Here is a 72089-nt window from a genome sequence, read left to right on the forward strand (position 1 = left end):
TGTTTAGGGATAAAATTTATTTTTTTTATTTTAAGATTTAGGATTTAATTCGTAAAATTTATTTATTTTTAAATATCATTCATTTATTTAATTTTTAAAATTTATTTATTTTTATTTTAATGTGAGCGTGAGTGTGAGTGTGTGTTGTGTGTGAGTGATGTGTCAGAGAGAGAGGGAGAGAGAGTGCGTGGTGTGGTTTGTGAGTGCGTGGTCTATGAGTATTGAAAGCGTGGTTTCTAACCACGCTTTCTTTACAACACAGTTTTGTTTAAAAGTGTGGTTAGAAATTACGTTTTTTAAGAAAAAAAAAATTCTTTAAAAGCGTGGTTAGAAATTACGTCTTTTGAAGAAATTTTTTTTTATTTAAAAGCATGATTAGGAACAACGTTTTTTTAATTAAAAGTGTGGTTACGCTTTTAGGACTTTCCAATTTTCACGCGGGACAGGCACACCGACGTTAAATGCGTGATTGTGAACCACGTTTTAGCCTATTTTGGGAATTCTTTCAAAACTAGGCTTAGTTTGGGAATTGAATTGATAATTTAGCTTATTTAGGGAAATGGCCCCACACTCTTCACAGTAGGAAGACATGGTTTTGTATTTATGTGGAGAGAGAAAAAAAAATAGAGAATACTCTAGGAGACAGATCAGATACACGTAAAATTATCTCTCACCATATAATACTTATATTATATGATAGTGTTATAACCACCCACAACACTATCTCCTCAACAGACAAGATAGTTGGTTACTCACACTTATCTCCAAGATAAGTTAATCCAAATCCACTTTGATTGGGTCTCTCCTCATTAATCTTGGGTCATGCTATCATGAATTACCCAATCGGGTATGAGTTATAAACCTGATCCAATTTCCAACACATTTCAAATCCAAAATTACATATTTGTCAAGTTCAAGAAGCCCTTCAATACAAAAGTTTAAGAGTATCAAATAATAGCAATTATTCTTCTTGTTCTTGTTTGAAAATTAAATATTTTAGTCAAAAAATTATTATAAGTTATCACGCCACTTTATCTATTTATTTGTTTACCTTTTTATAAAAAATTAAAAAGTTACTATAATAATTTCTTTCCAAACGAGGAATAAATAAAATCAATTTTTTTTATGTGTCTTTTTCTTATTTGTTATTGAAAGACCCAAAATTATTGTGTGCACAAGTACATCCCTTTCCTATGCAAAATATAACTGGGGTGCTGTAGAAGTAAAACATACTTCTCTTTCGCTCACCAGAACAGGGGAGATATTAATTAGATTTTTGGTAATCAGTGGCTCACCTAACAGGAGGCCATAGTAAAGTATCATCCACCAGAATTGACTGACTATGAAGCACAAAATTCAATAACTATATTGGAGGCATAGTTGTTAAAATCGCGATCCGGATCGTAGGATTGTACGATCCTACGATCTTACTTTGTCAAAACGATCCAGATCGTTGTAGGATCGATGTTACAACAGGATCGCAAGTAGGATCGTGTAGGATCGTATGAGATCGTATATGATCGTAGGTAGGATCGCAAGTAGGATTGTAGATTTTATGATTTTTCACCTTATTTTTAATATGTATCATTTTAATTTTAATTTTTATCTTTATCTTTTTTTTTTAATAGAAAGTAGGATCTTGCGATCCTCGATCCGATCTACCAGACCCTCTCACCGATCTTACTTAGGATCCCGATTTTAACAACCTTGATTGGAGGAGATATATATTATATGTAACAATGTTACAGACTTTTAAAAAATATAACTTTTACAATTTTTACTTATCTGTGATTGGTTCAGGAAGGAAAAAAAAACAAAACAAAAAAGACAATAAAAATACATGATTAATTTATATCATTTTGGGGATCATGAGAGTCTCCAACTCTGAGATCACAAGCATTTTTGTATTATATGTATCTATCTAATGGACAAAGCATTCCACACCACTCTATGGTCGTATATACATTTTACTTGGCAGCAAGACTCATCATACTCGCTGGGGAGTGTAATTTGGGCATGTTTTTTTTTTTTTTTTGATCGGCTAATTTGGGCATGTTCAATCAGAGTAATTTGATAATATATTTTTGAATTTAATACGAGTTTGGATAAAAATTCAAAAGTTTGAATTAAATTGAGCAGGTTTGGGTAAAAGACATCAGACAATCCAAATAACCCGAAATCCAAATTATGCATATATAGATATATAAAAATATTAAATATACATATAAATTATTAGCCATTACATAATATTAAAATAATTTAGATTATTAAATCATATTGAAAATATATTATATATATAAGAAACACAAAATTCTCACTTATAAATTGTACAGATTACCATAAAGGCATTTCTCTTACATTATATAAATTATTTATTTTGATATTATTAATGATTTTATTTAAGAAAAATGAAAATAGAGTTTAATTTTAATAATAAAAAAATTAGCTAAAAAAGAAAAAACAAATTGAAATTCATGTATAATTCGGACTACTCAAATTTAATTCGAATCAGACTTAAACAAACAATCTCAAATTATAATTCAAATCTAAACAAGTCTTAGTACAATTTAAACTAAGTTTGAATAACCTTTCAATCCCCCGAGTTGCGAGCAAAGATCCTCTAGAGTGATTTTTTCCTAAAGTTTCCTAAAGTGCTACAGTGTATGGTTGAGATTTACTGGCAAGTCACATCAATTTTTCTGATGTGACTTGCCAATAAATCTCAACCATACACTGTAGCACTTTAGGAAACTTTAGGAAAATTTCACTCTAGAGGATCCTTGGTGCCGAGTTGCACCCTACGGTGATGGGTGCTGCCAGGGCCATGCATTATCTTGGTATACTTTTCTCCATGAAGATAACCATACAATCTGACGTTACAAGTGGCAACCAGTGATTGGGAGATGGAAAGAGCTCATAACAATGCACGAGATTCTTGATACATTATGCATCAAAAAAAAAATCAATTACGGTGAGTGGTTCACAGAATGCCACATGGGTATGCAATATCAAGCTCCAAAAATGTCATCAACCAATAGAAATGGAAATAAAGATCTCCAAAGATAAGGACCCTTTGGCAATTCGAGTAATATTAATACATAAGCATGTATCCCATGAAACTCAAGCCAACAACCACCCTTTTATTTGCAGCTGTTTCTTGAACTACTACTGTTCTTTCAATAGTTTTCATTTCACCTCTCAGAAATGGCTGCGTCTACCATGGCTCTGTCTTCACCATCTTTCGCCGGAAAGGCTGTGAAAATTGCCCCGGAGGTTCTTGGTGGTGGAAGGATCAGTATGAGGAAGACCGGCAAGCAAGTCCCATCTGGAAGCCCGTGGTACGGTCCAGACCGAGTCTTGTATTTGGGTCCATTATCCGGTGAGCCCCCATCCTACCTCACTGGGCAATTCCCTGGTGATTATGGTTGGGACACTGCTGGGCTTTCAGCTGATCCAGAAACTTTTGCCAAGAACCGTGAGCTCGAGGTGATTCACTGCAGATGGGCCATGCTTGGAGCTTTGGGTTGCGTCTTCCCCGAGCTTTTGGCCCGCAACGGTGTCAAGTTCGGCGAGGCTGTGTGGTTCAAGGCCGGTGCCCAAATCTTCAGTGAGGGTGGGCTTGACTACTTGGGCAACCCTAGCTTGATCCATGCCCAAAGCATTCTGGCCATCTGGGCTTGCCAAGTTATCTTGATGGGTGCTGTTGAGGGCTACCGCATTGCTGGTGGACCGCTCGGGGAGGTCACCGACCCGCTCTACCCTGGTGGAAGCTTCGATCCATTGGGCCTAGCTGATGATCCAGAGGCTTTTGCAGAGCTCAAGGTGAAGGAGATCAAGAACGGAAGACTGGCCATGTTCTCAATGTTTGGGTTCTTTGTTCAGGCAATTGTGACAGGAAAGGGACCATTGGAGAACCTGGCTGACCACCTTGCTGACCCTGTTAACAACAATGCATGGGCTTATGCCACAAACTTTGTCCCAGGAAAGTGAAGAAAACTTTGTACTGTGAGCCCCATCAAAGAGGTTTTCTCAACTATTTGATTGTGAATTTGAGAGTGTGCCTCGTGTGATGTAAAATGTAAATTATGTGCACTATTTACCCGAATGTTGTTATATTTCGTATTTGTTTCTTGTTTTATTTTTCCCCAAATGAATTGGTTGTAGTGTTTAATTTGAAAAAAAAAACAAAAAAAAAAACCAAATCAAACCTCATGCTAATTAAACCACCAGGGTGGTGATTCAGTGGTTCTTCACCCCCACCTCCACGCAAGTTGTTTGGGTTGGACACTCAGGGCGCAAAGTCTTTGGACATGCGTTGTACTCATGTCACAAACATCTACGACTTTTACTGTGAAGTGGGTGTAAAGCCCACTATTATCTTTGTAGAGATCCTTTCCTTTAAATTAGATTAAATCTGGCTATTAACTGGTTAGTTAAGGTTAAGACATGTAGAAGTTGTAATATTCCCCACAAAACTTCTTTTTCTTTCTTCAAAAAAAAAAAAATCATGCTAATTAGGCTTTCATTTTCTTGTTTTGAACTCCTAACCTCACTCTTAGTAAAAATAAATAAATAAAAATTAACCTACCTTTTTGGCTTTTACTTTATCGAAGATCCAAAGATGATTTTTAAAAATTAAAAAAAACAATAATAGTACTAGTAATAAAAAATAGAAAACAAAACTCCAGTTACTTTAATTAACTTCAAAAAAATAACTATATATAGAGATAGAGCTGTCAATGGATTGGATTTAATCTGAATCCGACCTGAATCCGATTCGAAAATTCGAATCCATTTATAAAAAATTCGATCCGGTAATCCGAATCCGTTTATTAAACGGATTGAATATGCAAAGATCTGATCCGATCTGATAATTTGATAAACCGATCCGATTATTCTCAATTTGAATCAAGAAAACACAAAATGAAAAAAAAAATCATTTTAAATAAAACTGTAGCTCAATAAATAAATAAATGGATCAGATCGGAATATCGGATCGGATATCTGAAAGCATCGGATTCAGGTTCGGATTCGGATTCGGATATCTATAATCGGATATGGGATAAACGGATTCGGATCGGATTCAGGTTTGTCTTAATTGGATCAGATTCGGATTTTGACAGATCCGATCCGAATCCGATCCATTTACAAGCCTATATAGGGATGGTCACAGGTTGGGTTTGGGATGGGCACATCGAGGGGTGACAGAAGCGGGGCTGGTGCAGGGCAGGAGGCGGGTTAATTTGGTAAGTTAAAAAATAAAAATATTAATAAAAATTATAAATAATTTAGTATATTACGAATAATAATTATATTATATAAGATAGAAAATAAATGAATAAAAATTAATATTAAGTATAATATTTTAGTGTTTTAATTTTATTATAATGAAAAATAAATAAATAAAATATGTATTATATACATATAAATATATTTAATTTAATCGAGGCGGGGTTTGAGTGGAACGGGACGAGGGAAGCAAAACTAGTCCTCGTTCCACTTCTTAATCAGGATGGGAAAAATCTATGCAGAGCAGGGTGGGGGATGCGAGTGTGGAGCAAGGCGGAAAAAATGATCATCCCTATATATATATATAACCACTTTACCAATATAAGCATAGCGATAACTAGGGATGCAAACGAGTTGAACCGAGCTTTGCTTAGCTCGAGCCGACTCGTTTGCTTATCGAATTCGTTTATTGAGTTCAAGCTCGATTCAATAAGATTTATTTATTTATTTTTATTATTCAAATAAAAAATATTATTTAATACGTAAATAATGTATTTATGCTATTATTTATAAATAATGTATAAATAATATATTTATTATACAATTTAAATATAGATAAACGAGTCAAGTTTAATGAGCCGAGTTTATGCATGTTCAAATTCGACTTGTTTAATAAACGGGCCAAATATTCGAATTCAAATTTGACTCATTTACTAAACGAGCCGAACCGAGACAAATCGCGAAGAGCTCAATTCGTTTGCAATCCTAACCAATAACAAACATCCAATTGGTTGTCGTCTTCACTTTGACCAATATTATCACCTTTTAGTCTTTTCATCGCATAATTTTGAGCTCAAGCATTAAGACTCAAAAGAAATTATCAAAATCTTATCATTATCAACAACTGAACTTATACTGTTAACATCATTTTTTTAATTCAATCTAAAATAAAAATAAAATAAAAATAAAAATAAAATAATTTTTTTAATATTATTTTTATAGCTTTATGTCTATCCATAAAATTGTAGAAATATTTGGTCACAACAATTTCAAAATGAAAATTTTATAAAATCTGAACTAAAATCGATTATGTCACATGAAAGATTAAGTACATTAGTGATATTATCAAGTGAAATTAATATGTTAAGAAAAATTGAATATAAAATTTAATTATAAATTATGTTGTCTGAGAGAAAAATAAATTTTAAATAAAAATTATAATATTAAAAAATATTTTTAAAATTCCTTTAAATTTGAGGCGCTCGGGCAAAATTCTAAATTTCAATTTTGTTCGGCAAGAGGTTAAGGTACTAAAATACTTTGTCTAAAAGGACAAGCTTAAACAAAATGACCAAAATATATATAGATATATATATATATATATATATCATATACACGGTTCAATACACAAAATCCTCACACAGTCAGACATACACTCTCTCTCTTCCTTTCCAAACCCTAATCCTCTTTCTCTCAGTGGTCTTCGCTATTACTCCGTCCTTCTCCGTCCTTCCTCCATCCTTCCTCCAATTTCCCAAATGTCATGACTTGAACCCGCCCCTATAGATTAAGGTCATAACCGGCCAGTAATTATGAGATTACCTACGGCCTCAAACCTGATATTAATTAATAATTAATAATATAGGGCCAGATGCGGAAGCAAACTTAAAAATTTTGTCCAATGAACTATGCTTACATGGCATATCAAAATATTTCTCATATACTTAATAATAACTCACACCACATATCAGTAGTTAACATCTTGTATACCCAGGATCATTCAAACACATAGTCAGCTGAACCAAAAGCTTATACACATAAACAGTCTATCATGACCAAAAGAAATAACAAAAGATCATAAACAAAGCCTCTTGCGTGAGGCACCTGGGATGATTTCACAAAACTCGAGTTCCTTTCTTAAATTCCACTAAGGCTGGGGTTGAACGTCCCTTTGCTCACCTACATACATATAAATAAGAGTGAGCTAACGCCCAATGAATAATATCAAAATAAAGAGGTTAATGAATGAGATTCGTTTACAATTGAGTCATACTTATAATGTACACATTTGAACCACTATTCTCATTCACATCAGATTTACAAATCTCAACAAGCAAAACAACCTCGGGTCCAACACATCATATCCATAGGCAAAACGACCTCAGATCCAATTCTTATATAAAACAAACTGACCTTGGGTCCATCTATACAAACGACCTTTGGTCCAACCAACTCTTTATTCAAAACGACTTTTGGTCCAATTCAAACATATCAAACGGCATCGGGCCCAATTCAAACATATTAGGCATATCAAACGGCCTCGGGCCCATTCTCTTTATATTCATATCTATGCGTATTTCATATTCATGATCATGATCCCTTTTCATTCAAACGGCCTTTGGCCCATCACGGTGTTCAAACGGCCTTTGCCCCGTCATCATTATATTCAAACGGCCTTGGGCCCATCTTTATATTCAAACATATCAAATGGCAAACGGCCTTAGGCCCAATTCGAACATATCAAACATATCAAATGGCAAACGGCCTTAGACCCAATTCAGATATATCAAACGTATCAAACGGCCTCATACAAAATTAGGCATATAGAATACTCATTCATATTTCAAATCGACAAATCCATGAAGCTTATACAGAAGTAGCATTTGGAAAGTAACATAGTTGAAAATATCTTTACTGAGATATTACTCACAGTGTTTCACTGATGGCTTTGCCCTTGCGCTTGACCCTACACATTTCATATTACAATGGGTTATAAGCGATTCAATCCGTTCTTAACTTATTATTTATCTTAGGCTTCTTTCTTATCCCTTTAGGTCATATACAAAGCTCAATGCATGCCTAAGAGTGCTTAAAAATGAAAGAGAAAGGAAAATGAAACACAAAACATCTTTTCAAAATTTCAAGAACAGGGCTCCCCGCTCGAGCGGACCTCGTTGGTCTGCAAAAGTATTGGTTACTTCATTTTTACGCTTGAGCGTGACTTCAGACGCTCGAGCTGAGAGCCAAAGTGTGTGTCTGGGCGCTCAAGCATAACTCTTCCCCGCTCGAGCGGACATCATGCCTGCAAAACTTCTGGGAACTAACATTTCATGCTCAAGCGGTGCTTTCCCCACTCGAGCGGACATGCCAAATTCTGGAATTTCCAGAATTGTTCTTGAAGCTCAAACTTAGCATTCAAAGGTTCAAAGTTCGTGTTTTTGGTACAAAATCATGGAAAGACATTACATAGCATGAGAATATAGGTTATTTAAAACCAATTGTCCAAAACCATGATCTAATTCTCAAATTAATCAACATTTCTCGTGGTATGGTCAAAGCTCATGCATTCAAACTTTATACAAGCTTCATATCTTCACAAACCTTTCATGCATGTCAATTATTGACTCCAATCCCACTTAAAATGGCACAAATGATGTTCAAAATCATGGAATCTATTAGAATTATGCATGCATGTATGATTTGGTGTGATATTCTTCATGTTCTCATAATCAACTTCTAATTGTAACAAGAATCTTTTGAATTGAGTTCCATACCATGGAAATTCTTACATGCATGTAGTATATGACTCTCAAATCAACATGAGCTACATGTTTCATGCTGAAATATGCAAATTCATGGCAATTTTTTGCATGCATATGTATATTGACTTCAATTTCATCAATTACAACTTAATTCTTGCTCTTGGTTACATATTCTCTTTGAATTCATATAATTACAAACTCAACTCATGAATTAAGGGTTGGTTACTCACCTAGAAGCTTCAATTCTTTAAACTATAGCCAATTCTTGAGCTAATCCTCTTAGTTTCTTGAATTCTCTTGCAATTCTTCAATGTTGACCCACTTTTCACTATAATTTCGGTTCTCTCTCTCTCTCTCTCTCTAGAGTGTAACTTCAGATTTTGAGCTCAAAAATGGTGAGTTTAAGTGTATATGGGGCCTATTTATAGGCTTATCTAATTAGACTTGGTTAAGGCTAATTAATTGTACCCAATTCGATCAGTTTAATCTAATTATTTTGATCCAAATCAATTTCTAATTAAATTTCATCGTAGGCTCTAAAAATTACGTCAATCACAATGGCGTAGACAATCTCGATTTTTGTGGCTGATAAGGCCTTCAATTTTCAATTCAAAGCACAGATTCTAACAGATTTTTCTACGGTGAACAGATACAAAGCCAAAATCACATATAATCATGCAATTAACACCCAAATTCAAATTAAGCACATAATTACAAACATAATCATGATTAATTAACATAGTATAGGACAGGGTTATTACACCAAACCTCTCTCTCTATATATATATATATCTATCTATCTATACGATACATACATAGTTTCTCAATCAAAACCCTAACAATGACGTTATAGTCTTCTCCATAAACGACAATCACTTTTGCTCCGACATCAATCTCAAACCCCTAAACTTAATCACTTCCCAATCCAGTGACCATGGCCATACTACCAAGCCCCTCCGGTGAGAAATCAAGGCCACAATAGAGAGATGTCAGAAGCTGGTAATCGCCACCGTCTACGGGGCTTGTATCGGTCGAGTGATGAATTGAAACAAACGAGTCAATTGAACATTCGCGATCACTGATTCCTCAGAACACAATGAGTAGAAATGGTTTGCTCGATGATTCAACTCAGTCGTAGCATACAAGAACAAAAAAGGTAGATTCTTAGCCATATCCTTCAACAACTCCTTCTCAGAAACCATAACTTTCAAATCATCATCTTCCACTCTCATAGACACCATTAACGCAAAGTGTGTTCTCGATAGAGTTGTAATCCGATAATCGCAAGCATTCGGTACGAGAGGTGTCACACCAATTGAGAGCCATTGATTTGAGATTCAAATTAGGGATTACTATAGAGAAATCGGGCTTAAAGCCGTCAAGAAGTAGCGAAGCAAACCCTAGATCTCTGTAGACTAGAACGTAGATACTCTCAAGGGTTTGGCTTCAAGAAACAACGATGGTAATATGTATATAAAGATTTTCCACTTGTGAAGCTTGCTATTACTACCCATCTCTTTCTATATGAAGGTGTATGAAACTATAAGGAGAAATTGGAGATGAAATTGATAGAGAGTGGGATTTGAAATTTGGTTCATGAAGTTTTGTTGAAAAGTCCAATCTAACAGATAAAAAAAAATCTGTTGAAGCTAGTGATAATCTGTCAGCTTGTTGAATAAAAAACAATTTTGAACAAATAAAAAAATTGAACAGATAATTTCAACATATAGGAAAAGATAAAAAAAATTGAATAGATAACAAAAATTGAAAAGATACTAAATTAAACATATAATTTCAACAGATAGTCAAAAAAAATTAAACAGATCAAAATTTTTTTGAACAAATAGTCAAAAAAAATAAAACATTTCAAAAAATTTTGAACAAATAGCCAAAATAAATTTGAACAGATAGTCAACAAAAGTCAACATATAGATAAGGAGTAAAATTGGAAATAAAATGTCCTCTAAAACCAATAAAAAAAACTTCTCACGAGACTATTGCACAAATGGTGAACCTCTTATTAACAAAAAAAAAAAAAATCTGCTAGACCTAATGCATTATACCTTCCTTATCATGGACTTTTCAACAATTATTTCTTAAATTTGTTGTTTTAATCCTATATCGAACTGACCTTGGTTGGTGAAAATTTCTTTCATCTAGTTTTCCTCTCTAATCTAAGTCAAAATTCTGATTCCACTCTTACTTACTCTATTTTCATATATTAGTTCTGAAGGGGCAAAATATAAATTTAGGCGGACCCTAGTCTTGGGTCGATCCAAACCACTAAAACCAAACTCGAATGGCTATTCGATATGGGCCAGATACCTACGTTGGCCAAACTATTGAGCCCATCTCCATAAAATTATCCTCACAAGTCCTCAAGCACTTGGGCCAAGCGCATTAAGGAATAGGCCAGCCTAGGCACGGTATTAAGCTGGGTCGAACCCATCAGTAAAACCAAAGTGGGTAGAACCCACTTAAGGCCATTTGAATGGGCTAGTCCATCTTTACGAGCAATCTCATAAAATGCTGAATTGGTATATGAATGGAACCGAGCTGAGAAACCCCTACGCATACGTGGATATTATAAGTGCATGCATATGTATGATGCCACCTCAGCTGGTCCTGCATTCCTAGAATCACGGAATCAGTTGACAGAGGGAATGTGATCTGTTATATACATGATTACATTGAGCACATGACTCAATGGTTAACCACCTTGTGGTCCCCTACATTGGGCAATATTAAAGAGAGCGTTGAGGCACCCAAATTTCATGAACCCATCTTAGGGAACAAGCGAAGTCTTCTATATAAGCAACACTCTCTTCACATTAAAGGTAACTTGACATTTCTCAACTCAACTTAACTTGAACACTCTTTCTCTTTCTCTCCCTATACGTAGAAAGGGAGTATTTCATCTTCTCCGATCACTCATTCCCAAACCAGATGGGTTTTGTGATGACCCCAACGTGCGTATCACTTTTGCATATTATTTTATTAAGAGAATTTGCATGTTTATGTGTTTAATATTGTGTATATCTGTTTGATTATGAAATATCTATTAGAATACGTACTTTGAATAAGAAATTGAAAGTCCAAATGAATTCAGAAATAGAAATTGACAAGTTAAATAGGCTAATCGGAATATTTAGAGCTTTTTGGATAGTTTAATTAAAATTTGATTCAGATTAAAATAATTAGAAATAATCATTAGAATTAAGTTAGATTAATTAAACCAAAGCTTGTTTAATTAGCCTTAAGTACACTTAATTAGCCTAAACTAATCCTAGGTACATATATGACTTATGAAGGGAATTTGAGTTCATAATCAACACTTTGAGCTAAAAATTTAGAGAGAGAGAGAGATCAACGTTTAGAGAGAGAGAGTATAAGAGGAATTGTGAAGAGAAGAGGTAGAATTCAAGAAATTTGCGAAATAGAACACCAATTCAAGCTCCAGGTAAGAACTACAACCTTAATTCTTGTAGACAATTCGTCTAAGAGTTGAATTTATGAAGTAATCAGGGTGAATTTCATGTAATTGTAAAGGAAAATGATAGAATTTAACTTGAAAAATGGTGAGAATGGGTCAATTATGAACATGCATGTATATTTCATCACTTTTGAGTTTGATTTTTCACAAAACTGTACATGCATGGAGTTCATACTAGTTATTTTTAACAAATCCTCATGAATTTACACTCAATTGTCCATGATTTGACATTTTGGAAGTGATAAAGTTGAATTCTTTGAATGCAAGGTTGGATTATGACGTTTTGAGTTTAATTTTCAGAATTGAAAATGGTTTTGGGCAAATGGTTTCAAATTGGTTGTGTATATACTTTTTCCAAAGAGTTTCCATTTATTTGGTCAAATCATGCAAGCTTTTGAAACTTAAATACATATTTTGGAACTCAAATTCTGTTATGGAAAACCCAGAATTCGATCTCATCGCTTGAGCGATAAAGTCGTCGCTCGAGTACACTTAGCGAGTATCCAGTATTTTTACAAAGCATTACATAAAGCTCAAGTGACCAAGTGTCCGCTCAAGTGAACCTCCATCTTTCCTTGTACATTGCTCAAGTGACCAAATGACCACTCGAGCCTACTTTGACACCATTCAGTATTTATGTAAACCATGCATACCGCTCGAGCGGGTCGCTCGAGCGAACTGCCCTGTTTTAATAACTTTTAAAAAATACTTTTAAGTGCATACTTTCATTCTCATGCTCTTTAAGCATTCTTGGGTATTGTTTAGGCATCATTAATGAGGGAATAGGCTAGAAACCTATCTCAAGGAATTGAATTAAATCAGAATAGGATTGAATCAAGTAATTAGTCAGTGGTTTGCTTCATTGTATCTTTGTTTTGTGCTTTTTATAGGTTGGTTGCCCAAAGCTTGCATCAGTTCAAGCCCACCACGAGTAATATCTCTACAAAGATATATTCAAAATGTATTTTGAAATTATTCAATGGTGATCTTTATGAAATCTTATTTTGTTTAAATGAATGAAGATCATTTTTGTTAAATGTATTCGTGGCATCCTTTAGTGAGGTACTTGCTTGGGGGACAAAATACCATGGCCCATAGATTAATTAAAACATAGAGATCTCTGATGTTAGACCCTGGTGGTCCACATTGAATGACCGTTGTGGTTTTATTGATTGACCCATTGTGGTCCCATTGAATTGACCTTAATGGTCCCATTGGCTTCGGCATATTGATATATTGTTACTCTATTGATGATTTGCAAAGGATATTGTTAAAACAGGATGATTGATATGAATTTGATATATAATTCATTTTGGAATTGAAAGATATGTTTTATGAGATGTTGGACTTCATTCATTAACCCTTTATATTGATGTTACTCACTGGGCTCCAGCTCATCCCTCTCCCTTATATATATGTAGGTGAGCACATGGATTGTCAAGTCTAGAGTTGCCTTGGAAGTCCACCCTCTTTTGAAAAGCTGATCGAGAAGTGCCTCTGTGATGGGGCGTAGCTTGGTCTCTAGAGGAGACAAGCTTTTGTTTAGTCTTTTATTTTTGTTACTTGAGGAATATGCTTTTTGTATGAAGTTAAAGTTCAGTTTTGTTGTAAATATTACTATGGATGATGAATGAAGTTTAAGTTATTTTATGAGATCTGCCATGTACACCACTCAATGGACTTATTCATATTTTGTTATTGCTTCCGCTAAGCTCCATTTATAATTATATAAATTGATTTTATTATTGAGGCCAAAAGTAATTTAGGATTATTGGCCAGTCATGACTTAAACCTCTAGGGGCGGATTCGAGTCTTGACAAAGTGGTTTCAGAGCATGAGTTACTATCTCACTCACTTGTCCATATGATTAATAAGGTGTCTAGAAAAGATTTAAGATTTGCATTCATTAATGCATTTTAGCACAAGTATGAAATGACTTTGTAATTGTATATGTGAACATGTGTGCATATATTTGTGTATATTATAATACAAGTTCATATAGATCATGTTGAGAACAAAAATGGATGAACTGGAGGAGTCTACCTCCTTTCGACCTGACTGAATCGAAAGAATGATACATGATATGGCTAAGACTTTAAGACAATAGCAACAATGGCAACAACAACAACCGCCACCTCCACCTCGAATGCCCATACCACCTCTTGTACCAAATCATGAAGTAGATGATCATACAATTGCAGTCATCAAGGAATTCAAAAAGATGAATCCACCATTGTTCTTATGGGGGAGTAGATCCACTAAAAGCTGAAGCTTGGGTTCTTGGGATTGAAAAACTGTTTCAGATATTTCTGTGCACTAAAACATAGAATGTTCTATTAGCCGCATTCACTTTAGAGGATGAGGCAAGAAAATGGTGGGTGTTGGTGTAGACACCCCATTGTTGACCGACCTTAAGACTCAGACGTCATCGATTGAGCACTCGGTGATTGCGCATGTTGTGCTCGTTCTGAGGTGATGGAGTCTCGGCTGAGAGCCTTGCCTCCAAACTTCGGGACTCTTTTGTGCTTTGCCTCGGTTTGTGAACCAAGTTCTGTTTTTTCTTCCCGAAGGGAGGGAGAGGTCTCGTAGACCATCTCTCAATGGCCGTAGGCTACTCTTCGTGGTCGTAGACCACTGTTCTCGTTTGGAGACCAGTTTTCAGTTTTCAGAGCCGCCGGTCGTGCGCCTCGGCTTGGGACCGCTTAACTTTCTCCGTTTACTCTGGCTTTTGGCACACACCTTGTTTCCTCTCTCTAGAGGGACACTGTGGCCCGGGAGACCACCTTCGTGGTCGCACGGCACTTTCGATGCTTAACAGTCAGTTTTCAGGGCACCCGGCTGCACGTTTTGGCCCCCGAACCCTCGTTTTGCATCCGTCCTGGTTCATTTTCGGCATGGACCCTATTTTCATTGTTTGGAAGGTGGTACAAGGGTGGGAGACCATATTTTCTTCTTGGAGACCACTTTTTCCCGCCAGCTGATTTTTCTTGTCAGGTAGTTGGTCTCCCTGACTTTTGAGCCGCAATTACTGGTCTCCCACCATACCACTAGCTTGCATTGAGTTGGGAGACCACCCCTAGAGGCTGCCGACCAGCTTTTGAAGCTTGAACCTTTTGAGGCAGGTGGTCGGTCGACCACTTGAACTGGTCAGCCTACTTCCCTCTTTTCTGTCTCTGTGAGTGTGTGCCAGCTGGAGGGCACAGACTGCATCCTCCATACACGTGTATGGAGGATTGGCAACCTTGTTTTGGCTTCTTAAAGAAGCTTGGCCCTTTGCTCTAAGCTTCTAAGAGAAGCATGAACCCTTTTTAGCTTCTTGAAGAAGCTTGACCCTTTGGCTCTAGCTTCCTCAAGAAGCTTGACCCTTTTTGCTATAGCTTCCTCAAGAAGCCTGGACCTTTGCACAAGATTCTTGAAGAAGCTTGGACCTTTGTTCCTCTATAAGAGAGACCCTCTCCCTCATTTGCAAAGGTTGAGAAGTTGGTTTTTGGGCATACACTATATCTCTCCCTTTGTCTCTATATTTTAGCTTCAAAGCTCCGTAGTTCTTGCCCCTTTTGCATACCACCTCCTAGCACAACACCTCCACTATCAACCTAAGCATCTTGGAGCCCATTTTCAGAGGTTGAAGACTTGCTGTTTTGGTCCAGAAGCTGCTGGTCCCTTTGTCTACAAGGGTAACACTCTATTTCCCTCTCTTTGGCATTGTTTTGTTCCATCTCTTAGCCTAGTTTGAAAGCATATTTGGGCTTTATCATAAACTAAAAAAAGTCTTATTCTGAGGTCCTTAACATGTTTGTTTGAGACCATTTTTCTGTTGGGGGTCATCTACCCCCTTGCATGCTTCATTTCATCTTGCTTTAAACCATGCATTAGGGCCTTTGTGTTGAGCTTTGTTGGCCCTTTTGACCACTGAAATCCAGTAGATTTTCAGTGGTTATTATGTGTTTTTTAGCACCAAAATCAGAGAGGGGTGACCCTCTCACCCTTTGTCTTGTTTACTAGCACTTTTGGCCTAACAAAGGAGCCCTTATTTGCATGTTTTCAAGCCTTGTTTCAGGCCTTTTTTGGTGGGTTTTAGGACCTGCATAGGATCTATCCAGAGCCCATTTTTCCATTTTATTTGTCCATCTTGCATGTGTTGAACAACCCTCTTTATAGCCTATCAAAGAAGCCAATCATTCTTGCATGCATGGACCATATTTCAGTGGGTTTTTGGGCTTTATTTGGCATGTCATACCTCTAACTTTTGCTGGTTTGGTGGCCAATTGATTGCCTCATATACTTGTAGTGCAAATCCTCTTTACTAGCTTGTGTTGCATGCTATTTTGGTCCTTGATTCTAGCACTTTTTGGCTATGCTTTAAACTTATTTTGTGCATGTTTTGGACTGTCTTAGCTCTGTTTTTATACCTCATTGTCAAATAATGCTTGCTATGCATGGTTGTAGTTCAATACCCTTGCCTAGCTTTGAGTTTTGAAGCCTATCGCATGCTTATGTTGAGGTGTTTCCATGTTTTGGGGCCATTTTACATCATATTTCAGAGCTTACATGTATGTCATATTCCCATGTTTTCCACTCTTTAAATGCGTTTGAGAGTTGTGCTTGTATGCCTCGTTTTTGGACCATTGCATGAGCCCCATTTTTTTGCATTTTGAGCCATCATTTTAGACCATTTTCCCACTGTTTAGGACCTGCATAGGGACTATTTGGGGCTGGTTGGGTCATTTGAGCATTGCTTTGTGTACCTCTAGTGTAATGCGCTTCACTAGTTTCGGTATTCGGGCCATCAAGCATGCATTGTGTGACATGTTTGCATAATTCGGGACCATCTTGCATGTCATTTCAGAGCTGGAAAATGTGTGTTTGTATGTCATATTTCATCCCTTTCCATGCTTTGATAGAGTTGCATTTGGTGCCTTAGGTTTGGTCCCTTGCATTTGGGCATGTTTGCATGAGTGTTGTTGCTTCATTTCATCATGATTGGCCACTGATTTGAGTGTGGCTGAGGTCCACTCATATTGGTTTAAGTCCATCTTGCATTGTGTATGCCATATTATGTCATGTGCATTGAGTATGCCATTGATAGTTCATAGCATTGCACATGCTAGTTGCACCTTTGCATATCACTCCTTGCATGTTTGCGTGTCTTAGTTGCATTTTGTTTAGGATTGCATGCTAGTTGTTGCATTGTGTTTGCATGCCATGCCATTCTAGTTGTTGCATAGTGTTTGGAGTAGGATTTAGTCCAAACACGGGAAACGAAGGACATTTCGTACTCAAAGTGACGAAATGTGCTTCAATTCCCGGTCGCCGACACTCTCGACTATCCATGATAGAGTTGTTGGCTTTAGGTGTCCATTTGTGCATTCATTTCACATTGAGTCGTTCAATTCGACTCCTCGGCCATCATGCATCGAGATGCGTGATTGGTGGCACGAGGATCGAGGACTACACTCCCTAGAGCTCATGCAATGACGGGGAGAGTGGTTGTGCATACATATGTTGAAAATACCTTGCTATGCCTCTCTCTTGCTTTGTGTTACAGAAAACCAAGAACAGGAGGCAGAAATTGGTCGACCGACCAACTTTTCTGGCAGGTCGACCACCTCTTTTGGTCTCCACCACAAAAGGTGGTCGGCAGGTGGTCTCCCATGTCATTGGCTGGTCAGCAGCCCTCCCACAACTTCCCAGAGGGGAGTTTTAGCCTCTTGGAGCTTCGTGCAAGTTTCTGAAATAAATTGCACACAAAGGCAAGATGAAGCATCGCGATGGATTTCCCGACGAGACGACTTGAGCATGCATACATCCATTGTCATCTAAAACAGAGCCGAGGCAGTCACATTCATTTAGTTTACATGCTTACTTAGCTAGTTTGTTAATTAGTTAATATCGTGTAATAATTAGCTGTAGTTCATTATTCACCTGGTTTTGTATTATTCGGATCCTCCGAGGAGGGCAATGTTATAATAAGTGTGCGTGTGTGCGATGTATGTCTTCCAGCCCCACGTCTTTCTCCCTTTTATTTACTAGCTTTTGATGGTTAGTTTAGGGCATGTTTCAATTAGCATATTTATGCTCGCATGTTTGCATCATTCATCTGTATTGCATGCACCGGGCTAGGCGCATCATGCTAACTGCATTGTATTTCAATTCCAAGTTGAATACATGTTATCTGTTGCATATGCCATGTTTAGAATAGCCGAGTCTATCCTAGTTGCATTTTTGCATGTGTTGCATTAGCCATCTTAACATGAACTAGGATCATGCATTGATTACTAACTAGTTTCTATTTTGGCTTGGAGTACTCGGTAAGTATTTATGCTTTAGCATCCTTGCATGCGTGTGAGTGACTGCCATGATAGCATGCTTACCATGAGGCTATGTGCTTATGTGATATACCTGCTTGAATGCCTGCGGGTGAAGGTTGGGTTGCTTGAGTTGGAATAATTCGTCAAAACCTGTGTTTTAGCCTACTTGCGAGTAGCAAACTTCAATCCACTTTCGAAACAAACGGATATGCGATGCTTTGTTCCAATTTAGGCAATCCAGTCTATACTTGTTTTGCTGTGTGCATCACATAGTAATTCTAGGCTAATAAACCAGAATAAGAGCACATGTGTTTTCAAAAACTTGATATCATGGTTAGTAGAGACCGATCTTTGATTGGGCGAGCGGGGGTGCTCACGAAGTGACCTTCCCCATTCGTACCCAAGTTCCCGAGCCGAGGCAACTTTGGTGATGACGGACACGTAGCCTTAAGCACGAGTCAGGGTTTCCTAAATTCCCCCAAAATAAAATATTCAGGTGGCGACTCTGTATTTGGCAAAGCAGTCCATGTTTGGCACTTCTTTCTAAAAATCAGTTTTTCAAAACGATTTGTCGGATTTGGACTCTTTGATGATTCATCGGTCTTGCATTGCACTCTACGAGATTAGATACAGGACCGTGACATTGAGTCCTGAACTGTAGTAAGCCCAAATGAACAAAACGGGATTTCTCCTGGGGCGTTCGGGGACGTCTACAGTTGGATCGATACGAAAACATAGGTATTGATTGGGCCCAATTTTTGGAGATTTCTATGAGAAATACTTCCCACAATGTATCTGAGATAGAAAGGTTTCTGAATTTGAGAGGCTTAGACAAGGGAACAAGACAGTGGCTGAATATGAAGCATAATTTACAGAGTTAGCCCGCTTTGCGCCACATGTGGTTGATACGGATTACAAGAAAGCAAGAAAGTTCGAGGGAGGACTACATGATTCAATCTTAGAAAGGATCAATGTACTAAAGCTACCGAAATACATTGATGTATTGGATAGGGCATTAATGTTAGAATCAAACATGGCGGCTCACAACTGTAACTTTGAATGGAAGAGGAAAAAGGAAAACTTTAGTGCAAACAAATGAGCAACATCATCGTTGAACAAGAAGTCAAAATCAGAAAATCAGAGACATCTCATGATTTCCAAACATAACTTATATACGTAGGAGTCATCAACATTAAGTTTATATATTCACAAACCCATTTAACAAAAACCAAACATAAGACTTAACATAGAACATAACACCAAAAAGATAAAAGTTTCATCTTGGAGTCTTGACATGACAGGTCCACATACAAAATTCTTGAGGCTGACTCTAAGGCTAATCTGCCTGCTGATCACCTACATACATATAAAATAGGGAGTGAGCGAAGCTCAATGAGGAATAACCATGCAAAGTGTTAATGAATAAGTTTGAACCAAAGAAAGTAATTAACATAAAACATAAGTTTAAAAAAAAAAAAAAAAAAAAAAAAAAACAACCAATAGTTTTCTTCATGCTCAAATTTGACAATCGGTCTTAGGTCCAACATGATACGGAACGACCTCGGGTCCAATTCTACAAAATAGCCTCCGGCCTAAACATACAAAACGACCTTGGGTTCATGTAGACACCTTATTTTTGATCGCCCTTAAGACTTGGGCGCCTCAAGTTGATCACTCGATGATGAAAAGTACGTTGTACAATTATTCAAGTTCTTCAGCAAAAGGCTTCAATTTTTGAGCTTTTAATCCCAACCTTACACCCTATTTTGATCAAAATTATTTTAGACCTTAAAACCCTATTTTTCAAAATATTTTTTCAAATGTTTCTACAATGTTCTGTGGCTCACATTTCAATTAAAATATTGCACTTTTCGGTAAACCGAGTAAAGACAGAGTGGAAATAAATGAAAGGGAAATGAACTCTTTGAAATTTTTTTAAAAACATCTTATTTATAGGTTTGAAGTTGGAGAAAATAGGAGAGGAGGGAAGAAAACTAGTTGGGGAAAAGGTTGAGCATCAAACTGTTAAGAAAGAAATAAGCATCTTTCACTAAATTGGGCATATCTCTTTGTACACTTAGACTTTAGATGTGAGGCCACCACCATTGGAAAGTAGATTTCTACAGCTTCAATTTGGATTCAAGAATCACCTAAAATCGAGTCCGGATGAGGACAATATGGCCATTTAAGGTTGAGCATCAAATCATTAAGAAAGAAATGAGTAGCCTTCACTAAATTAGTCATATATCTTTTTACACTTAAAATTTCGATGTGATACGACACCATTGGAAAGTAGACTTTCAGGACTTCAATTTAGACTCAAGAATCACCTAAAACCGAGTCCGAATAAGGGAGATATACTTGTTTGAAGCCAGGCTTGAGCGCAGATTTTTGTGGCCGGCCGGCCAGTTTTTGGTGACCGGCCGTCTCTCACTTAGCTGGCCGGCTAGGTGTCCTGATAGCAGATATTTTGATGCCAGCTATCCCCCCATGTGCATGTCTTGCACCAACTGTTTCTATATAGATATTTCTAATCAAAGAAGTTGCTCTTCTATAAATACAAGACCAAACCCTCTTGAAATTAGGTTAGAAAAAATTACCAAAGGCCAAAAACTTGCATAGCACACTCTCTCTCTACACTTCCTAAACCAAAGATTTGGATCTACTTGCTAAGATTCTTGAGCTCAAATCTTAGCCCTTGAGAGTGAATATCTTGTGGTTTGTGAACAAAAGAGTTACACCTCTTCAAGAAGTATAACTTTGACTATCTTTACACTACTTCTTCCTTCTCTTTTCTTGCATTTTTTATACTATTTTTGGACTATTTTTATGAGCTGAAACTTGTGGCTTAAAGCTATCAAATGTGGAGAGGTTAACCACCTTTCTTTAAACCTTGTTCTCTAAGCTTTTTCCCTTGTGTTTCCCACTTTTTTCCAACTTTTTACCACTTTTTTTCAGAGTTCTTCAGAGTCCAAAAATATGATTTTGAAGTCCCAAAAATGGAGGGGTTAGCCACCCCTCCTTAGGCTTACTTACTAGCTTCATTTCTCCATTATTTTAGTTCACTTTTTCTAGCTCTTTCATACTAATTCCAGCACTATTTTGTGAGTTTTAAGGACTATTTTAGGGTGTTTATTCATTTATGCTTTGTATAGTATGCTTGTAGTGTTGTAGTCCTCATAGGTTTGGTGGTTTAAGCCTTCGACACCAACCTATTTGAGTTGATAGCCTTTATTTTTATGTTTTTCATACATGTGTTCACACTTACAATAACCATCTCTGCACTCTCCCTCATTTCTTAGTTTTATTTGTTTGAGAGTCATTTCAAACAAGTGTTATTTAAACATGAGAAAGAAACCTTCCATGCTTAATGGTTTAATCTTTTCAGAGGTTCATTAGTAGGGCATTATATCTCTCTCATGTTAAAAACAACTTCTTGTTTGACGCTTCTCTTCATTAGTGGATATAATTCTCATTTTTGGACTAAACGATTAAAGAAAGGAAAGGTAATTAAAATGAGCTAATAAAATCAAACTAAAATGATACAAGATGATAAAATCAAGTTGGGTTCAATCAGACCTTAATTGAACCTATTGAGTCTTGAGTCATTTCATACTTTTTAGTGATGAAAATGGTTTAAGAATCAATGTGTCTACCACTTTCCTTGAGGTAACTCCATGATAAGGAGGAGGTTTTGTTAGTATTTCATTCTCATTCATTGAGACTTTATCCATCGATTCATAGATCATCACATGATGAGTTTGCGTCAATTGATGATTTACGAATCGAGTCTACCCCTCCTTTGATATGTTTAATGATAAGGAGAGGCAGAGAGGACAAATATCTCCTAAAAATACTCTATTTGTGCTCTATTTCTTTTTTGTGGCAGCAGGGCAGAGCCCAAAAATAGTGGTCGGCTGGCTACCTAACCATCCAACCGACCACTTTTCAAGGCCGGCCGGCCACCTCACTTTGAGCAGATAGTGCCATTTTATGGCAAAACAGAGCAGAAGCTAAGGCAAAAGCAGAATTATTCTCTGACTGTGGACATAGCAGAATCAGGTAGCAGAACAGAGACGTTTCTAGGAGGATATTCCTGGTTGCACGTGTGGTTCTTCGATTCCCGTGCAAATTAGATTTCATACATAATGTGTTGTAATGAATTAGCTTTCAATTTGTAATAGCTAGTTACTTAGTTAATTAATTTCGTGTTGTAACTAATTAGTTAGTTCAATTCTAATTTGTAATAATTAGCTAGTGTAGTTAATTCATTTATTTGGTAATGTAATAGTTAGTTAATATGGTAATTAGCTAGGAAATTCATTCAAACCCTCATGCGTGCGGGCAAATATGTAATAATGTGTGCATGTCTCTCAAGCCCCATTTCTTTCTCCTTTTTATTTACTTACTTATAATGGATTGCATATAGCATCATATTTTCCTTAGCATTTTCCATGATGTGCATTCATTCGGTTTGCATGCATAAGGTTCAGCTCATCTTACTAATCAATGTCAATTTCAAATTCCTTAATTGAATGCGTGCTTTACGCATGCCTTGGATTGACTCACATGCCATGTTGGGAAGTCGAATCCGATAGTTGCATTTTTTATGTGTTGCATTAGTCACTTGCATATTAGAGCATGCATTTAACTAACTATTTTCTTTCTTTTGGCTCGCCTTGGATAGTTAGGGTAAGCATTTTTTTTGCTTTAGCATATTGCATGCGTGCGATTGTTGCCATGTCAAAGCATATATACCATGAGGCTAAGTGCTTAGTTGATATACCTGTTTGAATTCCAATGGATGAAGGCTAATTCCTTAAATTGGGATAATTGATTAAAGTACATATAAGATCACTTTTTCAAGTGGTACATATTCAAACACTTTTCAAAACAAACATAAAATCAAAGTATTTCAACTTTCGCAAATTAGTCTATAATTATGTGCATCACATAGTAAAATTAGCCTAAAAATCAGAACAAAAGCATATAATTTAAATAAAAATCACATCATGATTAGTAGAGGAGATCTTTGATCGGGTGAGTGGGGTGCTCAATTCATGACCTTCTCATCTTATATCTAAGTCCCCGAACCAGTACACTTTGGTGATGACGGATAAGTAGCCTTTGCATAAGTCACGGGTTTCCTAAATTTTCCAAAAATATTTAGGTGGCGACTCTGTAATCTGGCAAAACGGTCCATTTTTTATTCAAAATCAATTTTCCAAAAGATTTGCTGGATTTGGACTCATTTGTGTTTATCTATTTCACATTGCACTTGTGAAATCAGATTCAAAATCACAAGAGTCTGAACTGTAGGGCTTTTGTATCCAAAAGGAGAACGAAAAGCAAGCAACAGTTCAATATGCGAAACGGACTCGGGTCTAAACACATCACAAAATGGCCTCGGGCCCAATATATTACAAAACGGCCTTGGGCCTGACATATAACAAAACGGCCTCGGGCCCGATATATTACAAAACGGCCTCGGGCCCACATATCATTCATTCAATAACATTCGTAAAGCATTCTATAACATTCGTAAAGCATTTAGCGAAAGTCATTCAGATCATAACATAATACAATTTTAGAAATATATATATGACATTCATCTTGTTCCAAAATAATAATGAAAAACATATCTTTACCAACTTATTACTTACAGTGATTTAGGCCTTGCGATGATCCCTCGTGCAAGCAATCTTGTGTTTAATTTTTGAATTCTCCTACAATTTCTTCAAGTTTCCAAGCTCTAGGTTGAATTCCTCTTCTTTCTCTTCTTTTCTTCCTTAGGTTTTGTCCTACGTCATCATATATATATATATATATATATATACATGGCTCCTTAATCTCACTACTTAGCTTAATTGAATCAGGTTTAAAATTATCTAAGTAAGGGTTTAATTTAAATAAATCTAATTAATTCATTCTTAATCAAATTTCTCCCAAATTTCACATTAGGCTTTAAAAAATATGCTAATCACAAATATTAAATCAATTTTGGTCTCTGGTGCCTCTAAGGCTTCCAATTTTCAGTTCAAAGTCATAATTTCAACAAGTTTGCCTATGAACAACAAATACAAATTCAAAATCATATAAATCACACAATCAAACATGTAATTTCACACCAAAGACATATTCACAAGTATAATTAAAGAATTAAAGCATAAGACGGAGTAGGGTTATCACAGTAATAATCTCTATATCCCCCCATTTCTCATTCGAATTATTGTAATAATCTTCCAACCCCACATCTTTCTAACCTTTTTATTTATGTGATTTCTGTATAATATCATGTTTTATTTATCATATCCATGCTTTGCATCCATCTTTTATGCATTGAGATTCGGCTAAGTTGCATCTGTGGGTTTCATCAATTCTTATGTGCCTATGTGCGCTAACTCGTGCCTTGAAATGATTCACATATCATGTACTTAACTGCCAAATCTATAGTTTAATTTTTGTGCATGTATTGCATTAGGTATTTACATATGGGATCATACATATGTATATGGCATGTTATTTTTTGACTTGTCACGGAGGTGTACTAGGTAAGCATTTACAGCTTTAGCATCCCAGTTGTGTATGTTATTTTACCATGTTTAGCATCTTGCCATACGGTTATGTGCCTAAATGATATACCTCCTGGAATGCTAGTGGATGAAGGTTTTGTTGCTTAGGTTGGAATGATATTGATTGCTATGCATGTGGGCTCAATTTCATTTTGAGTTGTACATTTATTAATAAATAAAAAAAAACCTTTCAAAATGCATAAAATCAAAGCATACCAAAATAAGTGACATGATCTATAGTTACATGCCTCACATAGTAATTTTAACATTATTAATAACCGAAACATGAGCATATATTGTTTATAAAACTTATGTCATGGTTTAGTAGAGGTCGTTCTTTTGATCGGGTGAGAGTGGGTGCTCAATTTATGACCTTCCCCCTTCATGCTTAAGGTTCTGAACCGAGACATCTTTGGTTATGACGAACAATGACTTTTGGAACGAGTCACAGGTGTAGACATCCCATTTTTGACCGACCTCAAGACTTTGACGTCATCAGTTGTGCACTCGATGATTGTGCATGTTTGTGCTTGTTTTGAGTACCTGAAGGTCTCGGCTGAGTGCCTTGTCTTTGAGCCTCTTAACACTCTGTGGTTTGGCCTTGTTTTTGGGCCAAACCTTGTTGCCTCTTGCCTAGGGGAGGGGAAGGGCTTGCCAGCCACTTTTCTCTCTTGTAGGCCACTTGAAGTGGCCGGTCGGCCACCCTAACTGACCGACAGCCAATTTTCTCTCTTTTTAGATATTTTCAGATCTTTTGAACTAGCTGTGGCTCACTGAAACTCATCCTCCATACGCATATGGAGGGATGAAACAAGCTTTTTTCTTGCTTGCTCTATATAAGGGAAGGTCCCTCCCCCTTTAGAGAGGTTCAAAAAAAATTCAGAGCTGAAATTCCTTTCTCTCTCTAGAATTCTCTCTCTCTCTCTCTATATATATATATATATATTGTGCTATATAGTGCTTAGAAGTGAGTTTTCTTCACATATTTGCACTAAAACACCTAGACAAACACCACTACCTTGGAGCTAAGGTTCTTGAAGGCTTGTTTGGAGCTCAAAAAACTGGTTTTTGGCACAAAAGTTACTTGTTTAGCTGTTGTGCATCAAGGGTAAGAATTTACCCCTCTTAGGCTTGTTTTTGTATACTAATTTGGGCCGCCTTTGTATGCTGTTTCGGCCTAGTTATCAACTGCAAAAACCTCTTTTTTAAGTGTTAAAAATGGTTGTTTGAGCCCCTTTTGGAGTTAAGGGTGGTCCACCCTCCTTGTAGCTTTATTTGCTAAGCTTTATGCCATCCTTTAAAGCTTTTAAAACAATTCTTTTTTGGCCTTTATACCACTGAAACTCAGAGGTTTTTTAGTGGTAAAAAGTTGGTTTTGAGGACCAAAATAGAGGGGGGTGGTCCTCCCTCTTCACATCTTGTTTGCATGTGTTATTGGCCTAGTAGTTGAGCATATTTTTTTACTATCTCATGGCTTGTTCTCAGCATGTTTTTGTGACTTTTTTGACATGCTATAACTCTATTTTGGGCTGGTTGGAGCACCTCTTGTTTGCTTCTTACACTTGTAGTGTAACCTTGCTTACTAGCCTAGCTTACTTGATGTAGTGGCCTATTATTCTAGCATGAGTTAGCTCCATTCCAGCATGTTTTTGGCGTTGCTTTACATGCTTAAGCTCTGTTTCGAATGGTCTTGGTCCCTTGAGACTTGCTTTGTATAGCTAAAGTGTAATTAGCTTCATTAGCTTTGTGCTTTAGGCCCTTTAACATGCTTTATTTGAGTTATTTGCATGATATGGCATCATTTAGAATGTGATTTCAGAGCATATATTTCTATCATATTCTCACATATATCACTCTTTAATGGCTTTTAAGAGTTGTCCCTTATGCCTTGTTTGCAAGCCAACATGTGCACATGATCTTCCACTCTTTTGTGCTTTAATTTCAGCGCATTTTGGCCATTGTTTTAGCATGTTTGAGGTCTGTCTATGGTTGGTTTGGCCATTTGAGCATTGTGTTCCATGCCTCTAGTGTTGTGTCCTTCACTAGTTTCAATGCTTAAGTCCTTTAACATGTTGTGTACGTCATGATTGCATGTCTTGGCATCATTTAGCATGCAATTTCAGTGTATATAGTGTAGACACACTCTCACATATTCCACTCTTTCATCGCTTTTGAGAGTTGTCCTCTATGCCTTACTTGTGAGCCTACATGCGGACATGTTTTTCTAGCTATTCGAGCTTCAATTTCAGCATGTTGTAGTCTCTGATTTGGCATGATTAAGCTCTGTCCAGAGCTGGTTTGGTCGTGTATGCTTGGTATTGCATGCTTCTAAAGTGATGTTCTTTACTAGCTTAATGTATTTGGCTTTTGAGCATGCATTACATGAGTTGTTTGAATTGTTTTTAAGTCACTTAGCATGCTATTTCAGTGCTGAAATATGTGTCATGGCACTCCATTGTTTTAAACTTTCATTCACCTTGAAAGTGGCCTTAAGCCCCCTGTTGGCTTGAGCATGAACTTGAGGCATTCATGCCTAATGGTTTTAATCCTCCCTTGAGGATTTCTACTAACCAATAGCATGATACTTTCTTCATGCTCAAGGCACTTGAAGCTTGGGTCATCTTTCAAATTAGAGGACCTTTCACATTGAACTTAACCAGTTACCGGACTAATTGGTAAGTTAAAATGTGTAAACAAGAATTTAGTAAAGTAAAACATGCCAAGATAACATGTGTGTTTCATTGCATGTGTTTGGATCAGACGTTAATCCAAACACAAGAAATGTGAGACGTTTCATACTCAAAGTGATGAAACGTGTCGCATTTCTTGGTCGCCAACACCCTTGATCATGCATAATGGGGTGGAGGCACTTTGAGTCTTATGTGCGCATTCACTAAACTTGTACAAGCTTGGTTCTTCGGCCATCATGCATTGAGATGCTTGATTGGTGGCTTGAGAGCCGAGTACCACACTCCTTTGAGCTTGAGACATGATGAGGAGGGTGGTTGTATACACATTTCTTGCCAAATACATTGTCTTGGCTCTGTTGCTCTCTGTTGCAGCAAAGACAGAACTTTGGAAAGAGAAATGGTCGGCTGGCCACTTGCACTAGCCTACTGACCACTTGCACTAGCCGGTCGGCCAGTTCAGGTAGCCTACCAACCAGCTAAGGTGGTCGGGGGGCCACCTACAGGAGAAGTTGTCCAAAATGTTCTTATTTTGGGGCAGATGCAATCTGGAAGTTCATGTGATGTTCTGAGATCACCGCGAGTGCAAACAGAGGCAACTCATGGCAAGGCAATGCATTTTCGGGCGAAGCAAACCGAGCATGCATGTCTCCCTCGCCCCGAGGCCATTTTACTGCTTTACTTAGCTAGTTAATTTACTGATTTTGTAATTAATTAGTTAATGTGTTTAGCTAATTTAATTCATCTTTGTAATATTCTAATTAGCTTAGATTAGCTAGTTGTTCAATGTCATTTGGTTTGTAATTAATGAGCTAAGTTAGTTAATTAGTTGGTTTGTAATAGTTAGCTTAGCTTAGCATAGCTAGTTAGCTTATTTATTTGGACCCTCCTCCGAGAGGGCGCAATGTTGTAATAAGTGTGCGCGTGTGTGTGCATGTCTTCCAACCCTACTTCTTTCTCCCTTTTACTTAACCGCTTTCGATGGTTAGTTTTAGGGCATTTTTCAATTAGCATACCTTATGCTTTGCATGCGTGCATCATTCATTTGTCTTGCATGCACCGGGCTCGGCGCATCATTCAAACTGCATTGTATTTTAATACCTACTTGAATATGTGTATCAATTGTCGCAATCATATGCCATCTTAGATAGCCGAGCCTATTTAGTTTCATTTTGCATGTGTTGCATTAGGCATTTTAACATAGTTAGGATCATGTATGGTTTTCTAACTAGCTTTTGTTTTGGCTTGGAGTACACTGTAAGTGTTTACGCTTTAACATCCTTGCATGAGTGTGAGTGTTGCCATGATAGCATGCTTGCCATGAGGCTATGTGTTTATATGCTTAACTACTTGAATGCCTGTGGGTGAAGGCTTGATTGTCTGAATTGGAACAACTCGATGATTGTGAGTTTTAAGCCCACTTTGCGAAGTGGCAAAATCATGTTTTAAAGACCACTTGAGGGTGGCAAACCCGTGCTTTAGCCTACTTGCGAGTAACACTTTCAAACCATTTTAAAAAACAAACATGAATTATTTTGTTCCAATTCTCGTGATTGAGTCTATACTTGTATGTTGTGCGCATCACATAGTAAGTTAGATTTACAAAACAACATATCATGCTTAGTAGAGGCCGATCCTTTGATCGGGCGAGCGGGGGTACTCATTGTATGACCTTCCTCTCTTGTACCCAAGTTCTCGAGCCGAGGCAACTTTGGTGATGACGGATACGTGGCCTTTGGCACGAGTCAGGGTTTCCTAAATTTCCCAAAACAAAATATTTAAGTAGCGACTCTATAATCTGGCAAAGTAGTCCATGTTTGGCGCTTTTTATTCAAAATTGATTTTCCAAAACGATTTGCCGGATTTGGATTCTTTGGTGTTTATCAGTCTCACATTGCACTTTTTGAGATTAGATTCAGAACTGTGATAGGAGTTCGAACTGTAGTAAGACCAATTCACGCCTCTCTGAAAGGGGGGCGCGAAGAAAGTCGGGTCTACAACAGGTTTCCTAATTTTCCCAAAAGATTAGGTGGCGACTCTAACACCTAGTGATATAGTTCATTTCTAGTATATTTTGCAACAAATGGATTTTTTGTAAAAATTGCTGAATTTGGAATTTCATTTTATGTTTCACATTACACTACCGAGACTAGATCAGGAGATTGGGAGTCTGAATTGTTGGGCACGCTTAGTAACCCCAAAAGCATCCCACAAAAGGCTAGCAGCTCCCCTCTCAAGCTTTACCTCCATTAAATTCTTCGGTTCAGCCTTGATTCCAATAGTCTTTAGGGTAGAAGAGGAACCAAAAGCCTCCGCCTCCAAGTCCACAAGTATCCTTCTCTTCATCATCAATCTGCATCTTGCGAAACTAGGGGCAAGAGAAGGGGTTTCAGTGGATTGCCTTCTAGCACGGTGGCGGTTGGTAATCAGTGGAGCAAGAGGTGTCTCCGTTTCGGTATCAGAATCTAGTAAGGCAGCAACAAGTTTGGCTTTCTTTGGGATGGTGGTTCAGTAAGTAGCTTGACAGTCCAACAGTTCATGGGTAGATCTCTTCTTATACCTAGGACGGCTTTGATCTCTTCAGTGTTCTCGTGGTTTGGCCTCATTGGTAGCAAAAAGGCTTAGCAAAATAAAGAACATAGTCAGCGAAACAGCCAAACAGAACAGATAAATGATAGATTCAAAAAGGCTGAAACACAAAGGTAGAGATTGAGACCTAGATAATCATCTTTTTGGGGCATCTATTCAGTTTGAATCTTAGTCCTAGCAAGGAAATCCCAATTTCCTCCGACTTGAAGAAAGTTGTCATTGTGTTTGTCAGAATCAAGCAAGGTAGTAACTACATGGGAATCAACAGAGCAAACATAAAGATAGTAGGTACTATGGTCTTTGTTGTGTGAAAATGTATAGTAGCCCAAAATACCCCAGACATCCAAGTTCAAATCTAGTTTCTATTTAGGGCAAAGACACCACAGACCACCTGAAAAAGGTTTACAGACACTTGTATGGGAGAGAGTTGAACTTTATGAAGAAAATGGCGAACTAGGGTGTCACGACCCCATCCTGTCCCAAACATGATAGTAGTTATGTAGTACTTGACTACCAAAGGCCTAGCAAGAGAAGACAAGACTGGACTAAAACATTGGGGCTTATGCGAAAAACATCTACTCATTAATTACCAAAAGTCCATTTAGAGTATGTACATAAGTCATATAAAACAAACAAGCAAGCTTCTCATTTATTATCTTTGACATTTACAAGTCCAACAACAGAAGAAAAGTACAATATTATGAATATACACCTAAACAAAAACCAAAACTTATATACAAAGCCATCATCTCTAGATTATCACTTCCAAAAATACAAAAACAAAAGGAAAAGACTTCTAACTCGATCTCTTTTCTTGAACCTGATCTTCGTCATCACCTACATATATATATATATGGGAGAGTGGTGAGTCAAAACCCAATGAAGAGTAATATAGTAAAGTGGTAAATGAAAACAAGAACAAGATCATTTGAGCAAAACATAATTTGTCAAACAAAGCAGGCTTATCTTGCAAGCATGTACATAGCGATGAACATTCAAAAACTTTCGAATCATGAATCCACAACAAGTGGCTAGAGGAGCTCAATTACCTAGAGGTTATTGGCATGATTCCTAGTAACAAACATGTTCCAAGATGTCATCTTAATACATGATACAAAAATATAGGATGTTCATTCATAACAAAATGTTACCATAGTTTTCTTAAACATACATAAGTTTACATTTCGAATCATAACTTTAATGAACATAACTTTACTACACTACTACTCACAATTGGCTTCGTGAATGAGGGTTTAACTTCTTCTTCAAGGCTTAACCTACACAAAACAAGAACAATACATTAAAACTCTTAACTTACTTGCATTAACTTAACAAATCGTTTGTCTAATCTTAACTAAACATTTTCTTACATTCTCTCAAGTATTTTAGCATTGCTCTAGGTCTAATTCAAGTCTTAACTAAGTGTCAAATGCATATAAGAAGTGTCTTATATGAAAAAGGATCATGAAACAAAAGTGCACATGAAACAGGGGATTTCCGCATGTGCGGAGCCCAAACCACACGTGCCTTTATTTCAGAACCAAAAATGTAATCTCATGAAGCTGGCCGCATGTGCGGTTCTGGGTAAATCCTATCTATCCAAAAATCTGCTATGTTCTAAGTGTTTTTCCTTTGGTTCCAAGCCTAGGGTTTAAGCATGATCAATCTAAAATATGTATATTTGATGTCAAACATAAAAGTATGATTGTTTTCCAAATCAAAACAGCAAAACACAATGAAATCCCAAGATTCAAACGTCAAATTCATAGTTCAAGTTAAGAAATTGTTGAACCTAGTTTCTTCAAACTCTTTTCCAAAACTTTACTTTCTTTCTCTTAAAACATGATCTCAAATATGCAAAACTCTTGAAAATCAAAAGAAGATATGGAGATAAAGATTCAAATGCATTAAGAACATCCAAAACTACTTCAAAATGGTAGAATTCTAAGGTTTCTACCTAGTTTTTCAACTTAAATAAACCTTTCTCATTATTTCCCTTATTTCTTCATTTCTATTTCAAATTGATCCTAACTTTTCTTGATTTTAGATGCTAGGAGAGTTTATTACAAGATTTAGGTTAGAAATCCTACCTTAGAACACCTTTTTAGAATGAATTTGATGAAGTTCCCTTGAGTTCTTCTTTTTTTCCCTTCTTTCTCTCTTTTTCTTATTTATTCCTCTTTTCTCTAGCTCCTTCACGTTAGTTCTAGGCTGCAGATTTTATTTATTTGGTTTGGCCTAAGCTTTTATTTGGTGAGGTAGGGCAAAAGTTGGAAAAGTTTTCTAGCTTCATTAATTGGCTAATCCTACTCACTTGGCTTAGTTTAATTAAGATTAATACTAATTAATCAAGGTTTGGCTTAATCATACTTAATCCTAATTAAGACTCACTAATTATACTTAATTAACACTAATCCCGATTAACAAAATTTTTATAACATGAAATGGACAAGCACAATAGACTAAGGTTCTTAAGCTCCTCAATTAGTACTAAGGCACATGCTATTGTTCTCAAATCAAGTCCTAAAGTCATTCCCCTAACTCAAAGCACAAAATAAATTAATCCTAGACATAACTTTTCAAATTAGTTTCTTATTCTCTTCCTAATGCTAACAAGCTATATTTCACATAAGCATATAACATGTAGCATGAATGTAAGAATAATAGAATATGCATTGTGCATAAATGGTTTGGTTGTCACATTAGCCCTTCTTTGACAATGACAACAACAGGAAACGCAGAGGTAGACCTTGTTCCCATGCATTTGGCATCATCCTTTGCCAACGCAAGGGTAACATCGTCCGAAATCCCATAATCACGACGAAATAGGGACATTGCCTCTAGAGTATCGATTAAGGCACGAAACTTGCCCATGACCCAGACCCAAAGAAGGAAAAACAAAGCAACTCTAAGAAAATGTCAGGAAAATGGTGCATATCGTCGAAAACAACGGCACAAGGCCCAAGAATGGCAACAGAGACTGAAAAACACAAAGAAAAAGAGATTCAAGGGAACTTATAGAGATTCGATGGATGAGCAACGATCGTCAAGGAAAAATGTGGATTCTGAAGTTTGGAATCAGAAAGGAACGGCGATATCTAAAGACCAACAGCACCGGAGACGAGTCGGAGTAGCACACTATATGAACCAAAGAGGAAAGAAGACGGGTTTTGGGAATAGTTGGAAAGTTGAAAGGACAACCCCTAGGGTTTTTATTACCCTTAATAGATGTGATGGTACGAGTCACGTCCTTTTGTAGAGGAATGATGCATTACCTCTACGCAGCAATGCCATGCTGTCATGTGTCCTTGCAAAAGGACACATGCGAAGTGCATGTGTTAGAATTTGAACTGCCACCAAGACCAAACTGAAAAAGATTAGAAGCGACGCAACGGTTGAAGTACCGATTAGTAGCTCTTACCAAGAGAACCTTAGTGTGAGCTAAGGGGCAAATGAAGGGGCAAAATATAAATGGGGCGGATCCAAGCCTTGGGTCAGTCCAAACCACTAAACCCAAACCCAAATGGCCATTTGATATAGAGCAGATACCTACGTGGGCCAAACTATTGAGCCTATCTCCACACAATTATCCTCTCAAGTCTTGAAGCACTTGGGCCAAGGGCATTAAGGAATAGGCCAGCTCAAGCATGGTACTGAACTGGGTTGAACTCGTCAATAAAACCAAAGTCGACTAAACCCACTCAAGGCCATCCAAATGGGCCAACCCATCTCTACGAGCAACCTCATGAAAGGTCAAACTGGTGTATGAATAGAACCGAGCTGAGGAATCCCTAAGCAAACATGGATATTATGAACACATGCATGTGTAAGGTGCTCCCTCAGTTGGTCTCCCTTTTCTAGAATCACAGAATCAGTTGACAGAGGGAATGTGATATGTTATATACATGATTACATTGAGCACTTGACTCCATGGTTAACTACCTTGTGGTCCCCTACCTTAAGCAATGCCAAAGAGAGCCCTGAGATACCCAAATTTCATGAACCCATCTTGGAAACAAGCAAAGTCTTCTACAAGCAACACTCTCTTCATATTGAAGGTAGCCAAAAATTATTATAGTCAGCCAAAAATTAATATAGTCTACTAAAATAACCAACATCTCAAATGAGGTCATAAGTTTTGATATTTGTAAATTTGATTCTCATAAATGTTACAAGTCAATCGTATGAGAGTCATAATTAAAAAAAATTATAACCAAATAGCACATAAAATATAATCAATTTTTTTTAAATAATAATTAAAATAATAGCATAATTAATATCAAAACAAACATAAAATAAATTATAAATACACCTCTTGAGATTTGCTTATAATACGAATTACCTCTTGAGGTTTGCTTATAATACGGATTGTTCCCGTTGATTTGAAAAATTACAAATACCTCCTTATTAAAAAAATTTATTTGATAAAATTAATTGAAAAAATAAAATTTATAACTTGCTCTCTTATACAATAATAAAATTATCTGAATTATTAATTGAAATAAATTTATGATCTCATTAAAAATTATTAATTGATTTGATAATTTATTAATAAAATGAACAATTTTGCTATGAAATTAAAATTTTCAAGAGGCGAGATATAATTTTCAAAGTTATAAATTAATTATATTTAAAAAAGTATTTATAATTTACCATAAATATAATAAATAACACCACAATAATTGATACTAATCAAAATTACAAAGTTTGTTAAAAGGGGCATGTACGTCAAATTTCCCTAGATAGATACATAGATAGATAGAAGGGAGAGGCGGAACCGTGAAAGCGATCAGAAGCAGGTATGTTGTTGTTTTCCTATTGCTCTCCAGTTAGGTTTTCTCCGAGAAATATTTCCAGTGTTTGAAAGTCGTTGCGTTTCTAAGTTGCAAATGCGATGAGTTATGATGAATTATTATAAATAAAATAAAAAAAAACTAATTACCTTCAATCTTTCAGTTTGTCAATTGCTGCCCGTGATCTTCCAACACTGTACTGAATAGCCTGAATGGGTCGCCATAGACTATGATTGATTGCCAGCGAATACCCTAGGTCAGAAATGAACCACACATTTTTTTATTTTATTTTATCACTCGGTGTCGGGTCAGCTTACGCGCACCCTGCACCTGACTAATCCGGGATCCACGCAAAGTGGCCTCTCCATGTGGATAGGGCAAATTTGGGCGGAGCTCGCGGGCCTGGCCCAAAGAGCGAATCGCTGATTATAGTTGAACTTGAGACTGGAGGGGAGCACACCTCCTAGCCCCAAGTTGTTAAATACTGAAAATTCTATAATACACACTGATTTTTATCATATACCCCAGTTATTTGACATTTATGATTTTGATTATGACTCAGTAGTTATGATTTAATTATGATTCATTTTGTGTTGATTGAGGCTTATAGATTACCTCTTATCATTGTTATCTTAATCATGACCAAAAAGGTGTTTGGTTATGAGTCATCGCCATGTTGGTTATTATCTATTGTGGTTGTTATTATAACCTAAAAGGCCTTTAGTTATACTTCAAGTGGTGTTTAGTTATAATCTATTGTGGTGTTTTTAAATTATTTTGTTATGACACTTTGTGAAATCAACACCACAATGTCATAACTTGCATATATTACACTCCTTATAAGGGGTGTGTATGGTAGAATGACACCCGATAGATTTAATAGATGTTAAATGCTTTTATGATGCTTAGATGTTTCTTTAAGCATATCATTTTGTGGGTTCATAAAATTTTAGACTTGCAACATGTCTCATACGGTTAAGTGAAAGCAAATAATTTTGTGAACAAGGAACTAATCATGATTATTCAAACAACCAGTGATATAAAAGAGTAGTACAAGTTCTGTGACATACTATTTTGACAAAAATTGGCTACAACTGTTTTTTGCACCACTTTGATAAACTTTCTGGTGATTTATAACCTTTCTAGCTTTTGGAAGTCCTGCCGTGACAATCCTCCTTTTGTCAAGGTCCAAAATAATTTCCTTACATGTTTTTTGCCCTTTCCAACAAAGTCAAAATGTGAGTTGTTCTCATTGTGCTCAAGTATGAACTTAAAAAATTTATAAAAAATCACAACCATGTTTTAACAGTCCTCTCCTCTTATTATTATTATTATTATTATTATTATTATTATTATTATGGACTTGACTTGGATGACAAAGAAAACAACAATGCTACGGACAATCCATTTATCACTGCCTCTCTTACAAGGCAGTGGGGCCCATTAGCATTCCCCACTTCCTTGTGAGAGAGGCGGTGAGAAATGCAGTGATATGATTCTCTTGCTTTAATTTATTTGCAGAAGACTAATGCAATAATAAGAAATTAGAGGGAGCAATATCTAAATCTCAAGCATTATGAGACCACCTGCTCTTCACTCCAATTTTTTCTCATCTCTCAAACAGGTAAATCTCATGCCCCACTCTTTGCCTCTCTCTCTATATGTATATATATTTATATATATATGCAGATAGATATGCTTTTGATTCTTTCTCACATGTATGTGAACAGCTGGAGAAGAGACTCAAACTAGAGAACCCTTCAGAAGCCTCCACTCTCTCTTCACCACCACCACCGCCACCACAACCACCAGGGGAAACTAGCTATACTCCAGTTGAATCTCTGAGCTCCCCTATATTCCTTAATTTTGACCAACCCAACAGCACAAACAACAATAACAGCTCATCCCTCCAAGACAGTGAGCCCCCAAGACAATTCCTTTCAAATTCCCTTGATTTCCCACCACTCCATGAAGACATACCTCAAGCAGAGATCATACACAACCCACAATTAATCAACAGAGTTGAATTCAATAATGTTGACGAGATTGAATTATTAATTCAGCTTTTGGGTTTGTCAGATTGTGAAGAAGAAGAAGAAGAGCGAAACAAGGTTGATTTGGATTTAAAGAATTGTGGTGAGACCTGTGGTTATGAATGTGGATTCTATTCAAAGATGATTGGAGTTAAGGGGCCCAAATGTGGAAGGGAGATGGGGAGGTTGGAGGCATGGATTAAGCATTTTTTGAATGATGGTGGAGAGGGAAGGAGAGAGCCTTTGAGATTGACCCATTTGCTTTTGGGCAAAGCTGCCTTTCTCTCCGAGTGTGGTGATGGTTTTGGAAGATTTGAGTTCCCCTCAACTATAGCAGAGTTCTTGCAGAATGATCCTCCTAAAGATTAGGCTTCGCTTGGAGAAAATATTCATGAGAACAACCAGCCACTACCCATGGTGAATATCAAACTATGTGGAAGTCCTCTATTTTCGCAAGTGGTGATTTTATTGTATTGGCAATGTTATGTATGGATCACTTTTTGATTATTTATACTATTGTCAATTTGCTGATGGATGTTAACTTGATATTTAAGGATTTGATGTTCCCTTTCACTCAAAGGAGTACAATTCTAACTTCAAAAAGTGATTGAATTTTGCAATATTATTTTTGTTTATTTCTTTTTATTTAGTTTCTTGCTTTGTTATTTGCATCATAAAGTAGATTATCTTATCAAATGATACACAACTTGGCTAGAACATGGTCTTGGCTATGTCATGCTTCGACCTCCTTCTGTAACATTTAAAAATCAAAATTTTTTATTTAAATTGGAACCAGAATGAATGTTGCAGGATTTTGGAGCATTCAGAGTCCACTTTGAAGCATAACCAGCACAATCATAATCTCACACCAGCATAGAAAAGTTGGTTACCAGTCCATTTGACAACTGAGTTTGCAGTTTTTTGCTTGTTAAAGCATCGGTGCTTCTGATCTGGTCTCATGTTGAAAGCGTCAGTGAGGAAAGCATTATCACTGTTTGGATACTATCCTGTGCTTGCTTAGCTTCAAAATGGAAGACAAGATTTCATCCATGTCAGGTCGGTCCTCAGGAGCTGTGCAGGTGCAAGACAAGGCTAATTTAAGGAGCGCTTCCACCATTTCCTGCTCCTTGGAGACTTGTGAAGCTAGTAGAGGGTCGACAACGTGAAGTAGCCTATTGATTCCATTTGCTAGTGCTCTCTCCACGAGTTGAGGCAAAGTGATTGATAACCCATCCTCCTGGGTGAGTCCTGTTGGCCTTCGCTTTGTTAAGAGTTCCATTACTATTATACCGAAGCTGAACACGTCTACTTTGGTTGTAACCTTCCTCATATATGCAAACTCTGATCACAACACAAACAATTTTGGGAAGATTAAGAATCAACTGTTAGGCAAGACTGACATAGTAATAACTCGATGTTAATGGTGGAGTACAATGGAAAATTGATGAAGAAACATAGTTTGATATTCACATTTTTTATATTTGATATTTTGTCAAATTCATCGGTTCGATTGATGTAAAGAAGCTATTAATTGAACATAATGCCAGTTAGAGCTGTCTTTAGACAGATCTCTTTCTTAGATGACAACAATTTATTATTTTTTTAGATTTTGCTGTTATGTTTCACAGTTCGTCATGCCCATTATAACGCGACTAGGAAGATGAGAATTTTTCATTCCAGTAAGGAGATAAAATATGGAGCAAAATGCATCTCATGTCTAGCTCAATTTATGAGAAACAAGACACATAATCTATCAATTTCCTAGAAAGCACATCCTATACACCAAGAAACATAATTCTCTCTCCCTTTGATACATGCCTTCAATTCAGTATATGTCAGTTTGAAATGCTACTTTGTTGAATTCTATCAAACAAATAGAAGGTTTGAAGAATCTTTTTTGAGTTTATTGTTTGTTCCCACATGACTTGCTCTACTGCACAAAATAAGAACAGAAGAGAGAGAGAGAGTAAAATTGAACAAACTATGGAACTCGTTTTGTACTGAATAATCAGCGTAACTGTCGAAGATAGTTTGAGGTGTTGGTTTCAGTTCTTGTTATTGAACAAATAATCAAATTTAAAAACAGTGCAAAAGAAATTATGGGATTTTACATATAGCCCTTTGCTTTGTAATGGCCAAACATTGCTGCAATTATACAATTCTAGAATTACAGTTCATTCTAGAATAATGTTGATTTAACTTATTTTGATTACTTTGTGATTGTAAATGGATCTTGGGAGAAAACTTCTTTATGACCAGGTACAAAATGGGTGGCTTGGGAGAGCTCGGGTGGAAAGTTGCTGCTGCTATTAAATCGGTGCAAGTTCTATAAAGTTTGCAAGCAGGAGGCTATGGCTGGTTTTCTGGTGCTGCAATGGCTGGAATCTTGGGGTTTGGGCAATGTTCTGGTGTGTACAGTACAGATAGTGAACTTCTGGTTAAGGGACTCTTGGGGAAGATGGTGGCTCAGATAGATATCTCTACAATTGTAGAGCACAGTAAAACCATGCTAGGTTGTCTTTGTAATGTTTTGATTGTAAAAACTCACAAATCATATGTGAAATCAGCACAATTAGCAACTAGACTAGCTAGGGATGCTTATTTTGATACTGTGTGGGATGTATTGTGTTTCTATCTATTATAATTGAAGTTCTTTCAGGCTCTGTCTCTATGTCTCTCTCTATATATATATCTCAAATTTTCGACTTATTTACATAAGCTGAAGGCTTGAGCATTATCTTCAAAGGCAGAGCAACTGAAACCCTTTTAAAAATAAAGTAAATTTTGAAGCTACGATATATCTAGCATGAAATTTCTCTCTCCCAATTACAGACTAATTGGAACCGTTTCATTTGTTTGAGTGGTCACGACTCACAATAAATATCAAAATAATTTCAATATTCTAGATTTTATACACCTACAATGAACTTCATGACGCAGAGAAGAAAGTTCAATGTTACCTGGTGCTATATAGCCAATGGTGCCCTGGAAGGCGGATGAGGAAAGGCTGCTCCCATCCTGGAGATGAACACCCAGCATTCGAGCAGTTCCAAAATCGCTTACATGGGCCTCCCATTTTTCATCCAAAAGGATATTAGAAGGTTTCAAATCACAATGAACTATGGGGAAATCATAACCTGAATGCAGATAAACCAAGCCACTCGCGACAGAGACTAAAGTGTCGATTCTGTGTGACAACGTCCATCTTGAATGATCTGTGCAAGGGTCGTGAATGATGCTCTCCATGTTCCCATTCTCCATATACTCCAGAACTAAAGCCTTCAGCTTCCTGCTTTCCCAAGCATAACCAAGTATCTTCACCAGATTGCGGTGTCTCAGTTGGCTCAGAGTCTTGATTTCGTTGTAGAAGCACTTGTCAGACTCTGCCGGAAACTGTTGCAAGTTCAATTTCTTTACTGCTATTGTCTGCCCATCTTCCAATCTACCCTTGTACACCGTGCTCAAACTACTTACTCCAATGACGTTATCTTCACTGAAGAAATCAGTGGCATGTTCCAAATCCTTTTGATCAAACCTCTCCAGGGATAATGCTGAAGCATACTCCGGTTCTGAATTCTCAACCCGTTCTGGTTTTTCCTTTTTGGTGTATCGGTTAAAGATGCAGAGTACCAGTACCAGAAATAGGAGTACAGAAACAGATCCAAGTACTGCTAGAATGAGGATGGTTTTCTTTGATAAGCCATAGTTCTTTGTGCTGCATGGGCTAAGAAAGCTGGTTGTTCCACATAGAGCTTGGTTTCCTTCCAAACTAGATGCATTTATGTTCTTAAAGATACCACTCCCTGGAACACGACCTTCAAGTTGATTGAACGAAAGATTGAGATGTTTCAAGGAGGAAATATTTGCATAACTCTCGGGAATCATGCCCTTGAGCCTGTTTTGAGAAAGGTCGAGGGAGCTGAGATGCTTCAAATTTGCCAAATTTTCAGGGAGTGTACCATCCAGGAGATTCCTTGAGAGGTTCAATCTTGTAAGCATATTAATCTGACTAAATATTTTACCTGGTATTGGACCACCAAGTTTATTCCCTGACAGATCAACATAGAACAAATTTCTGCAGCCTTCAAGCGATTCAGGAATGTTTCCTGACAAATTATTGTTTGAGATGTCAATGGCTTGTACCATTTCTAATTTGCGAAGCTCATCTGGAATTGTTCCGGCCAAGAAATTGTATGAGAAATTCAGATATATCTGCATGTTTTTCATACTTGCAATCACAGACCCAGGAATAAGTCCCGTGAGATGGTTATGTGAGAGGTCCAAGCTTGTTAGTCGACTAAGTTGTGCCATACCTTTTGGGATAGACCCATTAAGCATGTTCCCACTGAGATCCAAGTATGAAAGAAACTCAAGCTTTGCAAAAGCATCTGGAATGGGACCTCTGAACCTATTGTACTGAAGCTGAACATTAGTGAGCTGTTTGAGCTCAAAAATTTGATCTGGGATTGGTCCTTCAAGTGCATTTTTGTGTAGAAAAAGTCCTTGGAGGAGAGAGAGTTTTGACAGTTGAGGAGGAACTAGGCCTGAAAGATTATTTGTGTGGAGCCACAAGGACATCAGTTTAGTTAGATTTCCAATCTCTCTCGGGATTGTTCCAACAAATGAATTGAAATGGAGTTGCAATATTTGGAGATTAAAGAGGTTGCCAATGCCTGGTTTAAGTGATCCACTGAAATTGTTCTCACCCAAATTTAGTTTTTCAAGATTTGAGCAATTGAAGAGGTCATCTGGAATTTCACCAAACATGTTATTTGGACCAAGAGATAGGACTGTAAGATTTGTCAACTGGCCCAATCCCTGAGGAATTTGCCCATTCAGTTTATTGTAAGCTAAATCAATATAAAGAAGACGCGTACAATTGGTGATACTGGACGGGATAGATCCCTCGAGAAGATTACGATTCGAGGATAGGTTCTTCAAATTGTACAACAATCCAATATTTGATGGAAGTGAGCCTGTGAGGAAATTCAAGCCTAATGACAAATACGTCAAATTGGACAAGGTTGTTAGCGACGGTGGAATCTCACCAGTTAACCTATTGGAATGGAGGGTCAATATTCGTAACGATCTCAAAGATCCGATTTCAGAAGGTATTGTACCCATTAACTCATTCTGTGATAGTCCCAAATAGATTATTGATTTGGCTTGGAATAAAGGGAGTGGGATTGTTGAATTCAACTTGTTTTGGTACAACCTCAAGGATTCCAAGTTGGCCAAATGTCCAAGTTCAGGAGGAATGCTTCCAGTGAATTGGTTGGTATATATGTTTACAAGAACAAGCTTCCTACAATGACCAAGTTCAGAGGGAATTTTCCCAACAAGCAAATTATCAAACAACTGAAGTTCTTCTAAATTTGTCAAATTCCCTATCTCTCGTGGTATTACACCCGACAACTGGTTTTGACTTAGGTCAAAAGCTTGCAGAGCTTCCAATCTTCCAATGGAAGTAGGAATAGAACCTACCAAGCTGTTATGAAAAGCTACAAAAAGCTGGAGATTAACTAAATTGCCAAAGTTGGATGGGATTGTACCGGTGAGATTGTTGAAGATGATGCCGAGTTCTAACAAGGCTGTGCAGTTGCATATACTTTCAGGTATGCTACCATTCAAGGAATTGCTTCCCAAGTCTATTGACTGCACATTCCTAAGGTTTCCTAGTTCAGGTGGAATTGGACCGGAAAGGGAATTGGAGTAAAAACTCAGCTCCAATAGCTGTGAGCAAAGCCCCAGCTGTGGGGGGATGTGCCCAGTTAAGGAATTTAAAGACAAATCAAGGATTTGAAGAGTGGAAATATTTCCAAGAAATGGAGAGATTTCACCTTTGAGTTGCTTGTCAGGGAAGGAAACTGAAATGACTTGATTTGAGGAAGTGTCACATGCAATTCCAGACCAATTGCAGTGATGAAGCTTTGTGTTATTCCAATCCAGGAGGGCACCAAATGGGTCATTGGTGATTGAATTCTTGAATGCTTTCAAGGCCTCAATTTGAACTTCCGAGTTTGGTTCTAAAGATATAACACTCCCCACTAAGACAGAACAAACTAGAAATGCAATGAAACCAACACTTCCAGTTTGAGAAACCATTACCATTATTGCTCCTATCTACAACAGAAACAATTGAGATTTTGAGATTTGAGATCACCCAGATGGAACTTTATACATGTGAGTCTTCCCACAAGTCAGAACTGTCCAAAGAGTCAAATATATTTGATGCTTTGAACCTAAACAAATACGTCAACTCTATACTATGAGCTAAAAACCCAACTTGGGTAGAAGATAGGACTTCATCACTAACTCTACATGTAAGAGAGAAGGTTTGAACCTAAACAAATACATCAACTCTAAACTATGAGCTAAAAACCCAACTTGGGTAGAAGATAGGACTGGATCACTAATTCTACATGTAAGAGAGAAGGATATAAAGGAAAGAATAAAGCTTTGGACCCCCAGTGGGGGTACTGGGGGTCACCTCCCATTGGTCCCAAAAAAAAAAGTTTTTTTTTTTTTTTTTTTTGAGTTTTCAGTCAATCCCAGGCCGACACGTGGCACTGGGGGTCACTGGGGGTCATCCCCAGTGGAGGTCTGTAGCATTGCTATAAAGGAAAATGAGTGAGACTGTCAATTTTGGAGTTTCACTCTAAAATATTCTGGGCTATTCAAGTAAGTATTTGTTTTTTTGTTTTTGTTTATTTATTTATTTATTCCTATCACAGGAGTGATTCAAATGAATTTAAAGATTATGAGATCTTTAAATTTGGGGTCTAAGTCATTATTATTTTTAATTATAATAGTATTGAAAGCTTAGGACTAAGACCTACCCACCAAATCAAAACAGTAACCTATAGCCCCACCAAAATATATCACCACATGTTACTTTTACCTTTTCACTTCAAAATTCTAGAAATACTTTTAAATTATCACATTTATATACCTAATTTAATTTATCATATAATGTGTTACCACTGTACTAATAACAGAACTTAAGTCTCATTTAGGAATAAATTATTTTAATAATTTTTTGATTTTTACAATACGATATACAAAAAAGTATAGAGAGGTGATAATTTATAGTGATTTTTTGACTTTTTAATTAAAATAGTTACTCTTCAAACAATGCCTTAGTAGTGAGATGTATTCAACCAATATAATTATAATAAATGAGATGATAAACCTAACATGATATATTATAACATTATTCATTATAACTTAGAGAATTATTAGGCAATACTTGAATCATTAATTTCTTAATAAAGTGGTGGGGTTATTGAGCTAGCACTAATTTATGTAAAAATTTTATGTGTAATGACAAATGATTTATTTATTTATCTATTTTGGAAAATAACTAATTAGTCATATTTTTCTTAAAGAAAAAATCATTTAGTCCTATCAATTTTTTTATTAAGACAATTCAATCCTATTTTAAATAAAACAATCTCGCAAAGTCTTATTTTTCTTAGTTCTCTCTTATACACATTTAAGAGAGTCGACCTTTAAGAAAAATATTTATCTTGTGGATATATATATTTGTTAGATTATTTATTTTTTAATGAGATGATTGCTAAAGCAAAATATTGAACATTGTCGGAATCTATGCAATTTCCATTGGATTTTAATTTTCAAGCCACTATCAATTTTTGGATGCTATTACATATAAATCTAGAAGTCCAAATGTTAATATAATATTGTTTCTGATTTTTTACTGAAGTTGATCATTAAATTGTGAGTAGAAGTGTAATTAATATGCATGGAAAATGACAAAATTAGAAGAAAGTATATTACTACTGTAGTTTGAATTATTTTGAAACAATTTATTTACAATGTGTTTGGTTGGGGGATTTAGGGAGAGATTTGGAAAGGGAAAATGTGTGTGAAACTAGATGAAATATAGGTATGTTTTATTCACATTTCACCTATCTTTTCCATTTCTCTTTCCAAAACTCGACTCAAATCCCCCAACCAAACACAGCATTAAAGTATGATTGAATTGTCCTAATTAAAAATAAAAATGTCAGAGATTTTAAAAGTTTTACCAAACTTTTTACTAAATATCTTACATGATAAGTTCCAAACCTATGTGAGAGATTTGGTAGACATTTTAATAGAACTTTTGAGCTCTCTAGCATTACTCAATAGAAAATTAACATGACTTTGATTTTTCTTTTAAAAGAAAACAAACTTATTGTTTTTTTTAATTATTATTATTATACCTTGAACAGTTGTAGGAAGCTTGTTAAAGCATCATTGTTAAAACAAACTTATCAGTGATATTTTTGTAATTTGCAATCATTTTGATATATATATTTTGTTTTAAAGTGATAAATTCACAATATAGTCACATCATTTTATACAAATATTTTGTAAATTATATTTATTATTATGTTTTTTTGTATTACATTATTCATTTTTTAATTATAATGTAAGAGTGGTCATAATAAAGTTCTTACGTGGAGGTATGTAATTACCTCGAAGTGTACGTTAATCCAAAACAACAAAATTGAACAATTTTTATGTAAGCCCTTTTCATTGAAAAGTTGGTTTATAGGGAAAAATTAATTGGAAAAAATATATATAGGTAAGTTTGTAGGTATTTAGAATATTTACGTAGCATGCGCTGTTTCATGCCCAGTAAAATCAAGGGTAAATTGCTTCTTATAATTTAGAATTTGTATCATTTTATTTTTGAAAAAATTAGTCTAAATTTTCTCTTCTAATTTTAGTAATGGAAGAGATCCATAATATTATTTTATGATATCTAAAGTTCATCAGCCTCACACCAATGCATTACAGAGAAATTTGGTATAAACTTGAAACCTTCACCTCCTTTATCATCATCTTCATTCCCACAATCTTTCCCACTCTCATTTGCACTTTCCAATGACCCATTCTGATCAAACTCCTCATTCTTATCAGAACCATCCCTAATCAACTCACTTGAATCACCATCACCCAAACCCTTCTCATCATCTTGTCTCTCATGTTCACCGAAATCTTTCTCAACCTCAACAATCAGAGTTTTGTTTGAAACTTCAACATCACAGACGTCGTCACCGTTCAAACCCTCACTTGAAACCCTAACCCCATTTTCATGATCTCGAATAGCAAACCTAGTTCAGACGTAGAGAGAGCTGGTTCGGAAGAGAAATAGGCATTAATCTGAGCTAGGGTTTTTGTTGTATCAATTTCCATATTTGGAAAACATTTTGTTTCCAATTCCTCCTCAATTTTCCCGAGATTTTCGGAGTTCATAACTGTAAACAAACACACAAAAAACATAGAGAGGAAAGTGAAAAATCAATCAGAGACTCTTGCTAGGCTTTTTAGCTATCTGCATTATAAAAAGAAGAAGAGATGCATACATCTAAATTTATACATAGTAGGTGATAGAATATATATATATATATATAAAACACACCCAATTTTCTCTGAAGTAGAGCACTAGAAACCAGAGAATTTATCTGGACCAAACCAGAGAATCTCTCTGGACTAACCCAATTTTCTCTGCAGAGCCCTAGTTCAACCCAGAGAATTTCTCTGGACCAACCCAATTTTCTCTGAAGCAGAGCACTAGTTCAACTTAGAGAAAATTTAGTCCAAATCAGAGAATTTCTTTAGACCAACCCAATTTTCTCTGAAACAGAGCATTAGTTTTTATTGTTGTCTAGAGAAATTTGGAATTTTCTCTGTGATGTGTCCAGAGAAATATATGGAATTTCTCTGTGATTTGTTCAGAGAAATTCTCTGGATTGAATTTTCTCTGGATTGATGTTGAGGGACCTTAGACATCATGAAAATATTGAGTATCCTTTATGCTATAAAATCTTAATACCAAGGACCTTAAAAAAAATTCTCCTTTAGTTTTTAACTTTTTAATTATGATTTATTTGATCTTTAATTCTAAATCTCGTTTCAAATAAATATAATTGAAAATATTATTACTCAATTTTAAGAGTAAAGTCATTAATTTGATAAAATATAAATTAATTTAATAAAAATAAATATCAAAAATTTATTTTTGAATTTTTAAAAATTGTTTATATCTATCAAAGATAAAATTATATCAAATTGATAAATCTTTTACATATTATTTATTTTTACCAAATTAATTTTTAGTATATGTTTGGATGATGATCATGTAACGGGTGGTTGTTTTTATTTTCGTTACATTAGTTTCTATTTTTTCAAAATTCAAATATGGGAACAACTTTAATATCATTATTAAGCCAATCAAAAAATTCAAAATTATTCACCCAAAAAAAAAAATTCAAAATTAAAATTATTTCATATATTAAATATATCGATTACACATCAAAAACTTAATAATCAACCATTATATGATAATCATGAAAAAAATATCGGTTAACAACAAATACAACTATTTATTACATGATAACCATCGAAAATATTAATAAAAGCAACCAACCATTACATGACCATCATTTAAACACATAATACAAATTAATTTCGTAATAAATAATAAATGTGTAAAAGATTTATCAATTTTACATAATTTTATTTTTGGTGGATATCAAATAATTTTTAAAAATATAAATTCAAAAATATTTTTTTGACATTTCTTTTTATTAAATTAGTTTGTACTTTATCAAACTGACGATTTTATCCATAAATTGAGTAATAATATTTTTAATTATCTTTATTTAAAATAAGTTTTAAAATTTAAAATCAAATATTTTATAATTAAAAAATAAAAAACCAATGACATGGATCTCAAATTATAAGAGCTCGTGTAATTCATCTTAAAATAAATGCAATGTGTACGCACGCAGATGCACACACTTCCACTCCAAGCAGGCCTAAAAACGGCCAGAAAGAAGGAAAGCCTTTTGAGTTGTGTTCAGCCAAACGCGGTTTGCACTTGTTTATTGTATTATATTTGTCATATATTAAAAAATGTTTTATAAATTTCTTATAATTTGATTCATAATAACATATAATAATAAGATAGATATTAATTTTTAATTTTCTACACACATAATTATGTAAAATTTTATTATCACATCATTCACATTATTATAGCGTAAAGAATAATGCTTGGGACCTCCTTTTGGGGGTCACCCCCTCACCCCCTTTGCCATGTGGCAGGGGGTGATTGGAGGAGCAGGAAAAAAAAGAAAAAGAAAAAGAAAAGGTAACCAATGAGAGAGAGAGGGGGTCAAAGGGGGTGGGGGAAAAGGGGGGATGAATCATTACTCACAACAATGATTCATCCCCCCTTTTCCCCTCACCCCCTTTGACCCCCTCTCTCTCTCATTGGTTACATTTTCTTTTTCTTTTTCTTTTTCTTAATTTTTTTTATTTTTTATTTTAGAGTTTGGGGTTTAATTCTTAAAATTTATTTAATTAATTTTTTATTTTAAGGTTTGGAGTTTAGGGTTTAATTATTATTATTATTTTTTTATTTTAGGGTTTATGGTTTAAGGTTTAAGGTTTAAGGTTTAGAGTTTAATTCTTAAATTTTTTTTTTATTTCAGGGTTTAGGGTTTATGTTTAAGGTTTAATTTTTAATTTTTAATTTTATTTTAGGGTTTAGGGTTTAGTGTTTAAGATTTAATTTTTAAAATGTAATTTTTTTATTTTAGGATTTAGGGTAAAGTGTAATTTATCATGTCAAAAAACATAGTGAGAAGATGAAAAATAAATAATAAAAAAAAACAAGAATGAAACTGTGCCTGTTTTAGTGGCAAAAAAAATATATATATTAAACAGTGCCGTTTGAAATCACGGCAGGCACAGCAGGGACTGCAACACAGCAAGGACCCGCGTCCAAAGTATAGTATTACTATAGTTTGAATTATTTTGAAACAATTTATTTAAAGAATGATTGAATTGTCCTACTAGAAAATTAACATGACTTAATGATTTTTCTTTTAAAAGAAAACAAACTAATTATTTATTTATTTATTATTATCATTATTATTATTATAGTTATAGGAAGCTTGTTAAAGCAACATTGTTTTCTCTTTCACATCATTTAAGGGATGGTAGTGGAGGAACGTAAGGAAAAAACTTTTTCCATTGGAAAATTTATAGGGGTATTTTTTTTCAGGTTCCTAATATTAAGATTTTACAGTATAAAAGATATCAAATATTTTCATAATGTCTAAGATCCTTCAACAATATTTTCATAATGTTTAAGGTCCCTCAACCTTGATCCAGAGAAATTTCAGTCCAGAAAAAATTAGTTCAGAGAAATTCTGAATTTCTCAGAATTTCTCTAGTCCAATTATTCTCAGAATTTCTCTGATTTGAGGAAGGAATGGAAAATAAACGATCATAACAGTAAACTCACATCCAATGTGAGCATACGCAAAATTATTGCATTGAGTAAAATCAAGAAACAAAATTCAGCTCTTTTGAAATTTCTCTGAGTTGAGAACTTCTCTGGACTAAGGAAGAATTTCTTTGGACTCACTTTAACTCATAAATTTTTTTTGAAAGCCAGAGAAATTTTCCTCACCAGCCCAGAGAAATTCACTCAAATCAGAGAAATTCCCCATCTTTAAATCACTCAACCCAGAGAAATTCACAACTCAAAATTTCTCTGGTCCAAAACCAAAGCAATTCTCTCCAAAACCAGACAAACCAGAGAAATTCTCTAGATTGAAACTAGAGAAATTCTCTCTATTTACAATAAAGTTGTATTTTTATGAACAGAACTTGGTGATTGTATATTGATCTAGAAAATTTCTCTGACTTCACAAATTTCTCTGGCTCTATTACAAAGAATTTCTCTGACCTACTGAGTGAGACGACGGAACTGCTCACAGTCCTTTGACCCATTTTTGTTAAAGTTTGTAACTAGACTATTCATCATTCTAACTATTGCTTCCTTGAATTCACCAGGTTGGTTCCTTTCTACTTTATTATTAGTATCTTCGACGACTCATTTGACCACAGACCCAACTTCAACACCCTCCATATAAGCTTTACATGCTGACAGAATGTCATGTGCTTGAAGACGAAAATGTCCAGCAACCCAGAAGCCGACACGTGTACGATTTCGAAGACGTCCGATTCGTCCCACCCGCCTTCTCTCAACTCCGATCCGATCTAGTCAATGTACCCGTCGACCCATTTTGGCATTTCGGATCTGGGCATGTCGAAGTACCGTTCTAGGGAAGAGGAGGAAAAAGACGATGAATTGAGGTAGCCAATCAATCCAACTCGTTTTTCATACTCATAATCAATATACACAGTATTTCTCTGAGATTGGGGGAGTTTTGAGAGGATTCGGATGAGAAGCTACATGGTTGAGAGCTTCCTTGCTCTTAAGCCAGAGTTGAGACCAGCTCAGAGATTTCTCTGGTGAGCCAGAATTGGATCCCGATATCACCGATAAAACGATTCAAACAAGGAGAATCTTCATCTGGTCAACACCGCTCCGGCGAAGATCGAGTCGATCGATGTGTCCCTGCGGAGGAGCTGAGTGCGATCTGCTAGAAGATCGAACGCCTAAGATGAGATTGGACAGAGAGATGACGGAAAAGATGCCGAGAGAAAGGCATTTGGTGATGGGGACGGTTTTGAAGGAGATGGTGAAGAGAGGTGAGGTCTAGAAGCTGCTTGAGATCAAGGTCGATAGGTTGTTTCGGTTAGAGAAATGTTTAGGGACCTCAGACATCAAAAAATAATTTTATGGATCGCTTCCATTATAAAAAGTGGGAGAGGGACCCTAGACCGATTTTTCCAAATTTATATAACAGTTATATTTTTGTAATTTGTGATCACTTTGGTATATATTTTATTTTAAAGTGATAAACCCACAATATAATGACATCATTTTATACAAATATTTTGTAAATTCTTATTATTATTATTATGTTTTTTTGGTATTACATTATTATTTTTTAATTATAAATGCAAGATTGGTAATAATAAAGTTCTTACGTGGAGGTATGTAATTACCTCGAAGTGTGTTAATCCAAAACAACAAAATGAACAATTTTGTTGTAAACCCTTTTCATTGAAAAGTTGGTGTATAGGGAAAAATTAATTGGAAAAAATATATATAGGTGAGGTTGTAGGTATTTAGATTTTTTAGGTAACATATGCTGTTTCAAACCCGTTAAAATCTAGGGCAAATTGTTTTTTTTATAGTTTGAGATTTGTATTATTTTAGTTTTTGACCTTTCAGTTGTGATATATTTGATCTTTAATTTTGAATTTCATTTCAAATAAGGAGAATTAAAAATATTATTGCTCAATTTCAAGGATAAAATTATCAATTTGATAAAATATATATTACTTTAATAAAAATAAATATCAAAAATTATTTTTAAATTTTTAAAAATTGTTTATACCCACCAAAGATAAAATTATATCAGATTGATAAATCTTTTACACATTTATTTATTTATTTTTATCAAATTAATTTTTAGTACTCTCTCTATCCCAAAATATTAGTCTCTTATTCTATTTTTCATTATTTCAAAATATTAGTCCCTTTTCAAAAATCAAGTATAAAAATAATATAAATTTCCTATTTTGCCCTACTTTTAAATTCATTAACAACCTAAAAAGTACAATTATGATATTGATATTCCTCAAAAAATGTACTATCAAAGGGTAATTTTGAAAAATTAATTTTTTAAAAGTGCAATAATTGTAGTACCAAAAAAAGTTAGATTCCCCAAAAGAGACCATTATTTTGGGACGGAGGGAGTATATGTTTGGATGACGATTATGTAATGAGTGGTTGTTTTGATTTTTGTTAAATTAGTTTCTAGGGGTGAGCATGGTCCGGATTGGACCGGATTGGGATAAAACCAGGACCAATCCGTTATTTACGGTTCCTAAAAAATTGGAACCAATCCAATCCGTTTAAATCATGGAACCAATCCGAACCAATCCATTTAAATACGGATTGGATCGGTTTAGGACCACGGATTCACATAATTAAATAACAAAAATATATATATAACACTTGAATTTCATAAAAATATAAACATAGCGCTATATTAGTTCCATAATAGCAACATGTTTTTCTACAATAACGACATACTGTTCTAGAATTTAAACAACCATAAGAAAACTGGTTTCACCATAAGTATTTAGACCATTGCAAATTAAAACTTAAAACTAACAAACAAAAGTAATAAAAGAAGATATTATACGATTTTAGGTTTGAGTTTAGATTTTACATAGAATAAGAAAAGATACTATGGGGAGGATGTATAATAAAAATATAGACTATTTGTATACGGTCCGGATCGGTTCCAATTCGGAACCGTGGGATTCAATCCGGAACCAATCCGTGAACTACGGATTTTTAATTATTCAATCCGGAACCGAACCACGGATTCAAAAAACCAATCCAAACCTATCGGATTGGACTGGACTGGATCGGATTACGGATTTCACGGATTCCTTGCTCAGCCCTATTAGTTTCTATTCAAAAATTTAAATATGGCAACAACTTTGTAATCGATAAAAATATTTTTTTGAAATTTATTTTTATCAAATTAATTTATATTTTAATAAATTGATCATTTTATTTTTAAAATTGAGCAATAGTAAACAATATTTAAAATTTAAAAATTCAAAAATAAAGACAGATGGTATGGGACTGGGATTGTGATGATGAAAGGAGGAAAGCCTTTTGAGCTGTGTTCAGCCAAACGCGGTTTTGACTTATTTATTGTATTATATTTGTCATATATTAAAAAAAGTTTTATAAATTTCTTATAATTTGATTCATAATAATAATAATAATAGGTATTAATTTTTAATTTACTACGTACATAATTATGTAAAATTTTATTATCATATCACTCATATTATTATAGATAAATTTTAAATTGTCAGACTCCTAACGGTTGTTTTTATTGTATTATGTTTTGGGGTCTTTTGGGAAGAGGGTAAAAAGTTAACTTTTAATTTTTTACTCATTTTAAGTCATATCACCTCTTACATTTTTTTATTCATAAAAAAGTAAAATAAATTAAAAAAAAGTTAAAAAGTTAACTTCTCAAAACAATCTAAGGGGTTGTTTGGGATGACCTAAATAAGTATACTTTTTTTCTTTTTTATAAAAAGATGTGCAGAAAACTAGAGAGGTGATATGATAAAAAAAAGATAAAAAAATAAAAAGATAGATTATTTTTGAGTTGCCAAACTTGACCTAAATGTGTGTACACACCGACACCTTTCGCAAGTTATCCGAAAAAGGACTAGGATGTTGACGGGCTGAGCCTCAGCCACTTGCCTTTCGAGTTTCTGCTTGGTGCCAAAAACGTCCACTGGATTGACGGGCTGAGCCTCAGCCACTTGCCTTTCGAGTTTCTGCTTGGTGCCGAAAATGTCCACTGGATAGATAGATTAATGTCTTTGGTAAGTTGCTTTTTTAAGGTTGAAATTAAGTTAATAAAATAAATTAAAAAATTAATAAAATAAAATGTTCAGATCATAATGATTTTTTTTTTTTTTTATAAAAATCAAAAAATTAATAAAAACCAATCTAACTTTTTAACTTCAAATTAAAAGTCAAAAAATTTTTTTAAAAAAATTAAATGTTAAGAATATAGGAACTGAACACAACCCAACTCATTTCTTGATCGTGAATTGTGTCCTATTTTATATTCAGGGCAAGTTTGGCATCTCTTTAAAAAGATAAAAAGTTAAAAAGTTATTTAAAAAGTCAAAAAGTTATTACTATTCATCAAAAAAAAATATTAAAAAATTAATTTTTCACACAAAAGTACAACTCAGTACTCATGTATGTTCAGCTCTGTGCTGCGTTTGTTAAGAAAAAATGCACACTTTGGATGTAATTTTCACACATTGTTGTTCTGCCCGTGGGGGCCCATCACGGGTCTCCTTTTGATAATCTGAACTGTTTAATGTGTAGAACTCATCGAGTAATATATGTTTGTGAAAAATCACATAAATAGGATATCGATAACTACATGATCAAATCAGTTTTGTATAAAAAAATAAATGGTGTTATAATTAACGATTGGAAAAAAAACAAATATGATCAGATAGCTATCGATATCCGATCAACGTGATTTTTTATAAACATATAGTACTCGACGAGTTCTACACATTGAACGGTTCAAATTATCAAAATGGGACCCGCAATGGCCCCCACGGGCCGAACAAAACCGTCCAGTGCAATGCCTGAAAAGTAGCTAATAATTTCTTACCATCAATTCAGCTGTGCAGATTATACCACTGTACAGCACACATCTCTAATCTTCTCCTACACACTTCTTTATACAATTTTTTAATACATATTTTTTCATAAAAAGTCAAAAAATTAACCCAAATATCTATATTTTTTTTCTCAAATTTTTTAATTTAAAAAGATAAAAAATACACTTATTTAAGACACCCTAAACAACCTCTCAATTTCAGTGTATATAGACGTACTCGTGATATATATATATATATATATAATATAAAATTAAAAAAAAAAATTCCACCAACAGATTGGTTTACTGGATTGGCGGGGCCCACTTTGTCTACTTTTGACTCTAAATAATGCATCTAATGTCCTAACTCTAGGTTTGTTTAGATAAGAATGGGATGGGGTTGCGATGGAAGCACTAACTCTAGGTTTGTTTAGATAAGAATGGGATGGGGTTGCGATGGAAGCACTAGGATCGGGTCCAGATTAGGATTGTAAATGAATTGAGTAGCTAGTAAGTGGGCTTGGGTTAGCTTGACTCATTACAAATTTGACTTAGGTTTTGTTTGGTATAATTTAAAAAAATTAAAAAGTCACTATTCTATTTAAGTTATACCATCTTATTTAAGTTACATTACCTTTTTAACAAATCACTTCAAACCCAACCCATATTCAACTCATATTTCATAAAAAGTAAAAAAATACACTTATTTGAATCTTCCTAAACCACCCCTTAGTTAGGTTCGTTTAATAAATGAGTTAATTTTAAATTTGAATAAGTTTGACTCCTTAAATTTAGTTTTTTTTAAAAAAATTATATAATAAATATATTATTTATATGTTAAATAACATATAAATATATAAATAATATTTTTTATTTAAATAATATCAATAATATTTTTTAAAAAAATTCTTATTGAGCCGAGTTAAACTGAGTTCGAATTTCAATAATATTAATGAGTCTAGTCGAATTCATATATAGTTAATTTTCTAGTCAAGCTCGATAAATAAGTTCGATAAACAAATTAGCCGAATTCGAGTTCAGAAAAACTCACCTTGGCTTAGCTCGACTGGACTCAGTTTAGCTCGTTTGCAACCCTATTAGTAAGGAGAACAGTGGTGGCTGGTGTTAGTCTAGCATTACAATTAACAAAATAATAAATATGGATATTATAATAATAATGATAATAATAATAATAATAATAATAATAATAATACAGAAAAAAAACAAGAGTACAGAAAAATAGTTATAAGTTTTGAGAGTCATGTTGTCACTGTCCTAAAATTGCTTGACTGCTTTTCCTCCCTTGTGAAGGTACAATCGGAGTGAAGCAGTTCCAAGATAAAACTCCGGTTGCTCATAGCATTCTTCATCTAGTGTTCACAACTACCATGAAGTTTGAACCAAGCCACGAATTAGAGTTTCTCAAAATACATAAAAATAGATTAAAAAACACTATTAAAAATTTCTGTATTTTTCTTGTCTTCAAAAATACTTTTCATCTCTCAAATCATCTTTTCTTTGTCTCCTTTTCTCTACAAAAAAATAGTTGCCCCTACATATATTCATACAAAAATCATATAAATATAAATAGATGAAAGAATTAAAACTCTATTAATATATATTAAACCTGACATAAGCACAATAAAAATATCTAATAAAATCAGAATTAATATTGTAATATCAAACAAATCAAATAGTAACAATAATTATATTTTTATTAAAAATTTCTAACAATCCCCCACTTTTAATAAAAATAGATTTTTTAATATTTTCACAAAATTTATAATATACCCCCACATTTCAAAATTATAATCAAAACAAAACAAAATAATATGTATATATATATATATATATATATATATATGGGTAACATATATTGTGTAATAGGTGTAGGTGTCTTCCAGACTTGAACCTCACTTAGTAATAACAGCTTCCCTCCGAAGAATCATAGTGAAGTAGGTCTTGAACTAGACTCTTCGAACTAAAGGTCAACATGTCACACACACAATACTGGTATTGGACAATAGTTCGCGGGCTAGTGCTTTTAATGGCCATGCACTTTGATCTTGATTCTCGTGGGAATTTCAGAGACTAGCCAAAGTCTTACAGTCAATACCTCATGACAATTCCCACTTAGTAGAATCCTCCAAAGGTATAGCGACGGAATGTACCTTGCAAGAGATTGTCTGCCTTCGATTCATTCTGGGTAAAACCCATCTTAAGCAGTCACTCATCAACATTGTTGCCTTAGGGATAAGTAGGAGAACAAATCTTCTAAAATGTAAAGTGCTAGAATTAAGTCATGCCATAACGATTGTTTCTACCCATTGAAACTCATTTACGGGGTTCTTGTCACGACCCAAACTCGCCCCTATAGGTTTAGCGTCGTAACCGACCAGTAATCTATAGATTACCAAAGGCCTCTGTGTAGACATACTATAGACACCCCACTTTTGACTGCCCGCGAGACTCGGACGTTCGGTTCGGTGCACTCAATGATGAAAGTTGAATTGTGAATTCGCAGTGATTCGAAATCAATCAGGCTCCCAAAATAACCTCAAATCTTCAACATTTACTTTGTTTGAACCTGTGAGCTTTATTTTTGGACCTTTTCCCTCCATGAGCTGAGTTTGAGCCAAAAAACAAGGGAGGCCATCAAAGCCCGGCCATGCATTGGTGATGGTCGGCCGACCTTCAATGGTGATAAACACTATTCTGGGCGGGAGGCCACCAACTGTCCATTTTTGAAGATATTTGTCACCTTTTCAGGTCGAATTGTACAAAACCGAGGCTCTGGGATTGTTTTGAGGGTTGACAAATATCTAGAGGAGAGATATACACCCTTGAGAGCCTTGACTCCTCCTTCTTCCATTGCAAGGCATCTTTGAGCTAACCTAGTTTGCTTACACCATCACTACACACCATACACAGCCTTGTTTGATCATCCTAAGGCCTTGGTTGATCTTGAGGAAGTGTAATTCAAGCTTGAGAGTGCATTGAACTTGAGTGTGAAACTCTAAAATCAAGCTAACTTCTAGAAAGGTATAAGCTTGCTTTCTCTTTTCTTGCTTACATTTTTGTTCCCTACACCATCATTCTTGCTGTCTTGGTTGTTTTTGAGCTCATTTGAGGTGTTGGAGTTGAGTTGGGAGGGTTACTAAAAGGGTAGAAAGACTTTTATTTCATAACCTAAACTCTTCTCCTTTTCACCCTCTTCCCTTGGTATTCATACTGATTTTCAGAGTTTTAAAAGGCTAAAATATGTGATTTTGAGGTCCAAAAAGTGGAGGGATTAGCCACCCATTCTTAGGCTTGCTTACTAGCTTTAATTCTCTCCTTTTTTGCTTGTTTTTTTCTTGGTTCTTGTAGTGTAATTTCAACACTATTTTTACCCTTTTAGGGCCTGTTTTAGGGTTTCCATGGCCTTTAAAATTGTTCCATGCTTTGGTTAGTTCATGTGTTGTCTCATAAATTGCATGCATGGCTTATATTGTATTGTTCTGAGCTTTCCTTGCTCTATTTCCATGTTGAGAGTCTCACTCTAAATAATCAATCAACTATCTATCATTTGTATTTGAGAATGATTTCAACCGATCGAGGTTGCTCGAAACATGTAAGAATGGCCTACACTTAATGATTTAATCTCTTAGGAGATTCATTGTCAACGGTGTAGCCTTTCTCTCATGTTTTAGAGAGACCTCTCGTTTGACGTTATTTCTTATTTAGAGGACTCTTAACATCACATTTGGACAAATGGACTAATGAAAAACAAGACCTAATAAAATTTGTTTAAAATTTGGTTCAACACACTTAAAGAAAATGGCTTGGAAAGCTTGAACTTGGCCGGACGTTATGCCAAGTTCCTTGTGTCAAGGGTCATCAAGCATCAATTCATGGTGTTTTTGATGTCCTTGAAGTGTCTCAACTTCTTTTTTTTGAGTTCATTCAATGACAAAAAGGGAGGGGTGTTCATTTGCATTACATTTATTAATTTTGTCCAAAATCATGTCCTAGAACATTAAGCAATCAATTGCTCATTGATGTCTTTAGAAATGATTCCATCCTTCTCTTTAGGCTTTCCCATGACAGAAAGGGAAGGAAAGACACAGAGCGTGAAAATGCTCTATCTGTACTGATTTCACCTCAGAGCACAAAAACAGAGTTTGCACTAAATCAATGCACGGCCGGCTCTTTGTGGGCCCGGCCAGCCATCAGTAATGCACGGCTGGCCCTTGGTGTTTGGTCAGCAGTGCAGTTTTGCAGAAACAGAGGCGGTGGCTGAAGGTGAAACAGAGGCAGTCTGGGTCAGATAGAGCAGCTTTCGGGCCATGCGCAGGCAGCCTCCATCCATCTTCCTTGGTGCTCACATCAAATGTGTTGTCATTTAATCATTTCGCTAGTATAATGAATTGTGTTGTAATAATTCAATTAGTTGTAGCTAATTAGTTGTGTTGTAATATTTAATTAGCTTAGATAGTTAATTATTTAATTGCTTTAGTTAGCTTAGAATAGCTAGTTAATTCAAGTGTTGTAATTAATTAGTTAGTGTAACTAGTTATTCAATCCCGGTTTGTAATAATTAATTAGCTTAGCATAGTTAGTTAATTCATTTCAAGTGTTGTATTAGTTAGCTTAATTAGCGTAGCTAGTAGCTTAGCTTATTTATTCGAACCCTCCTTCGCAAGGGCGTGATGTTGTAATAAGTGTGCGTGCGTATGTGTATGTCTTCCAAACCCACGTCTTTCTCTCTTTTACTTAATCGCTTTTGATGGTTAGATTAGGGGCATATTTCAATTAGCATATCGCATGCTTGCATCCATCTATTTGCATTTGTCTTACATGCACCGAGGCTCAGCGCATCATTCAAACTGCATCTCAATTTCAATAATTCTTTGAATACGTGTTTAATCGCATGTTGTTCAAATTGAATCATATACCACATTAGTAGCCGAGCCTATTAATTTCATATTGCATGTGTTGCATTAGGCATCTTGTATAGTTAGGATCATGCATTTTTCTAACTAGTTTTTGTTTTGACTTGGAGTACTCGGTAAGCTTTTACGCTTTAGCATACTTCCATGAGTGTGATTGCCATATTGCCATGATTAGCATGCTTGCCATGAGACTATGTGCTTAAATGCTTAACTGCATGATTGCCTGTGGATAAAAGCTTGTTGTTTGAATTGGAACGATTCAACGAATGTGAGTTTTAAGCCCACTTTGCGAAGTGGCAAATCCTGTTTTAAAGCCCACTTGAGGTGGCAAATCCGCAGCTTTAAAACCCACTTGAGAGTGGCAAATTCAAACCATTTTCGAAAACAAAACACGAGTTGAATTGTTCCAATTCTTGCGACTAGTCTATACTTGTTTGTGTGCGTCACATAGTAAGGTTAGATTAATAATTAGAACAAGACCACATAATGTTTATATAAAATTATATCATGATTAGTAGAGGCCGATCTTTGATCGGGCAAGCAGGGGTGCTCAATTCATGACCTTCCTCTCTCGTACCTAAGTTCCCGAGCTGAGGCAACTTTGGTGATGACGGACACGTAGCCTTTGGCATGAGTCAAGGTTTCCTAAATTTTTTCAAAATAAAAATATTTAGGTGGCCACTTTGTATCTGGCAAAGCAGTCTAATTTTGGCATTATTTGATTTAAAATCGATTTTCCAAAAAGATTTATCGAATTTGGACTCTTTGGTGTTTATCAGTTTCACATTGCACTTGTGAGACTAGATTCATAACCTCAGGAGTCCAAACTATGAGGCCCTCTTTTCAACCATTTTCCGAAAGGCAGGGCGCGGAAAAAGGAGAGTCCATAGTTTCTGGCGACTCTACTGGGGATGTGGAGAACTTCACTCGAACTCATGATATGACTTTTTATCTACATTTATGTGTTTCTTTGCATTTGCATTTGCATCGGTGCGCTTAAGTCACAGTGTTTGCCATCTGCTATTCCTGAATGGTGTGCTAGAGGCTTGCTTGGAAAAGCTTGCCAAAAGGCTGACTGGTTGCGAGCTTTGCCACGATGGGAACATAACCCTCGGATGTGGACTGCCGCTGTACCGTTTGATCCTCCTTTCACTTCTTAGTGTTAGGTGTGAGAGGTATATTAGGTGGTCTTGCTGAGGTACCTTTTTTGACCAATCGACCTAGTTGCATATCGGAAGCCATAGAGACTGCTCCAAACTAGGATAGGTTGCTCACCCGAGTGTAGGATTGTTTTGAAACCGCTTGTTTGCGTAGTAAAACCTAGCTCCTGACGAATTAGGACAGGGTAACCCTACCCCATCATAGGGGTGTTTTGTCTCTCACTTGCTTGATATGTGCTTTTGGAGTGAAACTCTGCAGGAATGTATGTATCAGTTGCAAGTTTGGGTATTAGTTTTGAGGCAAAAATTTGGGGCAGAAATCAATGTTTGAGTACAATTATCCAACTTATGATTGCAACTGTGTGTTGTTTCTTTCTGAGCCGAGGTGCTGTGCAGTTTTTGATTTTTGTTTCTTTTTGCTTTATTTTCTTTTTGTAAGGTAGTCTTTCACGATTGCTTTAGACGAGTCTATCACCCCCCTAGGCGCTTTGGACTCGAGTAAGGCGACTTTACCAATCCGGGGATCTTGTAAGAGGATAGCCAGTGTTTGCTTCACTGCCCCTGGTTACAAGACGGAGAAGAGTCAGGCATAATTCACCGGTTTGACAGTTACCGTCGTTTAGCGATGCCCAGTTTTCTGCTTCCACTTCAGTAAGAGAGAATTCACCTGTTTAAATGGCTCAGTATCCAGCTGGAATGGAAGAAATACTCCGCCATCTCCAACAGACTATCGAAAACATGCAACTAGATGCTACCCGGTAAGCCGAGACCGCAGCCCACGAAGCCGAGGTTGTAGCCCGCCAGGCGGAGGTAATAGAAAGGCTTCAACAATAGCAACCACAACCTGCAGTGGCCTCAGCATCACATGCACCCCCAGCAGGAATTCCGGCACCTGGGGTCACAATCAATGTCCAAGAAAATGCGGGCATTCAGGCGAACCTCATCCCACCTCAGATCTCCAAGGCACCGGTTTACCCGACAGAGGCATCGTTTGAGTTCGAAGTCAACCCTACTGCGCTGAAAGTGAGCAAACTGGAAAAGCTCTTTAAATGAGCTTAGGGCGTGAATTCGATCCCAGATATAAAGGACGGCTATACTGATGCGGCAGTGACATTGTCAGATAGGTTTAAAATGCCATATATAGACCGCTTTGACGGCTCAGGTGATCCCATGGTCCACTTGTGGCTATTTTCAGACATTCTACGGCTAATGGGCCTATCTAGACTGCAGAAGTTATCCCTCTTCAGCTGGACCCTATCAGGTATCGCGGCTATTTGGTATGTTAAACTTGAAGACTCTGTAAAGAGGAACTGGGAAGAAATGGCTGAGGCCTTGATAGTGCAATACTCCTACAATACTCAAATTGAGGTCACAACTAGTGATCTCGAAGCAACACGTCAGGAAGCGAAGGAGGGTTTCTCTGATTTTGTGACTTCGTGGAGGGCCACGGCTTCCATGATGACCATCCGGCCGGTTGAAAAGGACCAGATCAGAATGGTGGTACGTAACTTGCAACCAAGACTGTTACAGAAGATGATAGTCTTACATCTGTCTGCATTTGCCGACCTCCATGAAATAGGGGTGCAAATAGAGGATGCAATGAAGTAGGGTCTGATAGACCACGAGAAAGAGTAGCCCAAGAGGGCTTTCATACGCGGTTCCAATGCAATTGCGAGTGGTATGCAGCTGCAAGGCCTTTCGATGTGGGTATGGTCACCACCACACCGAAAATTGCCAACCCCTTTGCCGGCACAGCCAATACACTCCCCAAACTTTCAGCCATCAGGCCCGAGACCAGAGGATTTTCACCCCACTCTAGATGTCTCTATCTGCGGCCTTAAGGGTCCTGATTAGAAAAGGGCATCTAAAGCCATTAGAACAACGCCCATTGCCCAATCATCTCCCTCCTAAACATAACTCGGCTATGTACTACGCCTTTCACTAACAGCATGGTCATGATACCAACCAATGCTTCAGATTGCGTCATGAGATTCAGGATCTCATTGACAATAAAGTGATAGTGCCTCTTGAAAAGCCCAATGTCACTACAAATCCTCTCCCACCACATAACTAAGCCCCTCTACCCAGGCAAGTAAACCTCATACAAACACTAGCCATCCCTTACAACCCCAATATATACATCACCCCCTCCCACCTACCTAAGCCGGCGCTGTTCATCCTAGAAAGCACAGACCTGTACATGATGAACGCATCCATATCCCAACCTAAACCTATGGTGGTGACTATGGTAGATGAAGGCAGGCTAGCCTTGGTAGAGAATGAACATGTCAGTTCAGTGCTTGAGGGCTCTATGGACTTATCCGAGGAAGAATACAACCCGTGCGGTTACATTATGCTAACCAATCAGGACAAACCAGAGGTGGAGTTGCCAATAGGGATGAAGGTTAGTGTGGTCCGGGAGAATGGACCAAGCTAAGGATTGGATGACTTAGCCGACCTCGAGAAGGACATCAACAATCTGCAATTCTTCGATGAGCAAGATTCGGGGGATGTGCACATCAACTGGTTTGATTTGAACTGGTCAGCAGATAATTCGGGGTGGCTCAGTGATGAACTTGATGTGGATGAGGGACTTCAACCAAAGCTGGAACAGCTAGAAGTAGGAATTGCTACAAGGACCGAAACGGCTGTGGACAAGGAAAAGTTGTCAGAGAGCGCCAGTACTAAGAATTTCGCTCAAGAAATGGGCGTCATAAGTATTGTGGACACTGAACAAGAGGCCACACTGAAGTGGTTCAAACAGGCAAGGGATGAGAATAGTCAGAAAGCTGGAAAAACCTAAGGCCCTATGGGAAATGACTGTGATGTGGATGTAAGACTACTTATAACAGAACTGGACAATTGCCTGTCGGTTGCTGGAGGAATATGGTGGGAAGATGATGATCTACATCTTGCCCACACTGATGAAGATTGGGGACAGAATCTGCCATACGAATACTTGGTATTCTGAGGAAGTGGATCACATGACTAGGAGCGGGCGGTACTTCAAGCCACCCACACTTGGACCAACCAGAAGCATCTGGAAAGGATAAGGAAGCTAAAAAATAGAGGGAGAAACTGTTAGAAGAAGAAGCTGTTTTGAAGCAACTGAAGAAGATTCAAGCAGACATCTATTTGGGGGTTGCTCATGGCTTCGCGCGTGCACCGGCAAGCTGTACTATCTGCAATGGATAAGGCCAAGTTGTCTATTGACATGACCCTAGAGTAACTAGTGGGACTTGTCTTCCCAAGAGGCGTTTCACCGACTTTGACCTTCACAAATAAGGAATTGTCGCCCGAGGGCTCTACGCATAACAAACCGCTATACATCTCAGTTGAACACAAAGAGAAGTGGCTGCCGGTTGTATTGGTTGACACTGGGTCTGCGATTAACGTTTGTCCGTCGCGCACAGCCTATGCTATTGGCTTGAAGCCGACAGATTTTGTACCAACGGCCCAGTTGATCCGGGCTTACGAAAATACAAGTAGAGAGGTGATGGGAACAGTGTAAGTCAGAACACAGGTTGGGCCGGCCCAACAGGACATTGAGTTTCACGTCCTAGATGCTCCGACTACCTTCAACTTGCTACTTGGGCGACCCAGGCTGCACTAAGTAAAAGTTGTTTCTTCCACCTTGCATCAAATGCTGAAGTACCCTCTTGGAAAAGAAGTAGCCAATGTTTTTTGGAATTCTTCTATACATCCTCCACCGAAGGTCACTACACCAGTACTGGAGATTATGCATGGTGATAAGGATGTTTTCTTGTCTGGATTTAACTTGGCTGAGGCCCGAGTGGTGCAAAACATCTTAGTTATTGATGAAGGGTTGTACGTCAGTGCTCAATCAGTCTACCTCATGAACAGGCTACAACATGTATCTGGGATGGGATTAGGAAAGAGGCGCCAGAAGGGCGTTACGACACTGGCCGAAGTACTACATAACCCTTATGCCTTTGGTTTGGGCTATACGCCCACCTGTAGACACCCCATTTTTGACCGACCTTAAGACTCAGACATCACCAATTGAGCGCTCGGTGACGTTGCATATCGCGCTCGTTCAGAAGTCTCAGAGTCGTGGCCATGAGCCCTGCCTCCGGATTTTCGAACCTTCGTTTGTGCCTTGCCTCGGTTTGCGAACCAGACTCGGTTTTCTCTGTTTCTTTTCCTGAGGGGAGGGAGAGGTCTCGTAGACCATCTCTCAGTGGCCGTGGGCTACATTTTGTGGCCATAGGCCATTTTGCCCATTTCGGAGCCCGGTTTTCGGTTTTCGGAGCCGTCAGGCCGTGTGCCTCGGTTCGGGACCGCTTAACCATCTCCATTTGCTCTGATTTTTGGCATACATCTTATTTTCTCCCTTTTGAGGGACACTGAGGTCTGAGAGACCCACTTCGTGGTCGAATACCACTTTCGGTGTTTAACAGGCAGTTTTCGGGGCCCCAAACTGCGCGTTTTGGCCCCCCGAACATTCGTTTTGCATCGGTTTTCGTTCATTTTTGGCAGGTACCTCTGTTTTATCACCAGGAAGGCCGTAGAAGCGTGGGAGGCCAGCAATTATTTCAGCAACCAGTTATATATCCTCCGGCGCCCTCCGACGCCCGTTTTTCTCACTTCCAAGCCAATGTTGAACACCCTTGGGCCATTTTCTTGAACTTTTAACCACATATTTGTGATGTACACACATGGGAGGACCTTAAAAGTTGGTGGTCGGCCACTAATGTTGCTTGACCCTTTTGAACCCCTCCTAAAAATGGCCTATTCTCTCTCCTGTTTTACAGTTTGCAATTTTGAACCACAGGGTTGTGATGAAGGGACCTGGGAGGCCACCAATATCATATGGTCGGCCACTAATTCAACTTGACCTTTTTGACCCTTGGCCGGCCGGCTAGGGGTGGTGGCCGGCCGGCCACCTGCAACTTGGAAAAGTGGCCGGCCATAATCCTTAGGTTGTGTGCATTACAGCTATGCACTTTTTGTCCCCCAAAAATATCTTGATCCGGGGGACAACTGTTGGGGAAAGGACTTGGTCCTTTTCCCCCACCTTTTCCCCTCCATCTCCCCCTCTCCTCGGTCCATATAACCAGCTGCAAGCATTTGTATTAGAGGTTAGAAAAATTGCTTCAAGCATAGACATACATATCTCCCTCCATCTCTCTCATTTTCCTTGAAAAATCCTAAGTTCTACCACCATTTCTTCATCACCACCAAGCACCACCACTACTACTCCATTTCTAGGAGCTTGAGGGGCTTTCCAGCAGCTAAGAGGCACCACTTCTCAAGCCAAGAAGCAACCAAAGTTTGGTCTTCAAGGGTAAGCATCAATTCCCTCTTTTTGAGCTCATTCTTGCAACATTCCTTAGCCATATATGCTTGCTGTTTTGAGCTCCGACCAAAACTGAAAAGGTCATTTTTTTGAGCTCATTTTCTTATCTCATTAAGGGCTCAACCCTGTTTGAGCCCCCCATCTTGCACTTGCTTCAATATCCTCTTTGAATGCCATTTTCTTGCATGATATTTTTAGCTCATGTGTGATCTGTTTTGGAGCATAATGTAAACTGTAAGTAGGCTTATTTTGAGCCCCTATTCAACATTGAAGAAGGGCTCATCACTGTTTGGGACCTCCATGTACCACTTGTCATTATACCCCTCTTTGGTCCCCATTTTTGCATGACTTGGCAGCCCCTTGTGCTTCTGTTTTTGGTCATTTTACAGAACTGGAAAAAGTCTTATTTTAGCCCATTCTTCATATTTAATTGAGGGCCTTTCATGGTTTGAGGCATATTTTATACACTTCATGTTATATCCCTCTTTCGTCCCCATTTTTGCATGACTTGGAAGCCTATTACGCTTCCATTTTTGGACGATTTTCAGAGCTAGAAAAGGTCTTATTTTGTCCATCTCTTCATGTTTCATTGAGGGTCCTTCGCTGTTTGAGGCACACTTCCTATACTTTGTGTTGTATCTCTCTTTTAATCCCCATTTTTGCATGATTTATTAGCCTATTATGATTCTGTTTTTGGTCATTTTACAGAACTGAAAATAGTCTCATTTTGACCCCATATTCATGTTTCATTAAGGGTCTTTGGCTGTTTGATGAATGTTTTGTATACTTTGTGTTTTGACCTCTTTTGGGCCCTATCTTGCATGGCATTTTGAGCATACTTGTATACTGTTTTGGGTCCGGCCATCAACTGTAAAGTGTATTATTTTTGGTCCCTATTCAGTGTTGTAGAAGGGTCTTTTTATGTTTGGGCTTTGCATCCGCCACTTGCTTCTTTGGCCCTCTTTTGGCCCATTTCTTGCATGAGAGTTTAGTCATATCTGTGCTGGTTTTTGTGGTTTGCCATAAACTGTAAAAGATCATGTTTTGGGCCCCTCTTCAACTTTGTTGAAGGGCCCTAATCTGTTTGAGGACAGAAGCTGTGAGTTGCTTCTTAATCTCATGTTTAGGGCCATTTTTGCATGCTAGTTTTACCCTGTTTCTGTTAGCTGTTTGGCCATGCTTTGAACTATAAAAATGCTTATTTTGGGGCTTCCTTGCTTCTGTCTTTTCATTCCATGTGCCAATTATGCATGCTTTGTATAGCTGTAAGCCATTTCATATGCGTAATGTTGCATTTCGGTTTAATTCCATGCATCGGGTGTCATTTCGCCTTATTTCGGGGCTGTTTTCCCCCTCATTTTGCTACTGATTTTTTGCATATTTGCATATCATATTCCATGTCTTTTCCATGTCTCATTAGAGTGGCATTTCGGTGCCTGAGGGTCAGTTCTCGGTTTGCGTGCACGCGTGCACGCATTTCGAGTTGTCTTGTTTTCATCTGATGGCCTCCTATGTGAGTGTGGCTGAGGCTCTCTCATGTTGGTGTAAGCCCATTATTGCATTGCGTATGCCATTTCATCCATAGCATTGTGTATGCTCGGTTGTGTATTACCTCGTATAGCGTGTATGCCATTCCATGACATTGTGTATGTTAGGATTGTATCTTAGTTGCATTTCATGCATGTCATGCATATTGCATCGTGTTTGGGATAGGAGTTAGCCCGGGCACGGGAAACGAGGTGCATTTTGTACTCCGAGTGACGGAATGTATCTCAATTCCCTAGTCACCGACACTCCGGATCATCCATGATGGAGTTAGGTCTTGTTGTGTTTTCATGTGCATTCATTCTATATTGAGTTGTGCAATTCAACTCCTCGGCTATCATGCCTCGGTATGCGTGATTGGTGGCACGAGGATCGAGGCATGCATATATTTGTGAAAATACATTGCTATGCCCATTTCCTGCTCTCTGTTACAGCAAAATGAAGAATCAGCAACTTTTCGGAGCTTGGCACGCATTTCAAGAACAGGTGTAAACAGAGGCTAATTGGGGCATCCCAATGGATTTTCGCGCAAGGCAGCCTAAATATGCATCATTCATTAGAAGCAAGGCAGTCCCTAGCTTGCACGCCAGTTTTACAGCTTTCTTAGTTAATTTGTAAATTAATTAGGAATTTGTACATTATTTGGACTGTAATATTTGGACTGTAATATTCTTTTATTCGGGACTGTATATTTATTCGGACCCTCTGCGCGAGGGCACAACTGTAATAAGTGTGCGTGTGTGTGTTGTATGTCTTCCAACCCCACGTCTTTCTCCCTTTTATTTATCTGCTTATGATGGTTAGATTATCGCATATTTCAATTAGCATACAGTATGATAGCATGTTTGCATTCATTCATCTGTTTTGCATGCACCGGGCTCGGCGCACCATACTAACTGCATTGTATTTTCAATTCCAAATTGAACACATGTTAGCTATTGCATTCCATATGCCATGTTTAGCATAGCCGAGCCTGCTATAGCTTGCATTTTTGCATGTGTTGCATTAGGCATTTCTGTATACTTAGGATCATACATGATTTCTAATGTAGTCTCTGTTTTGGCTTGGAGTACCCAGTGAGTTTTATGCTTTAGCTTCCTTGCATGCGTGTGAGTGACTGCCATAAATAGCATGCTTGCCATGAGGCTAATTGCTTATGTGATATAACTGCCTGAATGCCTGTGAGTGAAGGTTGGGTTATTTGGATTGGAATAAATCATCAACTATTTGTTTTTTTAAAGCCCACTACATAGTGGCAAAACCATCTTTTCTAAGCCCACCCGAGGGTGGCAAAATCTGCATTTTAAGCCTACTTGCGAGTAGCAAACCATCTTTCAAAAAAACAAACATGAAATGTTTTGTTCCAATTCAAGCGACCCAGTCTATACTTGTATGCTGTGCGCATCACATAGTAACCTAGGCTAATAAACCGGAATAAGAACGCACAATGTTTCAAAAATAGATATCATGGTTAGTAGAGGCCGATCTTTGATCGGGCGAGCGGGGGTGCTCACGAAGTGACCTTCCCCAATCGTACCCAAGTTCCCGAGCTGAGGCAACTTTGGTGATGACGGACACGTGGCCTTTGGCACCGAGTCAGGGTTTCCTAAATTTCCCAAAAATAAAATATTTAGGTGGCGACTCTGTATCTGGCAAAGCAGTCCATGTTTGGCACTTCTTTCAAAAATCTGTTTTTCTCAAAACGATTTGCCGGATTTGGACTCTTTGGTTCAGACTTAGAACCGTGACAATTTGAGAGTCCTGAGCTGTAGTGACCCCAAATGAACAGAACGGGAGCTCGTTCCTCTCGGGGCGTTCGGGGACGTCTACACCACCAAAGAGGACTAGGTTTGAAAAGGGAAAGAAATGGCAGGAAGAGCCAAAGCTAAGCAAAGTCGGGAGCACTATGAGCTTGCACATAGGCCAATTCAGGGAACTCTGAATGGCCGCTTTGACCGGGAGGGGGAAGACTTCCCATTTTGCAACTTTCCTGAGCCATGGTTGAACTCTGAGAAGTGGCGTCTGCCCAGCTTTGAGATTTTCTTCGACCTACAGTTGCAAGAGGATGAAACCTCAGAGGAACAGACTAACTTGCCTGCTGAGGCTTAACAGAGTACAGAGGCTGAGTCCAACAGTAGTGAACTTGAGACAGGAACAGCACTGGCGTGTCTCCTTTCAGATCCTCAGATCAAACCAGAGAGCTTGGGGGATGACTTCACTGTTTTCATGATTGAAGATCAATCGAGTGTGGACCCTTCCGGTGGTATTATGGATGCATCTAACGCACTCTCTCTCATTTGGCAGCTAGAGGAGGACTTTTTGTCCAGCAGTTCTGAATCAGGTAGTGAGTCAGAATCTAATTCCACAGAGTCTGTGGAGTCGGAATCAGATTCCAGTTCTTCTGAGTCGGAGTCCAGTATTCCTGGGGTTGATAAACCGGATGCCGTTGTTTTGTCCAGGTTGTCTTTTTCCTTTTCTTTTGAGTCGGTTGTAATCGAGGAATTGGATGAGCTGGAGGCTTTGAATGAGAATGATACCACTGCTGTTTCTGAGTACTTCTCTGTGCCACTTGTATATTACATTGATCATGACTTTCAAAACTTTGATAAAAACGACGAAGAAGGAATTCCTATGGTTTTGAAACATTTGATTGATCGAGAAGAGGAGAGGTTTGTAAAACCCCTTGTTGATGAAATCACTCCAATTAATGTGGGTACTGAGAAGGATCCGTGTTTGGTCTAGATCGGGTCCACGTTGTCCTTAGAGGAACGCAAACGCTTAGTCGATTTATTAAAAGATTTCAAAGATGTTTTCGCATGGTCCTACGATGACATGCCTAGAATCGATCCTGAGATTGTATAGCACCGGATCCCTTTTGACCCCGAGGCCTGACCCGTCAAGCAGAAGCTTTGGAGGATACGCTCAGATTGGGCTTTGAAGTTCAAGAAGGAGGTCACCAAGTAGATAAATGCAGGGTTTTTGCTAGTATCTGAGTATCCGACTTGGTTGGCCAACATTGTTCCGGTGTCGAAGAAAGATGGCAGAATTTGGGTGTGTGTGGATTTCAGAGATCTGAACAAAGCTAGTCCGAATGATGACTTTCCTCTACCATACATCGATGAATTGGTGGACTTCACCGTGGGCCATGCATTGCTCTCCTTTATGGATGGGTTTTCCGGGTATAACCAGATTTTGATGGCACCAGAGGATAGAAAGAAGACTGCCTTCACCACGCCATGGGGAACCTACTGCTACAAGGTGATGCCGTTCGATTTGAAAAATGCTGGGACTACTTATCAACGGGCTGCAACCACGATCTTATATGATATGATCCACAAAGAGGTTGAGGTGTATGTGGACAACATGATTGTCAAATCCAAGGAAAGAAAGGGCCACTATACTGCCTTGAAGAAATTCTTCCAACGAATCAAAGAATATCGGTTGAGTCTGAATCCACAAAAGTGCACCTTTGGCGTTACAATAGGGAAGATGCTGGGGTTCTTGACTACACAGAGGGGCATCAAGGTTGATCCTTCCAAAATTAAGGCCATCCTAGAAATGTCACCACCAAGGACTAAAAATGAGGTGCGAGGCTTTTTAGGTAAAGTGCAATTCATAAGACAGTTTATTGCAAAACTAACGTTGACTTGTGAACCACTATTTGGTCTCCTGAAGAATGGAATGAAATTCCAATGGGATGACCGATGCCAGTTTGCTTTTGAGCAGATCAAACGGTACTTTCAGAACCCGCTCGTGTTGTCACCACCAGAGCTGGGGAAGCCATTGATTTTGTACGTATCAGTCACCGACACGACTATGGGCTGCATGCTTGCGCAGGAATCTAAGGATAGAGCAAACAAAGCCATCTATTACTTTAGCAAGAAGATGCTGGAATATGAGACCCGCTACACGCCGCTGGAAAAGGCTTACTTAGCCTTGGTGTGGGCTACCAGGAAGTTGAGGCACTACCTGTTAGCTCACTCTGTAATTCTGGTTTCGAGATTAGATCCCATCAAATATCTCTTCGAGAAACCAGTGCTTACGGGTAGACTAGCTTGTTGGCTTCTTCTTCTCTTCAAATTTGATTTAAAATATGTGACTTGCAAGTCTGTCAAGGGGAAAACAGTAGCTAAGTTCCTGGAAAATAACCTAGTAGAAGAAGGCGAAGTAGTGGAATATCTATTCCCAGATGAGGCTATTCTGCAGGTCGAGGAAGAGATTTGGACCATGTACTTTGACGGAGCGTCTAATCAGTACGGTTATGGGATAGGGTGTTGCTGATAGCACCCGACAATTCCCATATACCTTTAGCTTTCAAACTCCGGTTTAAGCAACGAGGTAGAATACGAAGTGTGTATCGTTGGTTTGGAAGCCGCCCTAGTGCTAGAGGCAAAAAGGTTGGACGTCATTGGGGACTCGAACCTGGTTATATCTCAAGCGAAAGGAGATTGGAAGGTTAAGGAAGAAATGATGAAAATCTATCACCAAACCTTGGATGTTCTAATTCCTAGGTTTGAGAAGCTAACCTTCGCGCATCTGTTAAGAGAGAACAACAGGTTCACTGATGCTTTATCAACTCTTTCTTCTATGATAGACATTCCTTTTGGAGTTCGGATGCGTCCAATCATCATCGAACAGAGGTATGCACCGGCCTACGAGTTGATCGCCGTAATAGATGAAGTACAAGATCAGAACCCCTAGTATTATGAT

The 72089-nt window shown here is 37.1% G+C and overlaps 3 protein-coding genes and 1 long non-coding RNA gene across 7 annotated transcripts; 2 read left to right on the plus strand and 2 right to left on the minus strand.

The window, feature by feature from the left end:
- The first annotated feature begins 3105 nt into the window (after nt 1-3105).
- On the plus strand, nt 3106-4122 carry LOC114270379 (chlorophyll a-b binding protein 40, chloroplastic). Its single transcript, XM_028211850.2, has one exon. The coding sequence runs from the start codon at nt 3205-3207 to the stop codon at nt 3988-3990; it is 786 nt and encodes a 261-aa protein (XP_028067651.1). The 5' UTR covers nt 3106-3204; the 3' UTR covers nt 3991-4122.
- Nucleotides 4123-31047: 26925 nt separating this feature from the next.
- Nucleotides 31048-32634, minus strand: LOC114309075 (uncharacterized). The gene is made up of 3 exons (XR_003645673.2): nt 32514-32634; nt 31655-31700; nt 31048-31260 (listed from the first exon to the last, which is right to left on the minus strand). It is a non-coding gene; the product is annotated as an uncharacterized LOC114309075 (long non-coding RNA).
- A 2473-nt stretch (nt 32635-35107) lies between these two features.
- On the plus strand, nt 35108-39912 carry LOC114309073 (uncharacterized). 4 transcript variants are annotated; one of them, XM_028254771.2, is made up of 4 exons: nt 35108-35222; nt 36738-36840; nt 36947-37666; nt 38046-39912. In XM_028254771.2, the coding sequence occupies exons 2-3, from the start codon at nt 36793-36795 to the stop codon at nt 37616-37618; spliced, it is 720 nt and encodes a 239-aa protein (XP_028110572.2). In that variant the 5' UTR covers nt 35108-35222; nt 36738-36792; the 3' UTR covers nt 37619-37666; nt 38046-39912. The 4 variants fall into 4 exon arrangements, with proteins under 4 accessions (XP_028110572.2, XP_028110570.2, XP_028110571.2 ...); XM_028254770.2 differs by lacking the exon at nt 38046-39912 and adding an exon at nt 35380-35472 and having other exon boundaries at nt 35111-35222; nt 36947-37869; XM_028254769.2 differs by lacking the exon at nt 38046-39912 and having other exon boundaries at nt 36947-37869.
- LOC114309071 (uncharacterized) lies at nt 38009-43696 on the minus strand. Its single transcript, XM_028254767.2, has 2 exons — nt 40210-43696; nt 38009-38590 (listed from the first exon to the last, which is right to left on the minus strand). Exons 1-2 carry the CDS (start codon nt 43358-43360, stop codon nt 38238-38240), a joined length of 3504 nt encoding a protein of 1167 aa, XP_028110568.2. The 5' UTR covers nt 43361-43696; the 3' UTR covers nt 38009-38237.
- Between the last annotated feature and the right edge of the window lie 28393 nt (nt 43697-72089).

Source organism: Camellia sinensis, chromosome 9 (genome assembly GCF_055761805.1).
Source record: "Camellia sinensis isolate YWXY chromosome 9, ASM5576180v1, whole genome shotgun sequence".
NCBI lineage: Eukaryota > Viridiplantae > Streptophyta > Magnoliopsida > Ericales > Theaceae > Camellia > Camellia sinensis.

Excerpts from the sequence above, each read along its gene's own strand:
- LOC114270379 (XM_028211850.2), top strand. The coding sequence starts at position 3,205 with ATGGCTGCGTCTACCATGGCTCTGTCTTCACCATCTTTCGCCGGAAAG.
- LOC114309073 (XM_028254771.2), top strand. The coding sequence starts at position 36,793 with ATGAGACCACCTGCTCTTCACTCCAATTTTTTCTCATCTCTCAAACAG. Across the intron at positions 36,841-36,946 it reads TTTTCTCATCTCTCAAACAG|CTGGAGAAGAGACTCAAACT; the intron begins GTAAATCTCATG and ends GTATGTGAACAG.
- LOC114309071 (XM_028254767.2), bottom strand. The coding sequence starts at position 43,360 with ATGGTAATGGTTTCTCAAACTGGAAGTGTTGGTTTCATTGCATTTCTA. Across the intron at positions 38,591-40,209 it reads CATTGGCTATATAGCACCAG|AGTTTGCATATATGAGGAAG; the intron begins GTAACATTGAAC and ends TGTTGTGATCAG.